The sequence below is a fragment of the Gossypium hirsutum genome, chromosome A02, assembly GCF_007990345.1.
Source record: "Gossypium hirsutum isolate 1008001.06 chromosome A02, Gossypium_hirsutum_v2.1, whole genome shotgun sequence".
NCBI lineage: Eukaryota > Viridiplantae > Streptophyta > Magnoliopsida > Malvales > Malvaceae > Gossypium > Gossypium hirsutum.
The window spans coordinates 80839899-80911987 of NC_053425.1; the positions used below are offsets into that span (position 1 = coordinate 80839899).

At 36.1% G+C, this 72089-nt stretch overlaps 1 protein-coding gene across 6 annotated transcripts; it reads left to right on the top strand.

Annotated features, from left to right (window-relative positions):
* The first annotated feature begins 7932 nt into the window (after positions 1–7932).
* LOC107938785 (adenine nucleotide transporter BT1, chloroplastic/mitochondrial) lies at positions 7933–17125 on the top strand. 6 transcript variants are annotated; one of them, XR_005908249.1, is made up of 5 exons: positions 7933–9301; positions 10770–10931; positions 11012–11604; positions 11780–11835; positions 16899–17125. XR_005908249.1 is itself a non-coding variant. In XM_016872022.2 (3 exons), the coding sequence occupies exons 1-3, from the start codon at positions 8753–8755 to the stop codon at positions 11483–11485; spliced, it is 1185 nt and encodes a 394-aa protein (XP_016727511.1). In that variant the 5' UTR covers positions 7933–8752; the 3' UTR covers positions 11486–11757. The 6 variants fall into 6 exon arrangements, 1 of the variants encoding a protein (XP_016727511.1); XR_005908260.1 differs by lacking the exon at positions 16899–17125 and adding an exon at positions 15992–16079 and having other exon boundaries at positions 11012–11612; XR_001694972.2 differs by lacking the exon at positions 16899–17125 and adding an exon at positions 15992–16079.
* The last annotated feature ends 54964 nt before the right edge of the window (positions 17126–72089 follow it).

Genomic DNA, 72089 nt, shown 5'->3' on the forward strand with positions numbered 1-72089 from the left:
GCTGGGTAGTCCGGCATGAGTTGCGGATACCTGACAACTTGTGTGAGCAGCATTGTGTAGCTATGTCCTGACTGACAGCTTGTGTGAGTAGGCCCGTGAATAGCTCGAAAACGAGCCCATATGTATTATGAGAAATGAGGTAGCTTTGGCTACATATATGGTACTTATGTGCAAGATTTTCGAGTATCCGTTGACATTCCAAGTGTTCAACGGGAATGTCATAGGTGTGAAAGGATATGATTATGTTGCGAGTTGGTACAGGTATGTACGTAAAACTTATTCGTAATAAGCTCGATATGTGATGAACCGTTGGTAAGGTTGTGATTGAACAAGTTATGACTATAAGATTTTAATAACATTTATGCTAATTTTCATCATGGTAATTGTATGTTAAATGTATGGTTATGATGCTTATTGTTTGCATAGGAACTTACTAAGCTTTATAGCTTACTCCCCTTCTTTTCCCTTGTCTTATAGTGTCACCAAGCTAGCTCGAGGATTAGAGACTGTTGGAGATCCACTCACACTATCAACAATTATTTTGGCACAAATGATTTCAACATTTTTGAATTATGGCATGTATAGGGGACTTGGTCATTTTGTTATGTGTCATAATTGATTGGCCAAATGTGTTGGCTTATATTGTTTAAAAGCTCATTTTGTATTAGGCCATTTGAAATTGGCTACTATTGGTATAAGTAATTTTTATGATAAAGTTTTTCATGGATGTAGGAATTTACTTGATTGAGTTGATAATCATATGATGTTTGTGCATCATAGATGGTAGCATGTGAATGATGTGTTGATGTCTTGGTTGTGGCTAATTTGGTTGTATGTAAATGTTTAGATTGGTGCTATGTTGTGTTGTGTAGGTGTGTGCAAAAAAGGGTGGCAAAATGGCTTGGTATATAGCCTTATTGTTGTCTACAAGGGTAGGCACATGGGTGTGTGTCTAGGCCATATGTGATACACGGTCTGCCCCACGAGCATGTGTTTAGGCCATGTGTCCCCTACACCTTAATTTTGAGAAACAGAATGCTCAAAATTGAGCACACAGGCAGAGACACGGGCTTGTGTCTCAGCCGTGTGGATGACACGACCTCAGGCACGAGCGTATGTCCTAAGCGTGTGAAGTCTACACCTATTTTATGAAAATTCATAAATTTTAAATTGACCAGACGGCCTAGCACACAGGCGTGTGACTTGGCCGTGTGTCTTCGATTTGTTCTTGGGTGACAAACAGAGAGTTACATGACTTCGAGACATGGGCGTGTGTGACCACACGGCCTGCCCACTTGGGCATGTTCCAAATCCACATGGGCATGTGACTCTTGTTTAGGGCAAAAATTTTCTAAGTTTTGTAAAACTTTCTCGAGTTGTCGATTTAGTCCCGAACCACTTCCAAAGCTTGTTTTGGGCCTCGTAGGCTCATATTAAGGACTTTATGATTGGGCATATAAAGTTTTAATTTGGATGGAAATTTGTGGCTCAGAAATGTATGTTTGCTTGTGTTTAAGTCCGGTAACGTCCCGTACCCTGTTCCAATGTCAAACACGGGTAAGGGGTGTTACAATTCGGGCTTCATATTCATAACAAAACTTTCTTTTTGCTAATCAACACCTTTTTCACCTTCTCAATGTAAGTTTACTAACAATTTCCATTTACATTCACATTCAAACATATCATGAATAAACATAACAACACCATTTGGACTTACCTGTTACAACAATAGAACAAAATATCAAAGACTATTCCAAGAATTTTCCTTTTTCCTCTATTATTAATGGACTGATTTGGTTCTTGATCTAAATGTTAAGACATTCATTTAATCAATTACAACTTTTCAACTCTAACAGTTTTGAAATCGAACATGCAGGATAGCTAAATCGAGTTATAAGGATCTCAAAAATATAACATTCTTACAAAACAAACTTCAAATTCACTTACATGCATGGGTCGATTGCCTAAGAATGCTTAAAGCTTTCTTCTTTAGAGTTCAATGCTTTCTGTAAAGGAAGATGTGAGTGAAATTCTCCTTCCATCCACTACAGTCTATAACATCATATAGTATAATTTTCATCATTCAACGAAAATTAACAAGTTTCTATACCATACATTGACACAATTGGTAAAAAATGCAGAAGTGGTTATTTACCATCTTCAACCTTATTAAACCTATTTAACTAGCTATTCGCTAATTCTCATGATTTGGCCCATACACATAATTTCTAACCTGCTAACCGAATTACCAATTAACAATAAATAGAACACTATAAAAAAACGTGTAAATATTAATAAATAATATTTATAGATTCTATCATTGAATTAGTGGTCCTGGAACACTGCTTCCAACAACGTTGTAAATAGGGTTGTTACATGCATCTCTTAAATATCTGTAGAGTTTCAACTTTGTCTACATGTGACACAACATTCTTCAGTATGTGCCACGCACAAATCCTATGATTAACCTCAAGTAAGACTGATTCCAATGTGAAATGAATTACCCTATCATCATTTGTAACCACCAATATGGGCTTCTTCATGCTCTTGCAACTAAGGAACTCATTCAACATCCAAACAAAATTGTTATGTTTCTCATTGGACATAATTGCAAAATTGAATGTAATGGTTTGATGATGATTGTTTACTCCGACGAATACCAACAACGATAGATCATAGCAATTATTCTTGTATGTTGTAGCAAATGCAATAAAATCTCCAAAGTATGCATAATCTATCTTGTTGCACGAGTTAGCCCCAAAAAAATTTTCAATGCAGTTGTCTTTGTCAATTGCATACTTAATGTACAAACCCAAATCATTTGTTCTTTTAGCCTCAAAATATTCAATAGCTGCGTTTGCATCCTCTATTTCAACAAATTTTATTACCTCTATTTGCAACATGTTTAACAAATCTTTCTTTCCAAAGCTCAACTTCTCAAAACCACCAACTAGGTCAGCAGACCACGACATCATTTGAGAAGGTTGGATTCTCACTTTTCTCATTGCCAATGCTTCAACCTTTGTAGCAGTTGAAATTTCTCGGTTCAACCTTATTAGATTCCTCTGTTCATGATAAATAACTAATTCATGATTGTGTTATTTAATGAAATTAGTAACTACCTATCCCTGCTCACCCTTCCTCATAGCCACTCTTATTCTCACCTTACATTTAGTTCTATTCATATCTTGAGGGTTTTGAACACTTTTCTTATTAGTCATCCATTTATCTACATGATTTCCTTCTTTATTATAGTAGTAATAATTTGCAACAACATTCCCAAATGCATCTGCCTTGGTACCTACCAACCTAACACTGAGAATTTAAATACTGTATGTATTTCATGAGCATAGCTAAAATAAAATTCTTGAACTTTGGCTAATGAACTGAATTCCATCCCTTTTACTTGCTCTAATGTTAAATCAACAACATCATTTTCATAAAATTATTCTTTAAAATGAACTCGAAGTGGAATCTCCCATTCCTTGTCCTCCTTCCACATCATGTCCTGATGCTTCATCACCAAATGGTTCGTCATTTAAATTGAAGTGGAATTCTTCATGATTTTATTTTGTTCCTTCTGCCATTTCTGATGTTTTAGCAGTAAAACTTCACTTGCAAACATTAGTTTTAATATTAGTTATACATTCAAGAACTTAATTAAAGAAAAATCATAAATACTACTCACAATGGATAACCAAAAAAGGTGTTTGGCCCTTATTCGTTGATGAAGATTGTAGATTTCAGTATAATTCCTATAATTTCAAATTTTTTACAAATAACTTTCACGTTTCCAAATATCCTCGTTTGAATTATATATATTCGGGTTCAGTTCTTTATTGAAGAACTTGAGTTATTTTAGCACTAAAACTTCACTTCCAAACATTAGTTTAATATACATTTAAGAACTTAAGTAAAATATATATATATCATAAATACTATTAACAAAGCATAACAGAAAAAGGTGTTTGACCTTTATTCGTTGATGAAGATTGTAACACCCCTTACCTGTATCCGACGCCGAAACAGGATTCGAGGCATTACCGGACTAAAACATAGGTATTCATACAAAATTGAGCCATAAAATTTCGTCCAAGTTAAGACCATTCATTAACATGCATATTGTCCCTTATATGGGCCTATGAGGCTTAAAACATACATTGAGTGTGTCTCGGGACTAAACCAAGAACTTTTGAAACTTTTACAACACTTACAAAAATTTTCTTGATTTGGAGGCTCACACGCCCGTGTGGGTAAGCCGTGTGGCTACACACACGTCTGTGTCCTCAGCCCTGTAACTCTCTGTTTATGATGTCATCAACATAATAGGGTCACACAGCCAAGTCACATGTCCATGTGCTAGGCCGTCTAGGGAATTTAATTTTCATGAATTTTCATGAATAAGGTGCAGACTTCACAAGGCTTGGGCACACGACCATGTCCTAAGGCCGTGTCTCTCACACGGTCGTGTCTCGTACCCGTGTGTTTACTACTGGGCATTCTGTTTCTTAAAACAAAGATGCAGGGGACACACGGTGGATCACATGCCTATAGGGCTAACCGTGTGTCACACAAGACCTAGACACATGCCCGCGTGTCCACCCATATGGACAACTATGAGGCTATTTTCCAAGCCAATTGCCACCCTTATTTGCACAAACACATGCAAAACTTCAAAGGCACTTAACATGGCATTATTAAGGACTTAGACTTCATCAATAAGTCATGTTCATGGCCACACCATATCAACTTATACTTGCTTATGTTACCATACCTTGTTAAGCCAAGTTTACCAAAGTACATGCAATATGTAACATCAAATTACTCCATTTTACACATTCATATCTTAATTATCATCATACTAATCTAAACCCAATTAAATCATCAAACATTCATAGCCACAACATACCTCATCAGATATACACAACCATCATCCACGTCACAATTGCATAAACATATGCATGCATGAATAAATAGGCTTACAACCCAATAATCAATATAAGCTATATCTCATGGCCATATACAAAATAAATTATCAAGTCATTATTAGCCAACACATTGGGCCAAATTAATATGACATATAAACAAAAAGACCAAGTCCCCTATACATGCCATATTTAAAATATCAAAACCAATTATACCCAAAAGACTAAGTTGATAGTGTGATCGATGCTTTGACAACTTTCGATCCAGCTAGCTTGGCGTCACTATAAGGGATGAAAAGGAAGGGGGTAAGCTTTAAGCTTAGTACGTTAGCATGTAAATAATTAGCAACATTTGTCATGCATTATTATACACAGAACATAATATAATTTATCACAATGTTATCAAGTATCATAGATACATCTTAAATCATGTCATTTACATAATATACAATAAAACTCATTATCATGATTCATTAATTCACTTCTTATCGAGGTCTCATTGATTCATAATTTCAATATTTATGAGCTTTGTGTACATATATGTACCCTTCCAACATGATCATACCTTGTCATTTCTTTGACATAATCTTTGGATTACCCGTTGAACCACTTGGAATACTAAAGGATACCTAGGAAACCTCATATACATAGTAAGATGTCAATTTCGTATCCCAGATATGGTCTTACATGGGATCATATATCGATACCAATAGCCCAGCTATGGTCTTACACGATGTCTCATATCGATGCCATATCCCAGATATAGTCTTATACGAAGTCTCATTTTCGAAGCATGTCCCAGACATGGTCTTACATGAAATCGCATGCCGATGCCATATCCCAAATATGGTCTTATACGAAATCTCAAAAACCCTAATGTCATGACATTTGTATCATATTTATTCCTAGGATTCAACCGGGATTCCGAAGTTCCAAATCTTCATTAGATTGCCATCGAGTCATCATTAACCAAATCCATAGAGACAAATATACATTTCATGCAATATCAAAGCATTAATTACATAGTAACATGATGTTGAATTATTTGCACACGAACTTACCTCAGTACCAAAATATGGCTAACTATTTGATTTAGTCCACAACTTTGTTCTTCCCTCGGTTTAGGTCCGGACTCCGTTTTTCTTGATCTATTATAGCAAATTTCACTTATTTAATTATCACATTACTCAAAACAGCCCATAAATCATACTTTGGAAAAATTATAATTTTGCCTTTAAACTTTCACATATTTACAAATTAGTCCCTAGGCTCGTAAAATGAAATGTACTCATTTTATTTGTTACCCAATCCTAGCCGAACCTATATCATACTTATAACAGCCCACATTTTCTTTCAAATTAGATTTTTACCACTTATTTTACAACTTTTACAGAAAAGGTCCTTTTTAGGTGTTTTCGTGAAAAATCTCTTTGTAAAAGATGTTTATCACACATCAAACTTTCATATTCCTTCATTAAACATAAAAATACATGCATGTCACACATGGGTAAGTTTTTGAACATGAACCCTAGCTCAAAATAATGGTAGAAATAGCTAGATTGGTTGATGACAACTTCAAAAATGCAAAGAACATTAAAAATGGGGCTAGGGTGCATTGACTATCAAGCTTGGGAAGTGAAGAAACTCTAGCTATGGCTTCTTAGAAACTTCGGCACCCACATGAGAAAGATGAGCAAATTTTGCTTGATTTTTCCCTTTTTAATCTTTTATTAACCAAATGACCAAAATGCCCTTTTTACTAAACTTTCAAATTTTATCCATGCATGCCCATTTTTGTCCATAAAATTAGAAATTGGAAAAATTTCTATTTAAGACCTCTAATTAATAATCCAAAGCTATTTCATACTTAAAGCTTCTAGAATCTCATATTTTGCAACTTTTGCAATTTAGTCCTAAAAGTTAAATTGGACACTTATTCACAACATGTCTTCATGAAACTTTCACACAATCATGAAAACATGTCATGGACCTCAAAACAATCATAAAACAAATATTTCTACTTCGAATTTGTGGTCTCAAAACTACTATTCTGACTAGGCCCAAAATCAGGATGTTATAAAGATGGTAGATTTCACTATAATTCTTATAATTTCGAAATTTTTACAAATAATTTTCAAGAAGTTTCCAAATATCCTCATTTGAATTATATATATATGGGTTCAGTTCTACATTGAAGAACTTGAGTAAAAAAATAAAAAATAAAAACTATTAACAAACAAAACAAAAAATGGTACTTGACCTCTATTCGGTGATGAAGATGGTGGATCTTACTGTAATTCTTCTAAATTCTAAAATTTTCCAAGTAACTTTCCAGAATATTCCTGTTTGAATTATTTATATTTGAGTTTAAATAACATTTGCTTAGTTTATTTTATTTTATTTTCATTCTCATTTTACTGTGATAGTGATGCCTATAGTGTTTTCTTGGGTCGATCTCCAACATTTACATGGAAATGGAAATGCTTTCCATGCAATTTTTGCTTTGATTTTCTCTCACCTATTTTGGATGAGAATAACTTATAATAGGATTATCTTAAAAAATATAATTTGTATGCATCAAGAAAATAGTAACAAGAATTGTGTAAATTTTAAAGTTTCAAAGTTATTTGATTTTTTATTTTCATTATCTATGTTTTTTTAAAAGAAAAAAACTAGAGTTAAAAATAGATTAAATATGAATAAATATATAATAATTTTATATTTTTAAAATTTGATAATATTATCTCTTATAAATCTTTCAACTTTTAAAATCATCCTCTAATATAAGTTATTTCTTTACTGAAATGGTATTCGCATGTTTCCCAAATGATTCCAACTTTTTCCTCCAATGATTGCAACAGTCTTATTATCCCCTCTCGTTTCTAACTGTAGATTGCAATAAATCCCATTATAATAAGTTCCCACTCTAGTCATCACCGGACAAAACCTATTTTGCAGGAAAAAAAGTCAAATTGTTAGTATTAGAGAAGAAGTGAAAGGTGGCAAGTGTCCTCTGTCATGTTTGACGGAAACTGAAGGGAAAAAGAAAAGATCCCGTGAGAGATGCAATGTCCGGCAGGCAGCACAAGGATCCGCCTTGTCTTCTCCAGAATCCAGTGCCTTAGAGTGGTAGCCTTAGAGTGGTAACTGGAAAGGTGCAATCAGATCACCTATATACATTTGTCTCTACTTTTACAACTGCTTTGCTGGTCTTATTATATATCACTAAATTGGCCGCAAAAGTAAAAGATAATATTTCCATTAATTCATAAGCAGCATTCATTGTCCATTCAGTTTCCATTTATAAAACCAATATTGAAGGCGCCACAAATTACTGAAATCTCCAAAGCTACAGAACACCTTCATATTCACATTCACTCCGCTTGTTAGATTGTAAGTACCGCAAAATAAAACCTAACACTTCCCCACTAAACCCACCAAACCAAACCTAGCTGACCCCAATCCTATAAATACTACTTTTATATTATATGAACATAATATAATATATAGCTTTTGGGTTCTCCAATACGAGAGAAAGAGGAAAATATGAAACACTGACCTGAGAGCATCAGATACATTCACCTTTCCTCTCTTCTCTCCGCCTCCCTTCCTCCTGTTTCTTCCATGTTTAGGATTCTAATCTTTTTTCTTGTCTCTTATTCTATTTAGCTTGTTTAGAATACTTGGTTTGTCTCAAATTTGAAGTTTTTTAGGCACCCATTTCTTCAAAAACACGCTCACTTCTCTTAAAACAATGAAAAACACGGATTTGGGTGCTCTATAAACCCTAGAAAAAGACCTTTTTTTTTAATTTTTTGTTTCTAATCATGACCAAGGGAGGAGTTCAGATGCTTGATGACAAGAAAGATGGGTTTTTCTCTGTATGTAATTCGGGGTCTCAATGGAGTCTGGATCAGAATAATGTTTATCCAGGTGGGTTATTTGCAAGCGTTGGTCAGATGGGAATAGAATTTGGCGTATCCCCGGATTCCCCAAGTCCCCGTGACAATGGTGGAATCAAAGCACCGTTTTCCGATTTTTTTCTGAAATATTTACCATCACAAGAGGAAACACGTGTTGTTGGAGTAGCAGAAGGTGAAGCAGCTTCCAAGACAAAGAAGAAAGTTGGATTAAAACTAAAAATCAAGGTTTCTAATCCTTCATTGAGGAGGTTAATAAGCGGTGCCATAGCTGGGGCGGTTTCAAGGACTTGCGTGGCACCATTGGAGACCATAAGGACGCATTTGATGGTTGGGAGTAGTGGAAGTTCGACACTTGAAGTTTTCAATAATATAGTGCAGACTGATGGGTGGAAGGGGTTGTTTAGGGGTAATTTTGTTAACGTGATTCGGGTTGCACCTAGCAAGGCAATAGAGGTGCTCAATCCCCCATTTCTTAATTATTATTTTATGGATGTTTTGCAGCTTGTTTGTGGTTTTGTGGAGCTGGACATTGCTATGTTGGTTAATTAGAGCTTTGTGGTGTTCTTTTTGCAGTAAAATGTTTTGGTTCATATATGCTGGGTGTCAATGTGCATTTATAATTATATATGCTAGTTTCATATGGCTTTCTGCTGAAGCCAAAGTAAAGTTTGTTGCCTTAAATAGGTCAAAAGTTGTAGTTTTCTGCTTGATCGGATGGTGAAACAGAGCTCTGTTTACCTTGGTTAAGCAACTTGATAAAGAAACAGTAAATATTCAGGGTGCCAACCACCTAAATATACTAGATGCCAGTCACCTAGTAATTTTTGAAGGTTAGTCTTCTTAATGGTTTTAATCTTCCTAAAGGATGAACATAATTAATATAAGGAGATGAGCAGAAGTCAAAACTATTGAAGATGTTACTTTGTAAGATGTACTGATGTAGGTTAATTATGTTGGCATCAATTCTACACTTAAATTTGTATTACCTTTTTCGTTGGTTGGCAAAACTTCTGTTAGCGTAGTACCTATTCTCTATGGTTCAGTTGTCCAATGGAAACATGGACTATTTTATTCCTTACCAGCTTGTAAACAAGCCTTTGTATGCCGTTTTCTTCTTCTGCACATTTCTTTCTGGTTCTTATATTCTCAATGATTGAACTTTTAATATGGAAGAGATGGATAAGGCAATTATTGGAATCATTTTTCACAGACCATTTGGTCGTGAATATTGCTGTCCTTAGTTTTATGCTTCATGCCATTTTTGGTTATGCTTTTGTAGTTTAATTCCTAAACTCAATTATATGTAGAACCCTATTACACGAGTCATGTTGAAATTTCTAGCAAATCTTCTGTAAGAGTTCATCCATGTGTTTGTTCTTACCATAGCCAGGGGGTTCTTGGTTGTTGGCTTGTTGCAGAGTAGTTCTGTAAATTTTGTCCTTGCTATGTATCAATGTTCATATCTCGACGAATTAACTAAATAAATTGATAAAATATTGCACTATACTAGGATTTAGCCGTGCTGTGGGCATAATACAGAATTCAAAGAAGGCACCAATAGCAAACAGAATCTGAGCCATTGCTGATAATTTTTTCCTGTTTGAAATCTTTATACCCTATTGTACTCTGATTCTTCTTTTTGCTTGAAGTATCTGCATCTGACACATGCTCCAACAAAGGTACTAGAATATGATCCTCTGAATACCCGGCTTTGAAAATTTGAATATATGATAATCGCATTTGAGTCTGAGTAAATTAGTATAGATCAGCAATATAGTAGTGGAAAAGCTTAGCTGCATCTTTCTGGATATATGATAATTCCATGTTGGATGTATCTTGAAACATATTGCACTTCTTTAGTCAAAATGAAAATTACAGTTTTTCTCTATGTGTTGAAACATTGATTACCCATGTACTGCAGCTATTTGCTTTCGATACTGTGAATAAGCAGTTATCACCCACACCTGGAGAAGAACCAAAGATTCCAATTCCTTCTTCATTAGTTGCAGGAGCTTGTGCTGGAGTCAGCTCAACATTGTTGACCTATCCTCTTGAGTTGGTTAAGACTCGATTAACCATTGAGGTAAGACACAATCTAAAAATTGTTATTCAGGCTCATAAAAATGTGTTTTCAGTTATACCCAAGATTTGTTGATTTTGCAGAAAAACATGTATGATGGTATACTTGATGCTTTCTTAAAAATACTGCAAAAGGAGGGCCCTGGTGAACTTTATAGAGGCCTTGCTCCTAGTCTCATTGGAGTAATTCCATATGCTGCCACTAACTATTTTGCATATGATACTTTACGGAAAGTGTACAGTAAAGTTTTGAAGGAGGAGAAGATTGGCAACATCGAAACCCTTTTGATAGGATCACTAGCAGGGGCTATTTCAAGTAGTGCAACATTCCCACTCGAGGTGACTCGCAAGCAAATGCAAGTAGGGGCGCTGAACGGAAGACAGGTGTACAAGAACGTGTTCCATGCACTGTCGAGTATTCTGAAGCAAGAAGGGATTCATGGTTTATATAAAGGTTTGGGTCCAAGTTGCATGAAATTGGTACCTGCTGCTGGGATTTCATTCATGTGCTATGAAGCATGCAAAAGGATACTGGTAGACAAAGATGAGGAAGTGTAGAATTTGTGGAGCTGGCATAGTTTAGGTTTTCTTTCACTTTTTTGGTATATTGAACCGGCTAAATTTTGTTGGTTGAGGGCTTACTCTTGAGTTTGGGTAGCGGCATCTTTAAGTGCAAGGTAAGTAGGTAAGAAATGAGGTTGGCAATCCATAGGGGGTTTCCTTTGGACTAGAAATTAAGTAGGTCGTTGGTATTTAAAGAATGAAAGACTTGTTACAGTGTTCTACAGCATGTTTGACTTTAACTATGAAAGGGGGTCGGTTACCTTTTTTATCTTTTCTTTTACCGTGCAGCTTCCAGCAGCAGTAGGGGAAACTGTATGGAAAGCATCTTGACTGAGGCTTCAAAGGTACAGCCACTCTTTCACCACGAAATAAACATGATGATTGACTCGTTTGGTAAATAATATAAGAAAAAAAGTTTATTTAATGTGTTAAAGTAGTTAAACATAAAATATAAATAATTAATATAAATTTAACCTAGAAATAACTAATTTTTTTTCTAATATATTGTATATTAATGTTGTAATTAGATTGTTGTTAATTGATGTATGGAGGAAAAAGCATAGTAGAAGTGGTGTGATATATCAAAATTTATCTAGATCTTGATGGATATTTACTTGATAAAATATTTATAACACTCCCGTTTAGATGTTTATTTGTAGATAATGTCTAATGAAAGAAAAAGAGCACATATCTATAATATGCTTTTTTCTTCATATCATGAAAACATCACATATTTTCTTATATTTTACGTATTTAATCTTGAATATTAGTTTTTCAAATGACTATTTGAATGTGTTTACTAAGTATTTATATCATTCTTTTTAAAGTCGTGAACGAGGAAAAATTTGGGGTAATTATATTTTGATCTCTTTAGGAATTTTAACAATAATCATAGTTAACTTTAATCATCATTATTTTATAAAAACACAAATAGATATTTTGAATCATTTTATAATCTGTGACACCCCATACCCGGCCTGAACGCTAAGTTGAATATTAAGATGCCACATCACCGTCTCACTTTCATCTAAAAAGACATGTTATTTCTCATGCATATTTTTGTTTTTGATTAATAATAACATAGTACTATCATGAATTATAAACCATACGTTCACTTTTTGTTGATAAACCATGTCAAGAATTCATAAAATAACATAACATTGGTATTTATCATGCATTAGAACCACTTATTAAATTTTCCTAAAAATGTTACGTAGTTATCGATACTGCCTCTATGGTATCGATATTTCCTTTAAGTGGTATGGATACCATCTGGAAAATCGATACTAAACTAGCATTCTATTTTTCGTCAAATTTTAAAACAATTGAAATATCGTACATTTCACAAGGTATCGATAATTGCACCTCGAATATCAATACTCGAGCCAAGGTATCGATACCAAATTGGTATTTTGACTTTCTGCACTTTTGAAAATACCATATCCAAGTCCACATGCTTCCTAACATACATAATATGCAAATAATCCCAAATACGTCGTAACAATTCGATATAAATGTCTACCACATTGTCTTTTTATTCCCTGGAACTAGAATAAGCAAAACACCTACTATAATGAATAAAGAATGGCTTGGATCAATCTTTCGACGGCCACACCACTCACACAGGGAACATAACTATTCTGCAAAGGATAAAATGGAGTGGGTGAGCTTAACAAGCTCAGTGAATGCCTAGAACAACTATTATGCAAACAAGTCATCATGCATCAACCAAACAACATACAACATATTCCCAAAATGTCATTAACTAAGTACCATAATTCATATATTTAGTCAGATTCCATGCATTCTTTTACACATTATTTATATGAATGTTTAGGCATATATATTCTGACACATATCAATCACATATTAGCATATATAATTACATACAATCACATTTAGTCACATTGTATGATAATTTTGCTCTTAAGATTATGAAACGTAAAATGGACTCTACCACCACTCATCGGATACATGGATCTCCAACACACCTCACTTAGACTTGTAGAGTCAAACATATCTCATAAGCAAAGCATATAACTAATGCTCTCTAACACACCACACATACATATCCCAGTGAATGGAGCTTGGGTCACATTCCCTTATCTTTCCAAAACTGTCATTGGGCATCAATGCCCCATATACCACAACACATATAAGTGAGTACTCACAATCCTATGGCATGACAACTATATCCAATAGTCTCATTAATTCATAAGGTCAAAATATCCATAATGTCATAAAATATTACTTACTCGATTATCTGTACATATTCTGTAACAGCCTGTTTTTAGTTAAGTCAGAATAATGGTTTCGGAACCACAAATCCAAAGTCAAAATATTTATTTTATTGTTTTATTAAAGTTTACATCATGATAGAATTATTGTGTGAAAGTTTTGTGAAGAAATTTAACTGTTTGAATGGTTAATTCGAGAAAAAAGACTAAATTGCATAAATTGCAAAAGTGTTGTTCTATTAGTTAATGGTGTTAAATAGCTATAGAACCTTAAAATAAATGCCCTTAAGTGGTAATTAACCCATTTGAGAGTTAGTGGATGATAGTGGCATGGCATTTGGTGTAATTAATAAATGTCATTAAGGTTAAATTTGTAATTAGATAATAAAGGTTAATTAAAACATAACAAAATCAAATATTTGTCCATCTTTCTCCCAAATAGCCGAAAATTGAAGATAGATGAAACCATTTTAGGGTTAAGCATTTGGAAACTTCAAGCCTAAATTGGTGAGTGATTTTGACTCAATTTTTAATGATTTTTACGTTTTTGTGATCGTTTCTTTGTATTCTAGCTAGCCCGTACAGTAATAGCCTAAATTCAAAATTATCGGAACAGTGGTTTCGTAACCACAAATCCGATTTAAAGAGAAATTTATTTCAATATTTTTGCATGAAAATTGATATGATAGGAAAATCGTATGAAAATATTGATAGAAAAATTTTACCGATTTAATGGTTAGTTAGAAAAAGAAATTATTGAAGAAATTGGGTAAAAACAAGGTATCGGGACCTCTATATCGTAAAACCGAGTCGAAAATAATTTTATAAATATTTATGAAATGTTAGTAATGTGGTATTAAAATTTTGTTAGGAAATTTTAATGTTTGGGTAGTCAATTAAATGAAAAGGACTAAATTGTAATAGGTGTAAAAGTTGCTAGAATGATTAAATAGCTTAAGAGTCTAATGAAAAAGGATTTAAAAGTCAACTAGACCCAAATTTTATTTGGGCTGGACGGCAAAGGCATGAAATCAGCAGGAAAATTGATAAATTAAGGGCAAAATTGGAATATTGTAAAATTAACTAAATAAAGCTAGGACTAAATAGGAAATATCTAGATTTCTCTTCATTTCTCTTCAATTCCAGCAGCTAAAAACGCTATAGGAGGGTTCTCTAAGCTGGTATTCCATAATTTTTGCACCAAGTGAGTTAATCCTTTCCTTTTTCTTGTAATTTTTGTGTTTCTAAGATTTTTACAACTAGGTCCTACTATTAAATTCGTTAGTTTTTGATTTCATGGATGAAATTGAAAGTCACCATGGTTGAGTGATGTAAGTTTATGATGAAATAGAATGAAATTAAAGCTTTAATTTGTTTATGAGATGATTTTATTAAGTAATTTCAATAGAAATTGATTTTTAGGACCTAATTGTGAAAATGCTTGGAATTAAAGTCTATTGCTGAAATTTTGATTCCTAAAGGTTGTAAACTAGTTTAAGGTGATAGAATAAAATGTTAATTGAGAAAAATCAGCTCAATTGAGAGGCTAATTGAGTAGGGACGAAATTATCATTTATTAAAAGCTTAGGGGAAAATGGTAATAAACAGCTTGCACAAAAACAGTTTAGACAGCAGCAGTAGACTAATTTTGAAAAATCACCATAAATTTATAAATCGAATTAGAAGATGAACAAAATATAGAATTAAAGATTATTGAGTCTAGTTTCTCATAGAATAAATAGTGTAAGCAATGGATTTGTAAATTTTGAGATATAATGATTTTTGTGAGATAAGGTCAGAATGAATTCGGGTTCCCTTGTTCTGAATTTGAAAAATCATAAAAAATTGAATAAAAATAATTAGGGGCTTAAATTTATATTTATATAATCCTGAATGAGTATATTTTTAATAGAAACAAACGAGAACATCATTTGAATCATGTATTAAGATATAATTAATTTTTAGTGAAAAAGGGTCAGAACTGTCAGACAGCAGAACAGGGGTGACTTTAAAGAATAAACTGTACTTATTGGCTAAACCAAAAATTCTGAAAATTTTATGGTAAGAAGATATATGAGTCTAGTTTTAGGGAAAATTAATGGATCTTAATTTGCAGTTCCGTAGTTCGATTTATAAATAATTTAGTAACTATGACTCAAATAGATAGCTTTGAATAAATTATAAATAATAATAGTTGAATTATAGAGAATGTTGCATATGAATATGAAATGTATTAAATTGATAATTAAATTTATTTATTTAGATCCAAAAGATTCAAATACAAAGCTAGATCGAGGAAAGGAAAAAGTTCGGGATTAGTAGATTTTTTTTGTTTACAAACAAGTATCAAGGTAAGTTCGTGTAACTTGAATTATATTCTTAAATGCTTGAAATGTATGTTATTTATGTGAATATGATTTGAATGCTCATTGTATGAAATTTTATGAAACATTGACATATTTGATAAAATGGGAAGAACTCCTGGTTGAATGAAAGGAAAGTTCGATGGATCTCTAAAAAGGAATTGACGGTAAAAAAGGATCTAGCCCGGACGGGTGATCCTATCTTGATATAATTCTCCCGAAGAATATGTGTAAAATGGATTTAGCCCGGACAGGTAATCCGAATTAGGGTCTGAATTTATCCTGGACTGGTAATTCAGATCCAAGCTCATTAGAGTAATTGTCGTTGCAGGGGATTTAGGCTGGACTGGTAATCCCAACAATACTCTATGAGTTTATATTGCAGGGGATTTAGCCTGGATTGGTAATCCCGCTGCAAGGTTGAGGTTCGCGAGAGTGTGCTCTTTGAAATGGAAATGTGTGCACATGAATATGAATTGATGGACCCGGAAATGTACACTAAAATTGTACCTTTGAAAATCCATCGAAAATTCCAAGAAATTCAACGGGATAAATATGAAAAAAAAATATAAGGAAATGGAAATCATGTATTGATGAGCTCATCAATCATGGTATATATTATTGGTACATGGAAATTATTGTACTAACTTGAATGTTGAGTTTGTGCATGTTAGGGTAATAATGCATTGAATGGATATAGGAATGTTTATTGTATTGTATTGAAAATGTTAGGTAAGTATAATTCTTGTTACATGAACTTACTAAGCACAAAGTGCTTACTCTGTTTCATTTTCCCCTGTTTTATAGTGTTAAGAGCTCGGAGGTCGGATTTGGTCGGAGAAACATCACACTATCAACCTCAGGATTTTTGTATATAAAGAAACTTTATTTTGGAAATCAATGGCATGTATAAGCTAATAAAGTAAATGATTCTGTGAAATGAATGTAGAGTTAGCCATTGGTATGGTTAACAAACCTGGTTTTGGGTATGTGATGATGTTATTTTATAAATATGCATGAATTTATCTTGAAAATATGTTGAATTGGATTGGTTGATATGGATTGTTTTTGGTTTAAAATTTCAGGGAAGGTTAGATATCTATAAAGGGGTTATATTGAGTTAAAAAAAAATTTAATTCGTAAACTCCGGTAATACTTCGTACCCTATTCCAGCAATGAATACGGGTAGGAGTATTAAATTTATTGGTATCAGAGCTACGGTTTAGCCAGTTCTAGGACCAATGTAGCAAATACGGGATTAGCTATAGATGCCATTTAAATTATTATTGATAGTGTGATATCTCCTGACCATTTAAAATGTGTTTTTTTTATAGTAATGTCATCTGACCGAGCTCAATCTGAGGAAGCTGGGAGTCATGCTCCGGCTTCAGTACAAAGAGAAGAAACTAGCCGTAGAAGGCCTGAGACAGAGGGGTCGAGAGGACGAGGCAAAAATAACCTTCTTTCAAATGATGAATGAATGGTTTAATCAATACTTAAGAACTAACCCTGTAGTGCAGCAAGTTCAAGCTCCCCCTCCTGCTCCTCCACTGGTTTCTAAGATCCCACAGGGTACATGTAACATCCCGTACCCGAGACCGTTGCCGGAGTCGGACACGAAGTGTGAACGAACTTAACTCATTTATTTATACAATTCATTTTACCATTTCCAGACAAGCTAGCCAACTGCGTCACTGCCACCTTAAAAATTATATCTCGAGTTAAAAAACTCGAAAACCAGTTCCGTAAATTTTTCGTGAAACTAGACTCATGTTTCCATCTAAAAATTTTTTTCTAGAATTTTTGGTCGAGCCAATTAGTACAGTTTATTAGTTAAAGTCCCCCCTGTTTCAGGGTTCGACTATTCTGACCTCTGTGTATTACGAACCAGATATCTCTCTGTACAGAGATTCAATGACTATGCCATTTCTCCCTAATAAAAGTAGACTCAATAAGGAATCTGTACATATAAAATATGACTTCTAATTATCTTTGTAGAATTTATGGTGAATTTCTAAATTTGGGACAGGGGATCCAGAAATCGTTCTGGTCCTGTTTCACAAGATTTTAAATATCTCATACAGTATAGCTCGCATACTTGTTTTACTTCTTCCATGTAAAAATAGACTCATCAAGCTTCGATTCCATAATTTATCCATTATTTAATTCCATTTCTACTATTTTTAGTGATTTTTCAATTTCACAACACCACTGCTGTCTGCCTCTACTATTAGAGTAAAATTTTTTTTCTATTAGAGTAATTTAGCATGCATATCACCAAGTATGATCATGACTAGCCATACCCAAGGCTAATCATTACCAAGCATTTCCTTACTACTCAATAACCATATCATGAGTGTAACACCGGAAATGATTAGCCATGACAAACGGCATAATAATTAAATAGACTTTAACTGTTACTTATAACTAAGTATCATAAGACCCAATTCAACTTAACATTTATGCCATTTTCGCATGGCTAAAAGTATACATACCAAAGTTCAAACAAAACATAATAGCCTATACATGCCGAAATGTTCTCTTAGACCAACTAAGAAGAAGATACCAAAAAGTTGCAAGCTGGTGCGATGACTTCGACGGTGATCCCGAGCACACAAAAATGGATCAAAGGAACCTAAATAAGTGACAAATAAACACACCAATGAGTATATAACTCAGTAAGCCATAAGCATTACATATAGTATAATTATAAGAGATCATAAGAGAAGCAAATAATGCAAAAAAATCAGTTGCTCCAACTATACCGAGCTATGCTATCATTTCTTAGAATTTCGATTCAATCTCATGCCAAGTCCTACAATCAAATCAAACACCAAAACAACCCAATTGATTTAGACCCGATCCCTCAAAGCATGGAATTTTGATGCACTAGGTAAATTTGTACCTACTCAGTACATGCCTCAAGTTCGATACTTTAGTTACTAGTTCTACCACTTCGTTCTTTCATGCTCATTTTATATTATTAATCGAATTTGCACACATAGTGCTCGTCACACTCGCACACATAGTGCCATAGTACACCGCACACTCAGTGCATTGGATTTTCTCTTATACCTCAACACCCAAATTGGCACACATAGTGCTACTTAATTCCGCACACATAGTGCCATATGTTAACTCATTTTGATAAGGAAATTTACTTAATTTAAATAGCACATATGGTCATATTAATAAATAGGAAAATTATTCCAAGAGAACTCCTAACGAAAGGAATCCCTTTTATGATTCACTAATATTATTTATATACAAGCTAATCAACCTCACAGGAGTGCTTAAGAACTTACCTTATATTGGATGAAATGATTCCCAATCGACTACTCGATTATCTTTGCTTTGCCTTTGTTTGATTCTCCCCCTTTGATGTCTTGATCTAGAATAAATACATTTAGTAGTTTAATTTTCTTGCTGGATACTTATGTGTATAATTTAATGGTTTTCACTCCATTTCACAACTATCCTTGTTCAAAATATCAAAACCTTAACCAATATTCGATTAATGCTTCAAGGCCGAATGTATTATCACTATTAAGGTAACCTAGTCTCAAGTATTTTTAATTCTAATGTACAACATCATGAATCAACTCAACCTTATAAGCCAATATTACTCCTTCAATCGATTATAGAGAGTTAACAAAAAATATTATCACAAACATACACACCTATATGGCCGAATATACCAAATTAAATTTAACCTTACTTATGTAATTACCTATAAGTTATTATACATCAAATTTCATACATTTAACCTTTTAATGCCTATTAACCATTCTTTTGATCTTAACCTAAAATGACAACTCCCATACTCAACATTTCAACCGAATTATCTCTATCACCTGAACTAAAATTCGCACCTTAACTTCATACATTTTTTTTATAACTTTCATAATTCATTCGGCCCCATCAAAGGACCCCTTTAACATACAAGGAAAATAATCATAGAGAAAGAAATTAACATTCTAATTAGACTCAATGTAACTGAATGTACCAAGTGCTACTAACCTACTTATTCAAAAATCTTCATTCCATACTATCATCCCCATTTTATCACATACAACATGAAAATGACCTCCAATGTTAACACTTAGATTCACGGCATGATGCCCAAACCACCATAAAAGCTCCAACTTTCTTAGCATTACCAAGAGTCCATCCAATTACTAACTTAACCTATCATAAAACTAAATCAACAATTCAAAACTTACCTCTTACTAGCTAAAGAAGAATGCCGAATTTCTTTTGGTAAGTTCCCCTTATTTCTTCATCTCTTCATTCGGCCAAGAAGAACCGATTTCTTCTTTTGTTTTCATCACATTTTCATTCTTTTTTTTCTTTTATTATTTCCTTTCTTTTACATAAAATAATGACCACTTCATGGAAATTTACCACATATTCTAATATATGCTCCATCATGGCCGGCCACTATGTATAAAAATGGAGTATTTGACATGCAAAACCATTATTCTCACTACATGCTTTAATAGGTCCTTATAGATTAACCTATCACATTTCAAAAGTGTCACACATAAGTCCTATTAACTAAATTCACATGCAATCGACTAAATCGAAGCTTAAAACTTTCACACATTCATATTCACATATTCTAGACAATAATTATCACATTCAAATACTTCGGTGACTCAGTTTAGCGGTCCCGAAACCACTTCCCGACTAGGGTCAATTTAGGGCTGTCACAGTACAGGTACTGAATCTATCAGAAAAAGGAAAGCTCCAGTAGATAAAATTCGAAAATATGGGGTCGAAGAATTTTGAGCAGCAGTTGATGATGATTCTGAACGGGCTGAATTCTGGTTAGAAAACACTACTCGGGTTTTGGAGGAATTATCTTGTACACTAGAAGAATGTCTGAAATGTGCCGTCTCACTGCTAAAAGATACAGTTTACCATTGGTGGAATACTAAAGCTTCAGTTGTTCCGAAAGAAGAAATTACATGGGAATTCTTTCAGACCGAGTTTAGAAAGAAATATATCAGTCAGAGGTTTCTCGATCAAAAGAGAAAAGAATTTCTTGAGCTGAAATAGGGTAACAGATCAGTATCTGAGTATGAAAAGAATTTGTTCGATTGAGTAAATATGCTTGAGAATGGGTATAGTCAGAAGCTGAAATGTGCAAACGATTCGAAGAAGGGTTGAATGAAGACATTAAGCTACTGATCAGAATTCTTAAAATTCGAGAGTTTGCTACATTGGCAAAGAGAGCTTATAAAGCAGAAGAATTGAGCAAAGAAAAGAAACAGGCTGAGAGGGAAGCTCGAATTTTTAGTAAAAGACCGATGGGAAAATCCCAGTTTTCCGCTTCAAAGAAATTGAAGAAGTATCAGGATCGTTTTACCTCAGCCACTGGGTATTTGGGCAGAGAGCGAGGTTCTCAACGCACTAATCCAAGACCTTCTACTCCATCAGTGACCAGTGTTGGCAGTGTTGGCACTCCTAAGCCGAGATGCCAGTATTGTAATAAAGCTCATTTTGGTGAATGTCGATTAAAGAGCGAGGCTTGTTACCGATGTGGTTCTTTTGACCATTTCCTCAGAGATTGTCCAGAAAGGGGTGAAAAAGAAGCTGAACAGATATTGAAGCCGAGTAATCCAGTTTCGAGAGTTAGACCACCTTGACCATCTGGTAATGTCAGTGGTAGCCGAGGAGCTACGAAAGATATTGCAGGCAGGTCTGAAGTACGAGCACTTGCTAGGACATATGCCATCTGTGGCAGAGAAGATGCCTCAGCATCTAATATTATTACTGGTACATTTTCTTTACTTGATACTGATATTACTGCATTGATTGATCCTGGTTCTACGCATTCATATATATGTGTTAAACTTGTAATTGTTAAAAATTTATCTGTTGAACCTACTGAATTTGTGGTTAAAGTCTCAAACCCCCTGGGCCAGTCTGTGTTGGTGAATAAAATTTGTAAAAATTGTCCACTGATGGTAAGAGGTTATTGTTTCCCGGCTGATTTGATGTTACTGCCATTTGATGAATTTGACGTGATATTGGGCATGGATTGGTTAACCCAGCATGATGCGGTAGTAAATTGTAGACAAAAATATATTATGCTAAAATGTCAGAATGGTGAGTTGCTCCAGGTTAAATCTGATCAGACAGAGGGGTTATCTGATATGATTTCAGTAATGGCAGCACAGAGGTATGTCAAAAAGGGGTATGATGCTTACTTGGCTTATGTACTTGACACCAAAGTATCTGAGTCAAAAATACAGGCAGTTCCAGTGGTATGTGAATTTTTCGATGTGTTTCCAGAGGAATTACCAGGATTGCCACCAGAAAGAGAAGTGGAATTTTCTATAGATTTGATTCCGGGAACTACTCCGATTTCCATAGCTCCGTACCTGATGGCTCCTATAGAATTAAAAGAGTTAAAGACAAGTTGCAAGGGCTTGTTGATAGAGGTTTTATTCGACCGAGTCATTCACCTTGGGGTGCTCCGGTTCTGTTTGTGGAAAAAGAAAGACGGGTCTTTCAGATTGTGTATCGACTACCGGTAACTTAATAAAGTAAACATAAAGAATAAGTACCCGTTACCCCGGATTGATGATTTATTTGATCAGTTGAAAGGTGCTACTGCATTTTCAAAGATTGATCTTCGATCGGGTTATTATTAGCTATAGGTAAAGGAGTCAGATGTGCCAAAAACAGCCTTTAGAACCAAGTACGGGCATTATGAGTTTCTGGTTATACCGTTTGGGCTAACTAATGCACCTGCAGTATTCATGGATTTGATGAACCGGATATTCAGACCGTACTTAGATAGATTTGTAGTAGTATTCATTGATGATATTTTGGTTTATTCTCGTGCTGAAGAAGAACGTGCAGAACATTTGAGAATTGTGTTGCAAATTTTGCGAGAGAAGCAGTTATATGCTAAATTCAGTAAATGTGAATTTTGGCTCCGAGAAATGGGTTTTCTTGGACACATTGTATCTGCTGAAGGCATCAGGGTAGATCCAAGTAAAATCTCAGCTATTGTCAATTGGAATCCACCAAAGAATGTATCTAAAGTTAGAAGTTTCTTGGGTTTAGCTGGTTATTATCAGAAATTTGTACAGGGATTCTCCATGATAGCTTCTCTGATGACTCGATTATTGCAGAAAGATGTAAAGTTCAAGTGGACTGATGAATGTCAGCAGAGTTTCAACCGATTGAAAGATCTACTAACGAAAGCACCTATATTAGTGCAGCCTGAACCGGGTAAGGAATTTATTATTTATAGTGATGCCTCATTAAATGGTTTAGGTTGTGTCTTAATGCAATAAGGTAAAGTAATAGTCTATGCTTCAAGACAACTTAAACCACATGAAAGAAATTACCCAATACATGATCTTAAATTAGCTGCTATTGTATTTGCGCTGAAGATATGGCGGCATTACTTGTATGGTGAGAAATGTCATATTTATACTGATCATAAAAGCTTGAAATATTTGATGACACAGAAAGATTTGAATTTGAGACAGCGCAGGTGGCTTGAACTGATAAAGGATTATGATTTGATTATTGATTACCATCCGGGTAAAGCTAATGTTGTAGCTGATGCTTTGAGCCGAAAATCTCTATTTGTTTTACGAGCTATGAATACCCGATTGTCACTGACTGATGATGGTTCAATCATAGCTTAATTGAAAGCTAAACCGACATTTTTACAGCAAATATGTGAAGCTCAGAAGAATGATGAGAAGTTACAGGTTAAACGGGCACAGTGTGAGTCAGGTAATGATTCTGAATTTCAGATTGGTTCTAATGGTTGTTTATTATTCAGAGGTAGGGTATGTGTACCTCAGAATTCGGAGCTCATATAGAAGATTGTACGCGAGGCTCACAGCGATACTATGTCTGTACATCCGGGGAGTAATAAAATGTATAATGATCTAAAAAAGATGTACTGGTGGTAGGGAATGAAACATGATATCTCTGAGTTTGTATTAAGGTGTTTAATATGTCAGCAAGTTAAAGCTAAACATCAGGTACCTTCGGGGTTACTTCAGCCAATTACTATACCGGAATGGAAATAGAAAAGAATCACTATGGATTTTGTATCGGGGTTACCTTTGTCTCTGAGGAAAAAAGATGCTATTTGGGTGATTATTGACCGATTGACAAAGTCAGCGCACTTTATTCCGGTACGTATGGATTATTCTTTAGATAAATTAGCTGAACTATACATATCTGAGATTGTCAGGCTACATAGAGTGCCTGTCTCTATTATATCAGATAGAGATCCTCGATTTACATCTCGTTTTTGGGACAAATTGCAAGAAGCCTTAGGTACTCAGTTGTATTTCAGCACTACATTTCATCCTCAGACAGATGGTCAGTCTGAGCATGTAATTCAAGTATTGGAAGATATGCTATGATGTTGTATACTAGAGTTTGAAGGTAATTGGGAGAGGTATCTACCTTTGATTGAATTTGCTTACAATAATAGTTATCAGTCCAGTATTAAAATGACTCCGTATGAAGCTTTGTATGGTAGAAAATGTAGAACACCGTTATATTGGACAGAACTCAGTGAAAGGAAGATACATGGGGTTGATTTGATCCGGGAAACAGAAGAAAAAGTAAAGGTTATTTGGGATAGTCTAAAAGTAGCTTTCGATCGTCAAAAATCATATGCCGACCTTAAACGAAAAGAGATTGAATTTCAAGTCGGTGACAAGGTATTCCTAAAAGTGTCTCCTTGGGAGAAAGTTCTTCGATTCGGTCGAAATGGTAAACTGAGTCCAAGATTTATCGGGCCATATGAAATCATAGAAAGAATTGGACCGGTCGCTTATCGATTGGCATTACCACCAGAACTTGATAGAATCCATAATGTTTTTCATGTATCTATGTTACGACGATATCGATCAGATCCTTCACATGTTATTTCTCTAACAGAAGTGGAGATTCAACTGGATATGACTTACAGTAAAGAACCGGTCAAGATATTGGCACGAGAGACAAAAGAGCTTAGAAATAAAAAGATAAATTTGGTGAAAGTATTGTGGCAAAAGCATGGGATTGAGGAAGCGACATGGGAACCGGAGGAGGCAATGAGGAAACAATACCCAAACCTCTTTACTAGTAAGATTTTCGAGGACGAAAATCCTAAAAGGGGGGAGAGTTGTAATGGCCTAAATTCAAAGTTATCGGAACAGTGGTTTCGTAACCACAAATTTGATTTAAAGAGAAATTTATTTCAATATTTTTGCATGAAAATTGATATGGTAGGAAAATCGTATGAAAATATTGATAGAAAAATTTTATCGATTAAGTGGTTAGTTAGAAAAAGAAATTGTTGAAGAAATTGGGTAAAAACAAGGTATCAGGACCTCTATCTCGTAAAACCGAGTCAAAAATAATTTTATAAATATATATATGAAATGTTATTAATGTGGTATTAAAATTTCGTTCGAAAATTTTAATGTTTGGGTAGTCAATTAAATGAAAAGGACTAAATTGTAATAGGTATAAAAGTTGCTAGAATGATTAAATAGCTTAAGAGTATAATGAGAAAGGATTTAAAAGGCAATTAGACCCAAAATTTATTTGGGCTGGATGGCAAGGGCATGAAATCAGCAGGAAAATTGATAAATTAAGGGCAAAATTGTAATATTACAAAATTAACTAAATAAAGCTAGGACTAAATAGGAAATATCTAGATTTCTCTTCATTTCTCTTCAATTCCAGCAGCTAAAAACGCCATAGGAGGGTTCTCTAAGATGGTATTCCTTAATTTTTGCACCAAGTGAGTTAATCCTTGCCTTTTTCTTGTAATTTTTATGTTTCTAAGACTTTTACAACTAGGTCCTAATATTAAATTCGTTAGTTTTTGATTTCATGGATGAAATTGAAAGTCACCATGGTTGAGTGATGTAAGTTTATGATGAAATAGAATGAAATTAAAGCTTTAATTTGTTTATGAGATGATTTTATTAGGTAATTTCAATAGAAATTAATTTTAAGGACCTAATTGTGAAAATGCTTGGAATTAAAGTCTATTGCTGAAATTCTGATTCCTAAAGGTTGTAAACTAGTTTAAGGTGATAGAATAAAATGTTAATTGAGAAAAATCAGCTCAATTGAGAGGCTAATTGAGTAGGGACGAAATTATCATTTATTAAAAGCTTAGGGGAAAATGGTAGTAAATAGCTTGCACAAAAACAGTTTGGACAGCAGCAGTAGGCTAACTTTGAAAAATCACCATAAATTGTATAAATCTAATTAGAAGATGAAAAAAATATGTAATTAATTCTTATTGAGTCTAATTTCTCATAGAATAAATAGTGTAAGTAATGGATTTGTAAAAATTGTATAAATCCCCTGTTCTGACTTTGATAAATCATAAAAAATTGAAGAAAAATAATTAGGGGCTTAAATTTATATTTATATAATCCCGAATGAGTCTATTTTTAAGTGAAACAAACGAGAACATCATTTGAATCCTGTATGAAGATATAATTAATTTTTAGTGAAGAAGGGTCAGAACTGTCAGACAGTAGAACATGAGTGACTTTAAAGAATAAACTGTACTTATTGGCTAAACCAAAAATTCTGAAAATTTTATGGTAAGATGATATATGAGTCTAGTTTCAGGGAAAATTAATTGATCTTAATTTGGAGTTCGGTAGTTCGATTTATAAATAATTTAGTGACTATGACTCAAATAGACAGCTTTGAATAAACTATAAATAATAATAGTTGAATTATAGAGAATGTTGCATATGAACATGAAATGTATTAAATTGATAATTAAATTTATTTATTTAGATCCAGAAGATTCAAATACGAAGCTAGATCGAGGAAAGGAAAAAGTTCGGGATTAGTAGATTTTTTTTGTTTACAAACAAGTATCAAGGTAAGTTCGTGTAACTTGAATTATATTCTTAAATGCTTGAAATGTATGCTATTTATGTGAATATGATTTGAATGTTCATTGTATGAAATTTTATGAAGCATTGACATATTTGATAAAATGGGAAGAAATCCCGGTTGAATGGAAGGAAAATTTGATGGATCTCTAAAAAGGAATTGACGGTAAAAAAGGATCTAGCCCGGACGGGTGATCCTATCTTGATATAGTCCTCCTGAAGAATATGTATAAAATAGATTTAGCCCAGACGGGTAATCCAAATTAGTGTCTGAATTTAGCCTGGACTGGTAATTCAGATCCAAGCTCATTAGAGTAATTGTCGTTGCAGGGGATGTAGCTTGGACTGGTAATCCCGACAATACTCTATGAGTTTATATTGCAGGGGATTTAGCCTGGACTGGTAATCCCGCTGCAAGGTTGAGGTTCGTGAGAGTGTGCTCTCTGAAATGGAAATGTGTGCACATGAATATGAATTGACGGACCCGAAAATGTACACTAAAAGTGTACCTCTGAAAATCCATCGAAAATTCCAAGAAATTCAACGGGATAAATATGAAAAAAAATATAAGGAAATGGAAATCATGTATTGATGAGCTCATCAATCATGGTATATATTATTGGTACATGGAAATTATTGTACTAACTTGAATGTTGAGTTTGTGCATGTTAGGGTAATAATGCATTGAATGGATATAGGAATGTTTATTGTATTGTATTGAAAATATTAGGTAAGTATAATTCTTGTTACATGAGCTTACTAAGCACAAAGTGCTTACTCTGTTTCATTTTCCCCTATTTTGTAGTGTTAAGAGCTCGGAGGTCGAATTTGGTCGGAGACACATCACACTATCAACCTCAATATTTCGGTATATAAAGAAACTTTATTTTGGAAATCAATGGCATGTATAAGCTAATAAAGTAAATGATTCTGTGAAATGAATGTAGAGTTAGCCATTGGTATGGTTAACAAACCTAGTTTTGGGTATGTGATGACGTTATTTTATAAATATGCATGAATTTATCTTGAAAATATGTTGAATTGGATTGGTTGATGTGGATTGTTTTTGGTTTAAAATTTCAGGGAAGGTTAGATATCTATAAAGGGGTTATATTGAGTTAAAAAAAAATTTAATTCGTAAACTCCGGTAATACTTCGTACCCTATTCCAGCAATGAATACGGGTAGGGGTATTACACGTACCTTAAATTTTGAAACTGTTAAAGATTTAACATGTTGTCATTGTTGAATGTTTGAGTAAATTGATTTTGATGATAGGTTATGTAACATCCTAGTTTAGACCTTAGTCAGAATAGTGGTTTTGGGACCACAAATCCAAGTCGAAAAAGTATTTTAATATTATTTTTCGTGCTTATAAAATGTTAATTGATATATATGAAAATTTTGTGTGAAAATTTTATTGTTTGTGTGCCCGATTTGATAAAATGACTTAATCGAGTAAAATGTAAAAGTGGCTAGGTATTTGTTAAAAGTACTTAAGTGCTATGTCTTATTAAAGGGGAGGTCCTTATGCTATAATTAGACCATTGGATTAATACATGGACAATGTTGGACATGAATTAGTGGATTATTAATGTTATAAAACAAGGGTATAATGGTAAACTAGTTATTAATGATGAATAATAAAATAAGACATGAAATTAGTCCTTCATTCATCCTTGTTTTGCCGAAGTTGAAGAAGAAAAGATAAGGTTTAAGTGTTTGAAGCATTCGACCAACATCTAGCTTGATTAAAGGTCTGTTTTGACTCGATTTTTAGTAATTTCTATGTTTTTGTGATTGTTGTGTAGTAATATAGCTAGCCCATGCTCAAATTTCTGAAATTTATGATGGTTTTGAGATATACTATTGTTGAATATGTGATTTTTGAGATGTTAATTGATGAAATATGGAAACTTGGTGATAGATAAACATGTTTTGTATTGTGATTTTTAATGAATTTGAGTATTTTGGACTAATTTGTGAAAATGAAAAATTAAGGGATTAAAATATGAAATAAATGAAATATGTGGGCTTGTATGAGCTAAAGGAATATTCGGCCAAGTATGGGTATAAGGAAATTTTGTGTATTTTGTGATTTTATGAATTAGAGACTAAAGTGTTAAAATGTGAAAATGTGAGGGCTAATTTGTAAAATTCCCTAAATATGAGTATACAGATTGATTTGAATGAATGTGAGATTGAATAAGTCAAATATGAATGTGTTTAGATCAAGAACCAAAGAAAACGAAATTAGATCGGGGAAAGTCGAAAGTCGTTGAATAGCCGTTTATTTCCGTTCATTTCTGTACGAGGTAAGTCTATATACAAATAAATGTGTTTAAATTGATTTTTCATGCTTATATAATATTGAATTGTGATGAATGATTATAGAAGCTAAATATGTGAAATTGAGAAAGTTTCAATAACGTAACGACGTTCGAAAGCCCCGTACGAACCATAGGAATAGTTAGGATACATATGTCATGACATAGGATTCCGATTTGTGATTTCGTGTAAGACCACGTCGGGATGTTGGCATCGATTTGAGATTTATGTGTAAGACCATGTTTGAGACATCGGCATCATATTTGATTTCGTGTAAGACCCTGTCTGGCACTGGCATCGATATTTGACTACATGTAAGACCACGTCTGGGACGTTGGCATTGTACGAGCTTGCTGAGTTATCCGCGTATCGTATTTGATTCCAAACAGTTCAAAGGGCATTCCTAGATACGAATGACTATGTGAATGAGTACTCAATCCAGGTACGTTTGAAATGTATATCATGTTGAGAATGAAAGGTAAGTATATGTACATTTGTGAACATATGATATATGTAAGTGAATTATGAACAAAAGAGCTATATGAGACACATGGATATGTGATTGTATTAAGCCATGAGCTACATAAATGAATTGGTCTTGAATTGTGTTATGTAATAAGTTTATTTGTATATGGCTTACTAAGCTTTTGAAAGCTTACTTTGTGTGTGTTTGCATTGTGTTTTAGATATCGAAGCTATTGGAAGCTTGTGGATCATCAATGATCATCACCACACTATCAAATTTACCTTTGGTACCTTTTGAAAGTGTAAATATTAAAGTATGGCATGTATAGTCTAGATAAATTGAGATATGTTTTTGAGTTAAAAATATTTAGCCATGTGATATGGCTTGGTTTTGGTTGTGTTTATGAATGACTTTTGAGTATAAACTATGTAATGCAATATTGCCAATATGATGTGTTCAAGGATGGCCAGATATAATTGGCCAATTTGGTAAGATTTTGGTATGTGCTTATTTGAGTAATTAGTACGATTATGGCATGAGATTGAATGAACTAAATTGAGGTTATGAAACAAATGTTTTAGTATGAGTTTGGCTTATGATTTGACATTATTTGGTATGGATTATAAGCATGAAATAGGTTGATAAAAATATGACATGAATGATGTATGTTTTGGGATTGAATTTGGTTGAAATTATGTTGCAATTGATACCTGTAAGGAGGACCCAAAATGGGTGGCATATTGGCCTTGTAAATGGCCTATTTTTGCCCACATGGGGCAGGGACACGAGCTTATGTCTCTGTCGTGTTGCTCGAGGGCCATTTCAAAATGAGCCTGGGTAGATCACACGGTCGCACACACGGGCATGTGCCAAGCAGTGTGGCTAAGTTAGTTTCAAGCATGGGCTAGACATACGGGCGTGTCTTGTGGTCGTATGGACAAGTCGGTATATATGCCCTGTTTTCACACGGCCTACGCCACGGGTGTGTTTGGTGGTCGTGTGAGGCACACGGCCTGTTCACACGGGCGTGTGACCTGTGATTCCATGAATTTTTTTAAGTGTATGGAAACTTTTATACAAGATTGGTTTAGTCCCGAACCTTCTCCAAAGTATGTTTAAGGTCTCGTTGACTTAAGAAAGGGACTTTATGTTGATATCTGACTATGATAAGATGATGTATGACTTTTGATTGTGGAATGATTGCGAAATGTTTCGATATGTCTAGTAATGCCTCTTAACCCTAGTCCGACGACGGATATGGGTTAGAGGTGTTACAGATTGTGAGGGTTTATTTACAGATTTACTAGTTTTGTAAAGTGATTTTTGATAAAAATGTCAAAAAGGGATTAATTTGTGAAAATATAAAATTATGTGGTAAATAAAATATATGGGCTGTTAGGGACTCCATTAAAATTCAGATAAGCATGGGTTTGTGATTAATTGCATGAATTTGTAATTTTATGTGATAGAGACTAAATTGTAAAAGTGTGAAACATTAGGGGAAAGTGTGTAAATTTACCAAAATATGAATTAAAGGTTAAATTGAATAGATCGGATACTGAATGTGCAAATTTTGAAATATATATAGATCAAGATAAGCAAGGATTGAATCTAGATCGAGGAAAAGAAAAGGTTGACGATTAGCCAATATTTATTATCCGAACGATACGAGGTAAGTTCGTATAATTAGAATCGAACTTTTAAATATTTTTAATTGTTTAAAATGAATGTATATAATTAAGTAATTAATCTACTTGAAATACGAATGCCTTATTGATATAGTTTGATGGTTCTCGAGCCTCGTTTGAACTATAGAAATTCGTAGGATACAAGTGACATGTCACTAGGGTTACCATTTAGGTTGATATCCTCCATGTGTTGCGGATTCACTGTAGCTTATATGAGCTTATCGATACATTAGATCGTAAGATCTTACTATTTTCAGCTCGTCAGATCTTACCGTCTCAGCTCAAAGATCTTACTGTCCATCAGAGCTTATTGATCATAGCTCGAAAGAGTGGAAAAGATAATGGATCAACGAAATACTGATCTATATATAATGTATATCACCTGAGTATCCCTCTATATTCTAATAGGTTCAACGAGCATAAATTTTGTTATTGGTTATGTGAAAAGCTATGTGTTATATGAATGAATTACTGTTATATGGATGAAGTACTGTTTAAACGGATGAGTTACTTTATCGAATGAATTACTGTTTATATGATTGAGAGTGAAATGTTACAAATTATGTACATGATATATGAATTTGATATGATACAATGTATTGAGTATTAAATTGAGATAATGGATGATTACATGCACATATGTGACTAACTTATTGATGAATGCTTGTGTATAGGCATTTGGCAAGTGAATTTGATATACTTTCTTTAATTGTTTGATTATGTATAAATGGTAAGTTAAATTATGAATTATACGGATTTACTAAGCTATAAAGCTTACTTTGTTTCTTTTCCATGTTTTATAGAGGTTCGATAGCTCGCTCGATTTGGATAAGTTGGAGTTACGCATTACACTATCCAGTTGCCGATTGGTACCGTTGAACTCATGGATATTTGTAAATATGACATGTGTAGGCTAGTTATAAGGATGATAGTTATGCTTATTTGAGATAGTGATTTTGGTACATGTTATGGTATAAGTTAAAGCCATGTGATTTCGCTTAACTTGGTATAATGTTTTGGTTGTGTATAAGTATTCAAATATGGTATGTTTTGGCAAGTAGTAGATGGGATGAAAATATGCAAATATTGTCTTTGTTATGTCGTAGGCATATGAATGGAAAATGCATGATATTAATTAGGTATTTGAATACTATGTTGAATTGATATAAAATGTGTATGAAATGTTGTGGATTGAAAATTGGTATAAAATGTGTATGAAATGTTGTGGATTGGCTGCTTAATGAATTACAAAATATTGCAATTTATGCTCGTGCAGGTATGTAAAAATAGGGTGGCAAAATGGCTTTGCAAATAGCCTATTTTTGTCCACATGGGTAGAGACATGAGTATGTGTCTCAGCCGTGTGTGGCACGCGGTCAAGTTACACGGCCGTGTGTCCCTTGGTGTTGAAATTAAAATAAAGTCAGAATACTCCACACGGGCATGTGATTGGTCGTGTGGTACAAGTCAGTATATCCCCTATTTGGCACACGACCTAGCACACGGGCGTGTGACTTGGCCATGTTACACAAGTCAGTATACCCTACAGGTTTGGCACGGCCTAGCACATGTCTTGGCATACGAGCATGTGTGGCCAGTTCGAAGGGCACACGGGCTAGACACACAAGCGTGTGGTTGGTCGCGTGACCTAAGTCAGTATGTACCCCCTGTTTTCACATAGTCGGTGACACGGGCGTGTCTGATGGTTGTGTGAGACACACGGCCTGGTCACACGGGCATGTGTCTTCTATTTCGAGAAAAATTTTCAAAGTTTCTAAAAGTTTTATAAGTTATTGGTTTAGTCCCGAATCGCTCCTAAAGCATGTGTAAGGCCTCGTAGGCTATTATAAGGGGCAAATTGATTGAGATTGAATGAGAATTGTATAAATTGATTGAATGTATGAGAAAAGTACGGTTATATGTGTTATAAGTCTGGGAATGCTCCGTAACCCTATTCCAGTGTTGAATACGGGTGACGAGTGTTACATTTATTGGTATCAGAGCTACGATTTAGTCGATTCTAGGACTAACGTAGCGTATGTGATTCTAGCTATACATACGATATATTTAAACTGAGATAGTCTGATGACTTCTGACATTTTAAAATGTGTTTTTATATAGTAAATGGATCCTGATCGAGCTGTAGTTGATGAGGTTGAGAGTAATGTGCCTGCTCCCACTCAAAGGATAGCGTCGTTTGATTCTATACCCATAATGGGCGGCCAGGGAGGAGAGGCTAAAGAAGCTTTATTCCAAATGATGAATGAGTGGTTTACACAATACATTTGTATGAACCCGATTGCTCAACAACCTCTATCCCCACTTATTCCCCAATTGATCCCTGTAGTTCCTCAAGTTATGAATCTTTTGCGATTGAATAAACCACCTATTGATAAGATACGGAAACACGGGGTTGAGGAATTCTGAGCCACTGTTAACGATGACCCTGAAAGAGATGATTTTTGGCTTGAGAACATGATTCGGATATTTGATGAACTTTCTTGCACACCTGAAGAATGTTTAAAATGTGTTGTATCACTGTTGAGAGGTATTGCGTATTAGTGGTGGAATACCTTGATATCCGTAGTTTTGCAAGAAAGAGTTGCTTGGGAGTTCATTCAATTTGAATTCAGAAAGAAATACATCAACCAAAGGTTCATTGATCAGAAACGAAAGGAATTTCTTGAATTGAAACAGGGTAGTATGTTGGAACAGAATACGAAAGAGAGTTTGTATGACTTAGCAAATATGCTCATGAATGTGTTTCTTCCGAGGCTATAATTTGCAAAAGGTTCGAAGATGGATTAAATGAAGAAATCAGACTGTTAGTTGGAGATTCTTGAGCTGAAAGAGTTTGTCGTTCTATTTGAAAGAGCTTGCAAAGCCGAAGAGCTTAGCAAAGAGAAAAGAAAAGCCGATTCTGAGGCTAGAGACTTTAGAAAGAGATTTGCGGGCAAATCACATCAGTTAGCATCAAAGAAATCTAGAGAATATCATCCTCGTTCTACTGCTGCTGCGAGGATTTCAATCGGAGATAGAGATGAGAAACACTTCAGCTCTAAACCTCAGACGACATTTATTGCAAGTATAGGTAGTGTCAAAAATGTTGGATCTAAATGTAAGCACTAAAATAAGTGACATTGCGGTGAATGTAGAATAATGACTGGAGCTTGTTTTAAATGTGGATCTCTTGATCATTATCTCTAGGACTGTCCAAAAATGTCTATACCTGAAAGAGATCAACCGGTGAAAGTAAATAATACGGCTACTAGAGGGAGACCACCCCGGAACTCTGAAAATATAAGTGGTAATGTAGCACGCCTTACCCGTATCTGATGCTAGAACAGGGTACGAGGCATTACCCGACTTAAACTCAAACAAACATTCAAACCAAGACATGAATTTCCATTCAAATTTAAAACTTTGCAAAAATATTCATATCGTCCCTTAAACGAGCCTACGAGGCCCAAAACAAGCATTAGGAATGGTTTGGGACTAATACGAGAACTTTAGAAAATTTCCCCACACTTAGAAAAACTTTTCACCAAAACAGGGTCACACGCCCATGTGGCTTAGGACGCCCATGTGGGTGGGCCGTGTGATCACACATGTCCGTGTCCCTAACCCGTGTAACTCTCTGTGTATGACGTCATCAACATTTAAAAGTCATAAGCCCGTGTGCTTAGGTCGTGTGGGCGACTTAATTTTCATAATTTTTCATAAAATAGATGCAGACTTCACACGCCCTGGGCACACGCCCATGTCCCTAGGCTGTGCCTGTCACACGGCTGAGACACACGGCCGTGTCTCTGCCCGTGTGGCCAATCTAAAACTAAAATTCAAGATGTAGGGGACACACGGCTAGATCACACACCCATGGGGCAAACCTTGTGTCACCACACGGCCTAGACACACGCCCGTGTGTCTACCCGTGTGGACAAAAATAAGGCTATTTACCAAACCATTTTGCCACCCTTACTTGCACCAACCTACACAACAACAAGCAACACAATCCAAGTATATACATACAACCAATACAACTACAACCAAGTCATCCACACATCAATTACATGCTATTTCCTATCTCGTACAACATCTCATACTTATCATCTTAAACCATGCAAAATCCACATTCATGAAAGACATATTCATATTCATATATATTTAACCAATATTAGCCAATTTCAATGGCCATTTACAAAATGAATCATCAACCATTATAAGCCAACACATTTGGCCAAATCGAATATGACACATAACAAAATGACCAAGTCCCTATACATGCCATAACTCAAAATAATGTAATCATAAGTACCCAAAATGATAATTTGATAGTGTAAATGAATCTCTGACCTTCTTCAAAGCTAGCTTAGTGACACTGTAAGATGGGAAAAAGAAAGGGGGTAAGCTTTAAAGCTTAGTAATTCCTATGCAAATAATAGGCATTATAAACACACTTTAACATATACTTAACATGCAGTAAATTAACATAAATGTTATTGTAAATTTCATAATCAAGCTTAGCATAGATGTTATTAATACCTTAACATCATCTACCCACTCAAACCATTCCGTAAGTTCATCACATATTGAGCTCATTAAGCATGAGTTTTATGTACATACCTGTACCAAACTTGCAACTTACCATAATCTTTCACAACATACCATAGGCTTTCACAACTTAAACTTTGCCCTTAAGTTTCCTGTTCAACCACTTGGAATACTAAAGGATACTCGGGAAATCTCACACACCTAGTATCATACCAATGTCATATCCCAGATATGGTCTTACATGGGATTTCATATCGGTGCCAATAGCCCAGCTATGGTCTTACACAGAATCTCATATCGATGCCATATCCCAGATATGGTCTTACACATAATCTCAACAACCCTAATGTCATGACATTTGTATCCTAACTATTCCTAAGGTTCAACCGGAATTTCTTCGTTTGTCAAACGTTGTTGAATTCATTCAAATAGTAAATCACAATTCATACAATAATATCACAATTAAGGCATAAAAAATAATGCATTATTTACATAAGAACTTACCTAGGTACAAAATAGTAGAAAAGGATCTAATCGTCAAACACCTTATTCTTTCCCCGATCAAGGTCCGAACTTCATTTTTCTTAATATATAATAGAAAAATTAACTTATTTAATATTCACATTACTCAAATATATCCAAATATCACATTATGGAAAAACTACCTTTTTTCCTTAAAGTTTCACATTTTTACAAATTAGTCCCTAGGCTCGTAAAATGAAATGTATTCAATTTCTTTGTTTCCCAAGCCTGGTCGAACCATATACATGCTCATATCAGCCCACATTTTACATCAATCAGATTTTTACTGCTCATTTTACATCTTTTTACAAATAGGTCCTTTTTATACATTTTCACTAACAATCACTTAGTAAAAGTTGTTTATCACACCTTAAACTTACAATATCTTTCACCAAATATCAAAATACATGTATGTGACACATGGGTGAATTTTTAAAAATGAACCTTACTTCAAAACAATGGTAGATCAGGTGATAACGACTTCGAAAACGTAAAGAGCATTAAAAATGGGGCTAGGATGTATTTACAATCAAGCTTGAAAGTTGAAGAAAAACCTAGCTACGGTGTCTTGAGAATATCAACCAAGGTAGAAGAAGATGGACATAATTTCGGCTTTATTTTCCCTTTTTATTCTTTTATTTACCAAATGACCAAAATGCCCTTTTTGCCAAACTTTAAAATTTTATCTCACCATGTCCATTTTTTTCCACTAACTTAAAAAATGGTCTAGTTATCATATAAGGACCTCTAATTAAAAATCTCATAGCAATTGGATGCCTTTAACATGTAGAACTCAACTTTTGCACTTTTTACAATTTAATCCTTTTTACTAAATTGAGTGCCCAAATTTCAAAATTTTTGAACGAAATTTTCACAAAATCATTCCGTGTAATTTTAGACCATAAAAATATCATAAAAATAAATTTTCTACGTCAGATTTGTGGTCCCGAAACCACAGTTTTGACTAGCCCCAAAATTGGGCTATTAGAGGTAACCGATGTGTTACAAGAGATTATGCTGTGAAATCTGAGGCACGAGAACACACCAGAGCTTATGCTACCCGTGTAAGAGAAGAGGCAACATCGCCAGACGTTATTACCAGTACTTTTTCTCTTTTTGATTCTGATATAGTTGCGTTGATAGATCCTAGATCAACCCATTCATATATCTGTATGAATTTAGTATTTAAAAAGAGTTTTCATGTTGAGTCTACAAAGTTTGTAATTAAAGTATCGAACCCCTTAGGCAAGTCTATTTTAGTTGATAAAATTTTTAAGAATTGTCCTTTGATGACTCGGGGTTACTGTTTTCTAGCTGACTTGATGCTTCTACCATTCGATGAGTTTGATGTGATTCTGGGTATGGACTGGTTGACTATACATGATGCAGTTGTGAATTGTAGACAAAAAATTATCAAATTGAATGTCAAAATGATGAAATTCTTCGGATTGAGTCTGATGATTTGAGTATTACCTATTATGATATCGTCTATGTTAGCTAAAAAATGTATGAAAAAGGGTTATGATGTATATCTTGCATACGTATTAGATACTAAGGTGTCTGAATCAAAGATTGAATCTGTACCTATTGTTTGTGAGTTTTTGGATGTATTTCCAAAAGAATTACTCGGTTTGCCACCGATCAGAGAGGTTGAATTTGGTATTGAATTAGTACTGGGAACAAAATCGATATCGATAGCTCTGTATAGAATGGCTCCAATAGAATTAAAGGAGTTGAAAGCTCAGTTGTAAGAATTGACAGACAAAGGTTTTCCACGACTGAGTTATTTGAGGTGCACCGGTATTGTTCGTAGAGAAGAAAGACTGCACGATGAGGATGTGTATCAATTATAGACAACTGATTAAAGTGACTATAAAGAACAAATACCCTCTACTGCAGATTGATGATTTATTTGATCAGTTGAAAAAGGCTATAGTATTTTCAAAGATTGATTTGAGATCGAGTTATTACCAATTGAGAGTTAAAGAATCAGATATGTTGAAAATCATGTTCAGAACGAGGTACAAACATTATGAATTCCTTGTTATGCCTTTCGTATTAACTAATGCTCCTGCAATTTTCATGGACTTGATGAACCGAATATTCATACCGTATTTAGATAGATTTGTTGTTGTATTCATTGACAACATTCTGATCTATTCACGAGATGAATTTGAACATACCGAGCACTTAAGAGTTGTGTTACAAACTCTACGTGATAATCAATTATTTGTAAAGTTTAGCAAATGTGAGTTTTGGCTCTGAGAGGTTGGATTTCTAAAGCATATTATTTCAGCTGAAAGTATTAGAGTTGACCCGAGTAAGATTTCTGCTATTGTTGATTGGAAACCTCTGAGAAATCTGTCTGAATTCCGTAGTTTTCTGGGTTTAGCAGGCTATTATTGAAGATTCGTGGAAGGATTTTCGATGATTGCATCACCGATGACACGACTACTTTAAAAAGATGTGAAATTTGAGTGGTTAGAAAAATGTCAATAGAGTTTCGAACAGTTGAAAGTACTGTTGACTGAAGCACCAGTTTTAGTTCAATCTGAATCGGGGAAAGAGTTTGTGATTTATAGTGACATTTCATTAAACAGTCTGGGATGTGTTATAATACAAGAAGGAAAAGTTATAGCTTATGCTTCCCGACAATTGAAACCGTATGAAAAGAACTATCCAACGCACGACTTAAAGTTGGCTGCAATTGTGTTTGCATTGAAAATTTGGCGTCACTACTTATGCGGTGAAAAATGCCACATTTATACGGATCATAAAAGCTTTAAATATCTGATGTCATAGAAAGATTTAAATCTGCGACAACAAAGATGGCTCGAGTTATTGAAAGATTTTAAATTTGTGATTGATTATCACACAGGAAAAGCTAATGTTGTTGCTGATGCTGTGGGCTAAAAATATTTGTTTGCATTACGAGCAATGAATACACAGTTACTGATTTATGATGATGGGTCTATTTTAGCTGAATTAAAAGCTAAATCACTAATTTTTCAATAAATCCGTAAAGCTTAGAAAGATAATCGTGAATTGTAAGTTAAATGAATTCAATGTGAGATTATCCCTAATTCAGAGTTTCAGATTGGAGCCGATGATTGTTTAAGGTTCCAGAATAGACTTTGCATACCGAGAAATTCAAAACTCATTCAAAAGATTTTGCACGAAGCGCATAATAGTTGCTTATCAGTTCATCCGAGGAGTACCAAAATGTATAATGATTTGAAACAGTTTTACTGGTGGCAAGGCATGAAACATGATATCTCAGAGTTTGTTTCTAAATGTTTGATTTGTCAGCTAGTCAAAGCTGAACATCAAGTACCGTCGGGTTTACTGCAGCCTTTGATGATTACCGAGTGGAAATGGGATAGAGTTACAATGGATTTTGTGTCGGGATTGCCCTTGAATCCAAAAAAGAAAGGTGCTATCTGGGTTATTGTTGATCGACTAATGAAATCTGCACATTTCATACCGCTACGTACAGATTACTCACTTGATAGATTAGCTGCATTGTACATTTATGAGATTGTTCGTTTGCACAGGGTGCCACTATCTATCATTTCTGATAAAGATTCGAGATTTACGTTGCGATTCTAGAAGAAACTGTAAGAAGCTCTGGGAAAACGATTGAATTTCAGTATTGCTTTTCATCCTCAGACATATGGACAGGCCAAGAGAGTTATTTAGATTCTTAAAGACATGTTGAGATGTTGTATTTTAGAGTTTGAGGGCATTGGGAAAAATACTTACCGTTGATTGAGTTCGTGTATAATAATGATTTCTCAAACGAGAATAAAAATGGCACCGTATGAAGCTTTATACGGTCGAAAATGTCGAACGCCACTATACTGGACTGAACTGAGTGAGAAAAAGATTCACAGGGTTGAATTGATCAGAGAAACTGAAGAAAAAGTGAAAACGGTTCGCGACAGTTTAAAAGCAGCTTCAGATCGAGTGGATTTGAAAGGTAAAGAAATTGAGTTTCAAGTCAGGGACCGAGTGTTTTTAAAGGTGTCACCATGGAAAAATGTTCTTCTATTCGGCCGTAAAGGAAAGTTGAGTCTACGATTTATCGGACCATATGAGATCATCGAAAGAATAGGGCCTGTAGCGTATCGACTAGCTTTACCATCAGAACTTGAAAAGATTCATAATGTCTTTCACGTTTCTATGCGACGACGATACAGATCCGATCTGTCACATGAGATTTCTTCGATAGATGTTAAGATACAAACTGATTTGACGTATAGTGGAGAACCAATTAGGATTTTAGCTCTTGAAATCAAAGAATTAAGAAATAAATGCATTGCCCTAGTGAAGGTTATTTGGAATAAACACGGGATTGAGGAAGCTACATGGGAGCCTAATGAAACTATGAGAAAACAGTAACCTAACCTATTCACTGTAAGATTTTCGGGGACGAAAATCCCCACGGGGGGAGAGTTGTAACAGCCCATTTTTAGTCAAATCAGAATAGTGGTTTCGGAACCACAAATCCAAAGTCAAAATATTTATTTTGTTATTTTATTAAAGTTTAAAGCATGATAGAATTATTGTGTGAATGTTTCATAAAGAAATTTTACTGTTTGAATGGTTAATTCGAGAAAAAGGACTAAATTACGTAAATTGCAAAAGTGTTGTTCTATTAGCTATGGTGTTAAATAGCTATAAGACCTTAAAGTAAAGGTCCTTAAGAGGTAATTAACCCATTTAAGAGTTAGTGGATGATAGTGGCATGGAATTTGGTGTAATCAATAAATGTCATTAAGGTTAAATTTGTAATTAGATAATAAAGGTTAATTAAAACATAACAAAATCAAATATTTGTCCATCTTTCTCCCAAATAGCCAAAAATTGAAAATAGAAGAAACCATTTTAGGGTTAAGCATTCAACAACTTCAAGCTTAAATTGGTGAGGGATTTTAACTCAGTTTTTAATGATTTTTACGTTTTTGTGATCATTGCTTCGTATTCTAGCTAGCCCGTACCTTAAATTTCGAAACTGTTAAAGATTTAACATGTTGTCATTGTAATGTTTGAGTAAATTGATATTGATGATCAATTATAAGGGTTTATTGATAGATTTACTAGTTTTGTAAAGTGATTTTTGATAAAAATGTCAAAAAGGGATCAATTTGTGAAAATATAAATTTATGTTGGTAAAAGTGTGAATACATAAAAGATATGGGCTGCTAGGGATCCCATTAAAAGTCGGCTAAGCATGGGTTTGTGATTAATAACATGAATTTTTAATTTTATGTGATAGGAACTAAATTGTAAAAGTGTGAAACATTAAGGGCAAATATGTAAATTTTCCAAAATATGAACTAAAGGTTAAATTGAATAGATCGGATACTAAATGTGCTAATTTTGAAATATATCTAGATCAAGATAAGCAAGGATTAAATCTAGATCGAGGAAAAGGAAAGGTTGACGATTAGCCGATATTTGTTATCCTAGCGATACGAGGTAACTTCGTATAATTAGAATCAAACTTTTAAATACTTGTAATTGTTTGAAATGAATGTATATAATTAAGTAATTGATCTACTTGAAATACGGATGCCTAATTGATATAGTCTGATGCTTACCGAGCCCCGTTTAAACCGTAGAAATTCGTAGGATACGAGTGACATGTCACTAGGGTTACCGTTTAGGTTGAGATCCAGCATGTGCTGCAGACTCACCGCAGGTCGTATCAGCTTACCGATATATCAACTTGTAAGAGCTTACTTGTAACACCCCTTACCTGTATTCGACTCCGAAACAGGGTACGAGGCATTAACGAACTTAAACTCAAAAAAATTCAGAACTTGGACATGTATTTCCACTCAAATTTAAAACTTTTCGAAAACATTCATATCGTGCAACACCCCTTACCCGTATTCGTTGCCGGAATAGGGTACGAGGCATTACCAGACTTAAATACATGCATCATACAAAACCGAGACATGAATTTCTGTCCAAATTTAAAACTTTTCATTATATTCATAACGTCCCTATTACTGGTTTACGAGGCCCAAAACATACATCAGAAGTGGTTCAGGACTAAGCCGAGAACCTACAGAATTTCTACAACACTTAGAAAAATTTTCATGTTTTGGAGAGTCACACGCCCGTGTGGGTAGGCCATGTGATCACAGACACTCGTGTGGCTTGGGACACGCCCTTGTCCTTAACCCGTGTAACTATCTATTTATGATGTCATCAGCAAAATGAGGTCACACGCCACAGCACACGCCCGTGTGGCAAATTAAATTCTCAAAATTAAGTGCAGACTTCACACGGCTAGGGCACACACCCATGTCCCAAGGCTGTGTCCTCTACACGGCTGAGACACATGGCTGTGTCTCTACCCGTGTGTTTACTACTGGCATTTTGTTTTGCATTAATTAGGGTGTAGGGGACACACGGCCAGACCACACGCCCATGGGGAAAACTGTGTGTCACAAAAGGCCTAGACACATGCCCATGTGTCTACCCGTGTGGACTATTATTGAGGCTATTTTCCAAGCCAATTGCCATCCTTAATTGCACATACACAAACATGACTTCAATGGCACCTCCACATGACATAAATTTCATGTACTTAAACCTTCATGAATATAGCTCATGCATGACAACTTCTCATCACATAGTACTTGATTAAGACTCCATGTCATGGAAAACCAATTTTACCAACACACACATATACAAATAAACAATTTTCCCTAGATTGCATGCATACATTATCATATTAACTTATTCACACACCAAACTACCATCGTCATTCAACCATCAATAACTAGGGGCCATATCATAATGGCATTGGCACATACATGCATAATTGAATTGGCTTACAACCCAATATACATAATGACCCACATCTCATGGCCTTATACAAAATAAATCAAATATCATCAGAAGCCAATATATTTGGATAAATCAATATGACATATAACAAAAAGACCAAGTCCTCATACATGCTATACTCAAAATACTTAAATTCACTATACCCCAAAAGATTAGTTTGATAGTGTGAATCGAGCTCCGACGTCCTTCGATCCCCGAGCTAGCCTGGCGATACTATAAGAAAAAAGGAAAAAGAAAGGGGAGTAAGTATAAAGCTTAGTAAGTTGCATGTAAATAATTAACAACATTAACCAAGCGCTATTATACATATAAACATATTATAACTTATCACAATGTCATCAAGCATCATAAATACATTTTAAAACATGTCATTTACATAGTGTACGATAAAACCCAATATCATAATTCATTCATCCACTTCTTATCGAGATCTCATCTTTTTTATAATCTCAACGTTTATGAGCTTGGTATACATACCTGTACCCTTTCAACATGATCATACCTTGTCATCTCGTTACTTAATCTTGGGATTACTCGTTGAACCACTTGGAATACTCAGGAAATTACATTCACATAGTAGGATGCCAATTTCATATCCCAGATGTGGTCTTACATGGGATCACATATCGATGCCAATGCCATGTCCCAAACATGGTCTTACATGGGATCATGCATATCGAAGCCGATAGCCCAGCTATGGTCTTACACGATGTCTCATATTGATGCCAATGTCATGTCCCAGACATGGTCTTACATCGGATCACATTTTGATGCCAATGCCATGTCCCAGACATGGTCTTACATGGGTTCATGCATATCCCTAACATTATGACATTTGTATCCCAACTATTCCTAAGGTTCAACCGGGATATCGTGGTACCAATTATTTGTCGAATCGTTATCGAATCATCATTAATCAATCCACAAAAAAAAACAAAAAAACATAGAAGTCATGCAATGTTAAAGCATTTAAATACATAATAACATAATGTTGAATTATTTACACACAAATTTACCTCGGTACAAAATATGGACAATTAATTCAATTTCATCCAAGATCTTGCTCTTTCCACAGTCTAGGCCCGGACTCTGTTTTTCTTGATCTATAATAGAAAATTTCACTTATTTAATTATCAAATTATTCAAAAGAGCCCATAAATCATATTTTGGAAAAATTACCGTTTTGCCCTTAAACTTTTACATATTTACAAATTAGTCCCTAGGCTCATAAAATGAAATGTACTCTTTTTCTTTATTACTCAAGCCTAGTCAAACCTAACGCACGCTCATAACAGCCTACATCTTCCTTCAATTCATATTTTTACTACCCATTTTTACAACTTTCACAAAAAGGTCCTTTTGGGGGTTTTCATGAAAAATCACTTAGTAAAAGATGTTTATCATACATCAAACTTTCATATTCCTCCATTAAACACCAAAATACATGCATGAAACACATGGTAAGTTTTTGAACATGAACCCTAGCTCAAAATAATGGTAGAAATAGCTAGATCATGCTTCAAGGATCTAAAAAACATAAAGAACATCAAAAACAGGGCTAGGATGTACGTACTTTCAAGCTTGAAAACTTGAAGAAAAACCCTAGCTATGGTCCATAGAAATTTTGGCAGACCTTTGAAGAAGATGGACAAGATTTTCACTTTATTTTCCCTTTTAGTTATTTTATTTACCAAATGACAAAAATGCCCTTAAGGCCATTCTTTAAAATTTTACCCATGCATGCCCATTTTTTGTCTATAAAATAGAAATTGGGCAAATTGCTATTTAAGGACATCTAATTAATAATATAAAGCCATTTTATACTTAAGGCTTCTAGAGTATCTAATTTTGTAACTTTTGCAATTTAGTCCCTAAATTCAAATTGGACACTTATTCACAAAATTTCTTCATGAAACTTCACACAATCATGAAATCATGTCATAGAACCTCAAAATAATCATAAAACAAATATTTCTACTTTAGATTTGCGGTCTCGAAACCACTATTGCTACTAGGCCCAAAATCGGGACGTTACAACTCTCCCCCTTTAGGTATTTTCGTCCCCAAAAATCTTACTGGCAAAAAGATTTGGGTATTGGCTTCTCATTGTTTCCTCGGGTTCCCATGTGGCCTCTTCGACCCCATGTTCCTCACCGTAGGTCATATCCGGTCGTATCTCCACCTCTGTAGGTGAAATCACGTGTGAAGGGTCAGAACGATAACAGCGCAACATAGACACATCGAACACATCATGAATCTTTTCCAACTTGGATGGTAAGGCTAATCGATAAGAAACTGGCCTTATTCTCTCAGTGATCTCATACGGCTCTGTAAAATGAGGACTCAACTTTCCTTTTTTACCAAATCTCAAAACCTTTTTCCACGAAGACACTTTCAAAATACCTTATCACTAACTTGAAACTCAATCTCTTTCTTTCAAATCTGCATAGGACTTCTGTCTATCTGAAGTAGCTTTCAAACAATCACAAATTATCTGTATTTTCTCTTCGGTTTCTTTAACTAAGTCAACCTCGTGAATCTAGTTTTCTCTGAGTTCAGTCCAATACAGAGGTGTTTGGAACTTAAGCCCATATAATGCCTCATAGGGTGCCATTTTCAAACTTGTCTGATAACTGTTGTTACAAGCAAACTCTACCAACGGTAATACTTTTCCCAACTACCTTGAAATTCAAGAACACAACACTAGAGCATGTCTTCAAGTATCTGTATTACTCTCTCTGACTGACCATCGGTTTGCGGATAGAAAGCAGTACTAAAATTCATCTTTGTACGTAAAGCTTCTTGTAGCTTTTTTCAAAACCGTGATGTGAATCTCGGGTCCCTATCCAAAATAATCGACAAAGGTACTCCATGAAGTCTCACAATTTCAAAACCATACAACTCGGCTAGCTTATCGAGTGTGTAGTCAGTACATACTGGAATAAAGTGCGCCGATTTCGTTAATCAATCAAGTACGACCCAAACAACATCTTTCTTTCTCGATGAAAATGGTAATCCTGTCACAAAATCCATAGTAATCCAATCCCATTTCCACTCGGGACCATCACAGGCTGAAGTAAACCCAAAGATGCTTGGTGCTCGGCTTTCACTTGCTGACAAATTAAACATTTCGAAATAAACTCTGACATGTCTCTTTTCACACCCGGCCACCAATACAATTTCCTCAGGACATTATACATCTTGGTACTACCTAGATGGATTGACATACAACTACTATGAGCCTCGTGAAGAATCTTCCCAATAATTTCGTCATCTCTAGGTACATAGACCCTATCCTGGAACATAAAAAAACTGTCGGAACTAGTCTGAAAATTTGATTTGACGCCCGGCTCACATTGAACTTTCTTGGTTTGCAAATCACTGTCAGCTTTCTGAGCTTCATAGATCTCTTGGAGAAACGTGGGTCTAGCTCTCAACTCTGCTAGCATCGAACCATTATCAGACATAGTCAACTCAGTATTCGTAGCTCTAAAGGAAAATAAAGATTTCCTACTCAAGGCATCGGTGACCACGTTAGCCTTACCCGGGAGATAGTCAATTACCAACTCATAATCTTTTATCAACTCTAGCCACCTCAGTTGTCGTAAATTCAAATCTTTTTGAGTCATCAAGTACTTTAGACTTTTGTAATCGGTGAATACCCGACACTTCTCTCTATACAAGTGATGTCTCCAAATCTTTAACACAAACACAATGGCAGTTAGCTCTTGATCATGTGTCAGATAATTTTTCTCGTGTGGTTTCAATTGCCTCAAAGCATAGGCTATCACTTTGCCTTCTTGTATAAGCACACAACCCAATCCATTTAAGGATGCATCGCTATAAACCAAAAATTCTTTTCCTGGCTCAGGTTGCACTAATACCAGAGCCTCAGTCAACAATGCTTTTAATTTCTCAAAACTCTGTTGGCACTTTTCCGACCAGTCGAACTTGATATCTTTTTGTAACAATTTTGTCATCAGAGAGGCAATCATAGAAAATCCTTTAACAAATCTTCAGTAATAGCTGGGTAAGCCCAAAAAGCTTCTAACCTCGGATATGTTGCTTGATGGTTTCCAATCAACAATCGCCGAAATCTTGCTTGGATTAATTCGAATCCCATCAGCTGACACAATATGCCCTAAAAATCTAACTTCTCTAAGCCAGAACTCACTTTTGCTGAACTTAGCATACAATTGCTTATCTCTCAAAGTTTGCAAAACTGTCCTCAAATTATCGGCATGTTCAGATTTGTCACGAGAATAAATCAGGATATCATCAATAAACACCACAACAAATTTATCCAAATAAGGTCAAAAAAATAGATTCATTAAATCCCTAAAAACCACAGGAGCATTCATTAGACCAAAAGGCATTACCAAAAATTCATAGTGACCATACCTCATCCGAAATGTGATTTTCGGTACGTCCGAGTCCTTAACTCTTAATTGATAATAATCTGACCTCAAATCTATCTTGGAAAATACTATGACTCCTTCAGTTGATCAAATAAATCACCCATCCTCGGCAAGGAGTACTTAATCTTTATAGTCACCTTGTTGAGTTATTGGTAATCAATACATAGCCTCATCGAACCATCTTTCTTTTTCACAAATAAAATTGGTGCACCCTACAGGGAAGAACTAGGTCTCGCAAAACCTTTATCTGTCAAATCTTGCAACTGAGTTTTTAACTCCTTCAATTCTGTCAGAGCCATTCTATACGGAGCAATCGATATAGGTGCAGTACTAGGGACTAACTCAATACCAAACTCAACTTCCCTGATTAGGGGCAATCCGGGCAATTCTTTCGAAAACACGTCTGGATACTCACATACTACAGGTACTGACTCAATCTTTAACCACAAAATCAAGATAAGCTTTGAAACCCTTCCTTACACACTTCTGAGCGACCATAGAAGAAATCACTACAGGCAAGCTATCCGACTCATCTGATTCAACTTGGAGAATATCACCATTTTCGCATTTCAGTTCAATAAATTTTCTTCCACAATTTACTACTACATCATGAGCAGTTAACCAATCAATACCAAGAATTACATTAAACTCATCAAATGGAAAAAGCGTAAGGTTAGCCGGAAAAAAGTGTCCTCTAATCATCAAGGGACATTCCTTGCATACCTTATCAACTAAATCATGCTTGCCTAATGGCTTTGACATTTTAATCATAAATTCCATAGGCTCAATAGGCATATTCATGCTAGATACCAATTTCATGCACACATATGGATGAGTAGAACCAGGGTCAATCCAGGTAATAACAGTAGTATCATAGATATAAAATGTACCCGTAATCACATCCAGGGATGAAGCCTCTTTACAAGTGCGAATGGCGTACGTCCTTGTAGGAGCTTTTCCCTCGGGTCTCACAGCAAACTCTTTAGGGGCACTCTTACTGCTCACTCCATTGCCTAGGTTTTTCTGTGGTCTACCTTGACTATCAGTGTTACCTGATCTTGCACTTTGATATCTCTTCTTTTCTGCCATCTTGGGGCACTCTTTAATAAAGTGGTCTAGGAAACCACACTTGAAACAGGTCCTGTCACTCCCTCGACACTCACCGGGGTTACGTTTACCGCATTGTGGACATTCCGGTCTACTTGGTTGAACATTACCAATACTAGCAATCGAGGTGGTCTGGGCAGTACCTGAATACTATTTATCTCTTTTTCTGTTTGGAAATCCAACAAAAGCAGGGGAGAGAGAATAAAAATCCCTTGACTTCTTCGATGTGGACTGAAATGACTTGCTCAAAGGCCTTTTCTTGAGTCCCTAGCCGTAGACTCGGCCTTTTTCTTCTCTTTGGCCAATTCCTCAACCTTACACGCTTTTTCAACGAGTACAACGAACTCTTTCACCTCAAGCATACCAAAAAACATCCGAATGTCTTCGTTTAATCTATCCTCAAACCTCTTGCACATAATGGCTTCGGTCGACACAGATTCCTGAGCGTATTTGCTGAGTCTCACAAACTCACGCTCGTATTCAGTTACGGTCATTCTGCCTTGCTTCAACTCAAGAAAATCTTTACTTTTCTGATCCATAAATCTCTGACTGATATACTTTTTCCGAAACTCCACTTGGAAAGATTCCCATGTTACCCTCTCCCTTGGTACTACCAACACAAGTGTCTTCCATCAGTGGTAAGCCGAATATCTAAGCAGTGATACAACACATTTCATGCATTCTTCCGGTATGCATAACAATTCTTCAAAAACCCAGATGGTGTTTTCGAGCCAAAAATCTGCTCGTTCCAGATCTTCATCAATGCTAACTCAGAACTCTTCAACTCCATGCTTTTAAATTTTATCCACCGGAGGTTTATTCAGTCTCATAAAATCCATACCATGAGGTGCCACTGGGATAGGCTAGGGAATAGGTGGGGGTGGAAGGGGTTGAGTATTCGGGTTCGCTTGAACAACCTCCGTGTACCAAGCATCCATCATGTGGAGAAAGGCTTCCTAAGCCCCTTCTCCTCCTCCCTGGCTAACCATGGGTGGTTGGTTATTAGTTGGGACCGCCCTTTCAGTGGGATCCGACTTGTTACTTTCTATGTCATCTGCCATAGCTCGATTGGGTTCCATTTACTATATGAAAACACAATTTAAAATCACCAGGAGTTGTCACACTATCATAATATACATATGACATGTATAGCGAGACTCAAACATATGCTACATAGTCTGAGAACAGACTAAATCGTAGCTTAGATACCATTAAATGTAACACCCCTTCCCCGTATTTGATAATGGAATAGGGTACGAGGCATTACTGGACTTAAATACATGCATTCATACAAAATGAAGATATGAATTTCTTTCCAAATTTAAAAATTTTTATCATATTCATATCGTCCCTATTATGGGTTTACGAGGCCCAAAGCATACATCGAAGTGGTTCGGGACTAAACTGAGAACCTTTAGAATTTCTACAACACTTAGAAAATTTTCATGTTTTGGAGAGTCACAAGCCCGTGTGGTTTGGGGCACGCCCGTGTCCTCGACCCATGTAACTCTCTATTTATGATGTCATTAGCAAAATGAGGTCAAACGGCCACAGTACAAACTTGTGTACTTAGGCCGTATGGCGAATTAAATTCTTGAAATTAAGTGCAGACTTCACACGGCCAGGGCACACGCCCATTTTCGAAGGTTGTGTCCTCCACACGGCTGAGACACACAGCCGTGTCTCTACCCGTGTGTTTACTAGTAGGCACTTTGTTTTGCATTAATTGGGGTGTAGGGGACACACGGCCGGACCACATGCCCATGGGGTAGGCCGTGTGTGACACATGCCCATGTGTCTACCCGTGTGGACAATTATTGAGGCTATTTTCCAAGCCAATTGCCACCCTTAATTGCACATACACAAACATGACTTCAATGGAACCTCCACATGACATAAATTTCATGTACTTAAACCTTCATGAACATAGCTCATGCATGACAACTTCTCATCACATTGTACTTGATTAAGACTCCATGTCATGGAAAACCAATTTTACGAACACACACATATACAAATAAATAATTTTCCCTAGATTGCATGCATGCATTATCATATTAACTTATTCACATACCAAACTACCATAATTATTCAACCATTAATAACCAAGGGCCATATCATAATGGCATTGGCATATACATGCATAATTGAATTGGCTTACAACCCAATATTCATAATGAGCCACATTTCATGACCTTATACAAAATAAATCAAATATCATCATAAGCCAACACATTTGGTTAAATCAATATGACATATAAAAAAAAGACCAAGTCCCTATACATGCCATACTCAAAATACTTAAATTCACTATACCCTAAAAGATTAGTTTGATAGTGTAATATCCTGATTTTCGAGTTTTGTCGTGATTCTCGATATTTCGGTAAAGTGTTTAAAATTAGGTATTTGGTTGTGAGATTCATAATTGGAGGGTGTAAATGGGCTTATGGAAGGCCCATGTGTTGGCCAAAACCCGGAAGAATTTTTGAATTTTGGACTTAAGAAGTTAGGGGTTTTGGACAGGAGGTCTTATTAAAAATTATGGGTAAAATGTAACACAAATGAGCCTCTGGTAAAGTGGCTAAGTGACGCCACTAGGGAGCTAAAAAGGTGGCATGTAAGTGGTTGGGGGAAGACCTGGGTTCAATTCCCAGTGATGGCAAATGTGATGCTAATTTTTATGCTTTGAGCATGTAGGAGTTGTAACCGAATGGAACTCTGTGGGAGAGAGTTTGAATCAGTCAAATGCATAGATTAAGGAGGGATAAGGGGAGAGATTTTAGGGATTTGAGAGGGGGATAGAGTTAGCCAATTTGAGGGGATTAGAGAGGGGATTTCGGCAGAGGGGTATTAGGTTAGAATTTTCGGCATTAGGGACTAGGTTGTGCCATTTTCTTCTTTTGGTTTAGTCTTTTTCTCTCTTTTTCTTTTCCAGCTGAATCTATCACGTTTCCCTTCATCTTTTCTCCCTTTTCTTTCTCAAAAACTAGCCCACTACTCCTCTTCATTCATATATTGTTTCTTTCCTTTACCTCCACTTCTGCCGAAAACCGCAAAAGTCAAAACTTGTGAAGCTAGGTGGTGTCGAAATCTTGTTGACCAGCAACTCTCTGTTTTCCTTCTCTTTTTGGTGGCCAATCCCTTTATTTTCTAAGCTTTACACGGATTCAAGAAGAGAGACTGTGGTAAGTGTTCGTACTCTAAAGCGATTTTAATAGTAACCGTTGACAAAAGCCGAAACCCCTATAGTTTAGGGAGGTGGCCGAATGTGGGTATAAGCCTTATTGGATTTCTTCTTTTAATCTTTTATGGTTTGTATAGTGGAGGAGCAGCAAGGCTTAGGGTCGACTTGGATTAGCTTGGATCATCGGAGTGACTGAATTTAGTCATCAATTTCGGCAAAGGTACGGGTTCCAAAGGCCATTATGGATGGTGGCCGAATGTGTAAAGTAATGATAATAGGTAGTCTTCGATTTGGTCTAATTATTAACCTGTTCTAATCTATAAGCGGTTGATTATAGGAGAAATTGCGTAGGAGATCTCGTCAAGGAATATTGTAAATCAGGTGTGTAACGAACCCTCTTTTGTAGCTTAAATCGATAAATGCCGAAAAGCCGAAATGCCGAAATTCGGGCATTTCGAAGACTTGTGAGCAAGAAAACGCTCATTGGTTAGTTAGATTCGCTAAGTTGATGATCGGGAACGTTGGAAAAGGTAAGAGCATGTTTTTGGCATCACGGTAAGTTGGGCCTCGAGGGGCTGAAATCGGGCCCAATGGGCTACCGGGCCCGTTTGGGTAGATTTGGTAGAAAATGGAATTTTGTTAGATCGTGCATCAATACGGCTACATCCGTTATGGAAATGGGCTAAATGGGCCTAGATGACTAAATCGGCTACGTAGGACCCATTAGGGGTTTTTGGCCCAATAACTCGGTTTCGCTAAGAATGGGCCAGAATCGCTGTTTAAGCACATGAATTGCTAGTAATTGATAATGAACCTGGAAAACCCTAATATTTGGTAAAATGATGATATTACCCTTATAATATGGAAATGACTGTTTTGCCCCTAGGTAAAATGACCATTATACCCCTAAGGTTTAATTTTGAATTTGATACATGGGATTCTGATATACATGATATGTCTGATATGCACATGATATATTCATAATGCATTGGGATGGGTTTATATGAATGGAGGAAGTGCAAAAGGGCTATGCCCTAGTTACCGAAAGGGGCTTTGCCCAAGTTTACCGAAAAGGGCTTTTGCCCCAGTTATTAAAAGAGGCTAGGCCTCCAGTTATATGATAAAGCAACCATGCTGCCAGTGGAGAGTTTGGTTGGTTGGGTTGAGTTATTCCCCACATGGAGAGTTTGGTTGGTACGGGTGGAGAGTAGTGGTTGGTGGGTTGAGTAGTCTCCCCAAATGGGCTTGCATGTGTTCATTGATGTTGCATGTATTATTGAAATGGGCCGATGGGCCATATTGTTACAGTAAAGGCTTCGGCCCACTGATATGAATAATGAAAAGGCTTCGGCCCAGTGATATGAATAATGTAAAGGCTTCGGCCTAGTATATGCTGAGATTGAATTTGGGCTTAGGCCCAGCAGGCTGATATTGTTTTGGGCTCTGAAAGGGGCTTGTTGCACACTGAGTTTCAAAACTCAGCCCCTTTCCTTAACCTTGCAGGTCGGCCTTGATATGGGGACTTGGAGCCGGAGGGGATTCAGAGTGGCCACAGCGATCGCTTTTAGGCTTTTAGAATAAATGATTAGTTTCTTTAGGTTACTTTATTTATTACTTATTTTTGGATTTTAATAAGGCCATTTTAACTTTATTTTTCTGGGTTTATTTTATTTATTTTTCTTTTTATAACTTTAAACTGGTTGATAATAATTCAAATGGGCTAGACTTAGGACGCGTTTTTAAAACGATACTTGTTTTCAAAATAACACGACGTCACGATTAATCAATTTATCAAAGAAATTTCAACTCGTTGTAACTAAGTGTGGCAATGGTTGTGGGCATGTCTAGGATTGGATCCAATCGAAGAGCTTGGTACTTAAGCAGCCTTCATGGCTCACCTTCTCTGTTACGGGTTCCTACCTGGTGCCCAGCTTTCATTCACTTTGTTAGCTCAACAAAAGTCGGTTTATAAAACACTAAAATGAAACATAGGTTTTTAACTTCAATATGGCATGTCAGATTCGGCCATAACGTCTGGGCTGGGTTTAGGGTGTTACATTTAGTGGTATTAGAGCCCAGTTGCAACAACTCGGCTGTGGATCGGGTCTGAAAAACTTTTCAAAAAAAAATTCAAACTTAGACCAAGAAGGGTATTTTTGGAAATGGTTTTGAAAAGTTCTTTTCAAAGATATTTTACAAGGTATATATGATAAAATGGTTTAGTTTTTTTTGGTTTTTTACGGGTCTAAAATTGAGAATTTCAAAACAAAGGTATTTTTTTTCAAATTTTAAGAAATTCTATTTTCTGTGACTAAATACATGGTTTGTGGTTTTAAGTGGTTTGGAGAAAGAAGTGGCACACTGAATTCCCGGCACCAAGTCTGTAAGTATACTCTCTTTTACTTTATGTGATATTGATATGTTGTTATGAATAGAACTGAGACCCTACTATGATACTTTAGATAGGGTAGTTGTAAAACAGTAGGAGTGAGAACTGTAGCTAGGCTACGACGTTGCAAAAACAATCCTTGAACTGCTATATTTCCATAAGACATCTCGTAATAAACAATTGAACATTATACTAATATCATAAAATTCGTAATCAGATAATTCGATATGAGTACAAGAGGAACTCGTGGACGAGGTCGCGGACGTGGTCGTGGAAGGGTGCAAGCTGAATCTTCATCCTCAGGGCATAGGCCAGCTGAGGAGGCACCCGTGCCACAGGCAACTAAGGCTGGGTCTTATGATCGGGCTGCGGGGGATGATACTTTGTCCCAAGCAATGTTAAGGGTTTTAGAACGAGTTGCTGGAGCTAGCACCGGGACAGTAAATAGGGGATCCATCTCGGAGCGACTCCGGGCTAACGGAGCAGAAGTTTTTAGGGGCGTATCTGGAGTAGCCCCAAATGTGGCTGAATATTGGCTAGAGGTAACAGAGCAGATTTTGGACGATTTGGATTGCTCTGTAGAGCAAAAGTTGAAGAGGGTTGTGTCGTTGCTACGAGACGAGGCATACCGGGGGTGGATCACCGTGAGGAAGAGTACCCCGATTGAACGAGTAACCTGGGAATTGTTCAAGGCTGCTTTTAAGGGGAGGTATGTTGGAGCTAGTTATGTGGATGCCCGTCGAAAGGAATTTTTGAATCTGACTCAGGGTAATAAGACTGTTGCGGAGTATGAGGCGGAATTCCTGAGGCTGAGTCAATACGCCAGCGGGATAGTTGCGACTGAATAGGAGCGCAGTGTTCAATTTGTATATGGCCTCCGTGATGAGCTTAGGATACTGATAGCTCCATAAAGGGAGCGTGATTTCGCTGCGTTGGTGGAAAAGGCTAAGATAGCCAAGGAAGTAAAGAGAACTGAACGCAGAATCGTGAGAAGGATCAACCCAGACTTAGGAGGGATTCTGGACCCTCGAGTGCTGCAAGTAGGTATGTTAAAAGAGCTAGAATGGAGGGACCGGTTTGAGCAGTTCCAGTGAATACTTTTAGACCGCAGGCTTGCAGGAACTGTGGTAGGGAGCATATGGGGGAGTGTTGGAAGCGTACTGGAGCATGTTTTCGATGTGGGTCAAAGGAGCATAAGTTCAGAGAATGTCCTCAGAGAGCAGCTCAGGAACTAGCTACGAAAGAAAGGGATGTTCAACCACAGCGAGGAGGAACACTACCACAGAGAGGTCGTGGGCAAGGTAGAGGTAGTAATGGAAATGGACGAGAACGTGGGGCACCTGGCAGGGGTGCTGGGCATGCTGAAGCTCGACAGTCGGCGTTGGTTTATGCTGCATGACGCCGTGAGGAGGGTGATGCTCCTAATGTTATAACCGGTACGTTCTTCATTCATAGCAAGCCTTACACTGCTTTGATTGATGTGGGTTCCACTCACTCGTATGTTGCTTGTGATGCATCTGGGGCTTTGGGAGTGCTTCTTGAGGAGACGGTGAGTGGGGTATTGGTGATAAGCCCTTTAGGACACTCGGCTAAGGTAGATAAACTCTTTAGGGTGGTGCCTTTAGAGATACAAGATAAGATATTTGTAAGAGATTTGATGGAGCTGCCATTTGGGGATTTTGATCTTACCTTGGGAATGGACTGGCTAGCTAAGTATAGGCCGACGTTGGATTGTGCTGCTAAGAGAATGGTACTAAGAATTGCCGAAGATGAGGAGATAATGGTCATAGGGGAACAAAGGAATTATTTGTCCAATGTTGTTTCGGCTTTAAGAGCCGAGAAGTTGATTCGAAAAGGTTGTGAGGTGTACTTGGCATTTGTAAGTCAAGTTAAACCTGAGGGGATAACTGTGGAGTCGGTTAGGACCATTAAAGAGTTTCAAGATGTATTTCCGGAGGAACTTTCTGGATTACCTCCGAACAGAGAAGTCGAGTTTGGAATTGACTTGTTACCTGGAACGGCTCCTGTGTCCATTGCGCCTTATAGGATGGCACCAAAGGAGTTGGTAGAATTGAAAGCTCAGATTCAGGAACTGTTGGATAGAGGGTTTATAAGACCAAGTGTTTCCCCGTGGGGCGCACCAGTGTTGTTCGTAAAGAAGAAAGATGGGACCATGCGAATGTGTATTGACTATCGACAGTTGAATAAACTGACGATCAAGAATAAGTATCCTCTGCCAAGAATTGACAATTTGTTCGACCAATTAAGAGGAGCCCCGATATTTTCTAAAATTGACCTTCGATTAGGATATCATCAGTTGAAAGTCAAAGAAGTGGATATTCGTAAGACGGCATTTAGGACTCGATATAGTCATTACGAGTTTCTGGTTATGCCCTTGGTTTGACTAATGCACCGGCAGTATTCATGGATTTAATGAATCGGGTGTTTCAGCCGTACTTAGATCGGTTTGTGGTCGTTTTTATCGATGATGTCTTGGTGTATTCGAAAACGGAAGAGAAGCACGATGAGTATCTTCGTGTTGTGCTGCAAGTGCTAAGGGACAAGCAACTTTATGCAAAGTTTAGTAAGTGCGAGTTTTGGCTGAAGGAAGTCACTTTCTTAGGGCATGTTATGTCTGCTGAGGGAATTAAGGTAGACCCTCGAAAGATTGAGGCAATTTTGGAATGGAAGCCACCGAGGTCAGTAACAGAAATCTAAAGTTTTCTGGGGTTGGCAGGTTATTATCGGAGATTTGTGGAAGGATTTTCTGTGTTGGCAGCACCGTTAACGAAATTTATAAAGAAGGGAGAACCTTTTGTTTGGACGATTAAACAGCAAGAGGCTTTTGAGAAACTGAAGAAGGTTTTAACAGAAGCGCCAGTGTTGATTCAGCCAGAGTCTGGTAAGGATTTCATTGTGTACAGCGATGCGCCACATGTAGGTTTGGGTTGCGTGTTGATGCAAGAGGGTAAAGTGGTCGCTTATGCTTCACGATAGCTTAAGCCTCACGAGGTAAACTACCCTACGCATGACTTGGAGTTGGCAGCAGTGTTTTTTGCGCTTAAAATATGGAGGCACTACATGTATGGGGAGAGATGCATTATTTATACATATCACAAGAGACTTAAGTACTTGTTAACTCAAAAGGAACTGAATCTTAGACAGCGAAGGTGGATAGAGTGGTTAAAGGACTACGACTGTTCGATTGAGTACCATCCAGGTAAGGCAAATGTCGTGGCAGATGCGTTAAGTCGAAGGACTGTGGCGGAATTGAAGGCAATGTTTGCTCGTTTAAGTTTGTATGACGACGAAAGCTTATTGGCAGAGTTACAAGTGAGACCAACTTGAGTGGAGTAGATTAAGAAGCAACAGGTGGAGGATGAGTTGTTGGTTTCTCGATTTCAGCACGTTGAGAAGGGGGAGAATCCAGATTTTGGGTTAAATAATGGTGGGGTTCTTTATTTTCGAGGAAGAATTTGTATGCCGAGGGATTCTGACTTGAGATCAATGATTTTAAAAGAGGCACATAATGGACCTTGTGATATGCATCCAGGAGGGAGTAAGTTGTATCGAGACTTGCGGGAGCTGTATTGGTGGCCTGGACTTAAGCGAGAAGTGACCGAATTTGTGGGAAAATGTTTGACGTGTCAACAAGTAAAGGCCAAGCATCAACTGCCTTCAGGATTGTTACAGCCAGTAAAGATACCACTTTGGAAGTGGGAAAGGGTAACTATGGATTTTGTAAGTGGGTTGCCATTGACACCTTCGAAGAAGGATTCAATTTGGGTAATTGTGGATAGGCTCATGAAATTTGCCCATTTCATACCTGTCTGAACCGACTACTCACTTCAGAAGCTGGCCAAGTTGTATGTGGCGGAGATAGTGCGTTGCATGGGGTGCCAGTATCGATAATTTTTGACCGAGACCCAAGGTTTACATCTCAGTTTTGTTAGAAATTGCATGAGGCATTGGGAACGCGATTGGATTTCAGTACGGCCTTTCACCCCCAGACGGATGGGCTGTCAGAGAGGGTCATTCAGATCTTAGAAGACATGTTGAAAGGTTGTGTTATTGAATTTAGAGGCAGTTGGGAGGATTATTTGCCATTGGCGGAGTTTGCATATAACAGCAGTTACCAAGCAAGTATTCAGATGGCTCCTTATGAGGCACTATATGGGCGATGGTGTCGTTCGCCTACGTGTTGGGCAGAATTGGGGGAAAGGCAAGTACTTGGTCCAGAGTTGGTATCAGATACTGAAGACAAAATTAAGGTGATCAGGAATTGGTTAAAGGAGGCAGCGGATCGACAAAAGTCTTATGCCGATTTGAAGCGTAAGGATATTGAATATGCGGTTGGAGACGTGGTCTTTTTGAAAGTTTCGCCTTGGAAGAAGATATTGAGATTTGGTAAGAAGGGCAAGTTGAGTCCACGATTTATTAGACCTTATCGAATTATTAAGCGGATAGGGCCGGTGGCTTATCAGCTAGGGTTTCCTCCAGAGCTGGATCGTATTCACGACATTTTTCATGTGTCCATGCTAAGGCGATATCGTTCTAACCCAACTCATATCGTGCCAGTTGCAGAAATTAAAGTACAGTCAGATTTGACCTTCGAAGAAGAACCTGTGCAAATACTTGATCATGACGTCAAGGTGCTGAGAAGGAAGTAAATCCCATTAGTGAAGGTACTTTGGAGAAACCATGGCAAAGAAGAAGCTACTTGGGAGACCGAGGAGCAATGCGTCAGCAATACCCTCAACTATTTGGAGCAGGTAAAAATTTCAAGGCCGAAATTTCTTTAAAGAGGGTAGAGTTATAATATCCTAATTTTCGGGTTTTGTCGTGATTCTCGATATTTTGGTAAAGTGTTTAAAATTATGTATTTGGTTGTGAAATTCATAATTGGAGGGTGTAAATGGGCTTATGGAAGGCCCATGTGTTGGCCAAAACCCGGAAGAATTTTTGAATTTTGGACTTAAAAAGTTAGGGGTTTTGGATAGGAGGTCTTATTAAAAATTGTGGGTAAAATGTAACACAAATGAGCCTCTGGTAAAGTGGCTAAGTGATGCCACTAGGGAGCTAAAAAGGTGGCGTGTAAGTGGTTGGGGGAAGACCTGGGTTCAATTCCCTGTGATGGCAAATGTGATGCTAATTTTTATGCTTTGAGCATGTAGGAGTTGTAACGGAATGGAACTCTGTGGGAGAGAGTTTGAAGCAGCCAAATGCTTGGATTAAGGAGGGATAAGGGGAGAGATTTTAGGGATTTGAGAGGGGGATAGAGTTAGCGATTTGAGGGGATTAGAGAGGGGATTTCGGCAGAGGGGTATTAGGTTAGAATTTTCGGCATCAGGGACTAGGTTGTACCGTTTTCTTCTTTTGGTTTAGTCTTTTTCTCTCTTTTTCTTTTCCAGCCGAATCTATCACCTTTCCCTTCATCCTTTCTCCCTTTTCTTTCTCAAAAACTAGCCCACTACTCCTCTTCATTCATATATTGTTTCTTTCCTTTACCTCCACTTCTGCCGAAAACCGCAAAAGTCGAAACTTGTGAAGCTAGGTGGTGTCGAAATCTTGTTGACCAGCAACTCTCTGTTTTCCTTCTCTTTTTGGTGGCCAATCCCTTTATTTTCTAAGCTTTACACGGATTCAAGAAGAGAGACTGTGGTAAGTGTTCGTACTCTAAAGCGATTTTAATAGTAACCGTTGACAAAAGCCGAAACCCCTATAGTTTAGGGAGGTGGCCGAATGTGGGTATAAGCCTTATTGGATTTCTTCTTTTAATCTTTTATGGTTTGTATAGTGGAGGAGCAGCAAGGCTTAGGGTCGACTTGGATTAGCTTGGATCATCGGAGTGACTGAATTTAGTCATCAATTTCGGCAAAGGTATGGGTTCCAAAGGCCATTATGGATGGTGGCCGAATGTGTAAAGTAATGATAATAGGTAGTCTTCGATTTGGTCTAATTATTAACGTGTTCTAATCTATAAGCGGTTGATTATAGGAGAAATTGCGTAGGAGATCTCGTCAAGGAATATTGTAAATCAGGTGTGTAACGAACCCTCTTTTGTAGCTTAAATCGATAAATGCCGAAAAGCCGAAATGCCGAAATTTGGGCATTTCGAAGACTTGTGAGCAAGAAAACGCTCATTGGTTAGTTAGATTCGCTAAGTTGATGATCGGGAACGTTGGAAAAGGTAAGAGCATGTTTTTGGCATCACGGTAAGTTGGGCCTCGAGGGGCTAGAATCGGGCCCAATGGGCTACCGGGCCCGTTTGGGTAGATTTGGTAGAAAATGGAATTTTGTCAGATCGTGCGTCAATACGGCTAAGTCCGTTATGGAAATGGGCTAAATGGGCCTAGATGACTAAATCGGCTACGCAGGGCCCATTAGGAGTTTTTGGCCCAATAACTCGGTTTCGCTAAGAATGGGCCAGAATCGCTGTTTAAGCACATGAATTGCTAGTAATTGATAATGAATATGGAAAACCCTAATATTTGGTAAAATGATGATATTACCCTTATAATATGGAAATGACTATTTTGCCCCTAGGTAAAATGACCATTATACCCCAAGGGTTTAATTATGAATTTGATACATGGGATTCTGATATACATGATATGTATGATATGCACATGATATATTCATAATGCATTGGGATGGGTTTATATGAATGGAGGAAGTGCAAAAGGGCTATGCCCCAGTTACCGAAAAGGGCTTTTGCCCCACTTATTAAAAGAGGCTAGGCCTCTAGTTATATGATAAAGTAGCCATGCTGCCAGTGGAGAGTTTGGTTGGGTGGGTTGAGTTATTACCCACATGGAGAGTTTGGTTGGTACGGGTGGAGAGTAGCGGTTGGTGGGTTGAGTAGTCTCCCCAAATGGGCTTGCATGTGTTCATTGATGTTGCATGTATTATTGAAATGGGCCTATGGGCCATATTGTTACAGTAAAGGCTTCGGCCCACTGATATGAATAATGTAAAGGCTTCGGCCTAGTATATACTAAGATTGAATTTGGGCTTAGGCCCAGCAGGCTGATATTGTTTTGGGCTCTGAAAGTGGCTTGTTGCACACTGAGTTTCCAAACTCACCCCCTTTCCTTAACCTTGCAGGTGGGCCTTGATATGGGGACTTGGAGCCAGAGGGGATTTAGAGTGGCCACGGTGATCGCTTTTGGGCTTTTAAAATAAATGACTGGTTTCTTTAGGTTACTTTATTTATTACTTATTTTTGGATTGTAATAAGGCCATTTTAACTTTATTTTTCTGGGTTTATTTTATTTATTTTTCTTTTTATAACTTTAAACTGGTTGATAATAATTCAAATGGGCTAGACTTAGGACGCGTTTTTAAAACGATACTTGTTTTCAAAATAACATGACGTCATGGTTAATCGATTTATCAAAGAAATTTCAACTTGTTGTAACCAAGTGTGGCAATGGTTGTGGGCATGTCTAGGATTGGATCCAATCGAAGAGCTTGGTACTTAAGCAGCCTTCATGGCTCACCTCCTCTGTTACGGGTTCCTACCTGGTGCCCAGCTTCCATTCACTTTGTTAGCTCAACAAAAGTCAGTTATAAAACACTAAAATGAAACATGGGTTTTTAACTTCAATGTGGCACGTCAGATTCGGGCATAACGTCTGGGCCAGGTTTGGGGTGTTACAGATAGTGTGAATTGAGCTCCAACGTCCTTCGATCCTCGAGCTAGCCTGGCGATACTATAAAAAAAAGGAAAAAGAAAGGGGAGTAAGCATAAAGCTTAGTAAGTTGCATGTAAATAATTAACAACATTAACCAAGCGCTATTATACACATAAACATATTATAACTTATCACAATGTCATCAAGCATCATAAATACATTTTAAAACATGTCATTTACATAGTGTACGATAAAACCCAATATCATAATTCATTCATCCAGTTCTTACCGAGATCTCATCATTTTTGTAATCTCAATGTTTATGAGCTAGGTGTACATACCTGTACATTTTCAACATGATCATACCTTGTCATCTCGTTGAATTAATCTTGGGATTACCTGTTGAACCACTTGGAATACTCGGGAAATTACATTCACATAGTAGGATGCCAATGCTATATGCCAGATATGGTCTTACATGGGATCACATATCGATGCCAATGCTATGTCCCAAACATGGTCTTACATGGGATCATGCATATCGAAGCCGATAGCCCAGCTATGGTCTTACACGATGTCTCATATTGATGCCAATGCCGTGTCCCAGGCATGGTCTTACATGGGTTCATGCATATCCCTAACATTATGACATTTGTATCCCAACTATTCCTAAGGTTCAACCGGGATATCGTGGTACCAATTCTTCGTCGAATCGTTATCGAATCATCATTAATCAATCCAAAAAAAAAACATAGAATTCTTGCAATATTAAAGCATTTAAATACATAATAACATAATGTTGAATTATTTACACACAAATTTACCTCGGTACAAAATATGGACAATTAATTCGATTTAGTCAAAGATTTTGCTTTTTCCCTAGTCTAGGCCCGGACTCCATTTTTCTTGATCTATAATAGCAAATTTCACTTATTTAATTATCACATTATTCAAAACAGCCCATAAATCATATTTTGGCAAAATTATCGTTTTGCCTCTAAACTTTCACAAATTTAAAAATTAGTCCCTAGGCTCGTAAAATGAAATGTACTATTTTTCTTTGTTACCCAAGCCTAGCCAAACCTAAGCCTAGCCAAACGTAACACATACTTATAACAACCCATATATTCCTTCAATTAATATTTTTACTACCCATTTTTACAACTTCCACAAAAAGGTCCTTTTAGGGGTTTTCATGAAAAATCACTTAGTAAAAGATGTTTATCATGCATCAAACTTTCATATTCCTCCATTAAACACCAAAATACATGCATGACACACATGGGTAAGTTTTTGAACATGAACCCTAGCTCAAAATAATGGTAGAAATAGCTAGATCATGCTTCAAGGATCTCAAAAACATAAAGAACATAAAATACAGGGCTAGGATGTACTTACTTTCAAGCTTGAAAAGTTGAAGAAAAACCCTAGCTATGGTCCTTAGAAATTTTGACACACTCTTGAAGAAGATGGACAAGATTTTCACTTCATTTTCCCTTTTAATTCTTTTATTTACCAAATGACAAAAATGCCCTTAAGGCCATTTTTAAAATTTTACCCATGCATGCCCATTTTTTGTCCATAAAAATAGAAATTGGGCAAATTGCTATTTAAGGACATCTACTTAATAATCTAAAGCCATTTTATACTTAATGCTTCTAGAATCTCTAATTTTGTAACTTTTTCAATTTAGACACTTATTCATAAAATTTCTTCATGAAACTTTCACACAATCTTGAAATCATGTCATAGACCTCAAAATAATCATAAAACAAATATTTCTACTTCAGATTTGTGGTCTCAAAACCACTATTCTAACTAGGTCCAAAATCGAGATGTTATATATCGTCCCTTAAACGAGCCTACGTGGCCCAAAACATGCATTAGGATTGGTTCAGGACTAAACCGAGAACTTTAGGAAACTTCCCAGCACTTAGAAAATTTTCCATCAAAAAAAGGAGTCACATGCCTGTATGGCTCTGGGATACGCCCGTGTGGGTAGGCCGTGTGGTCATACACGTCTGTGTCCCTAACCCTTGTAACTCTCTATTTGTCACCTAAGAACAAATTGAAGTTACATGGCCAAGACACACACGTGTGCAGAGGCCGTGTCCTTCACATGGCTTATACATACGGCCGTGTCTCATGCCCGTGTGCACGATATTGAGCATTCTGTTTTGCAACAATTTAGGTGCAGGAGACACATAGCTGGATCAAATGCCCATGGGGCTGACCGTGTGTCACACACGGCCTAAACACATGCCCATGTGGACAAAAACAAGGCTATTTACCAAGCCATTTTGTCACCCTCACTAGCACAGATCTACACAACATCACATGGCACAAATTCAAGCATGGAAGAGCTACCAAACCATTCACACTTATGACCATCACATACCAATACCATATCAATGTCTATCATACACACAACATTTATCATCTCATCAATAGACCACATTACCCAACATACCTTGATCATATCACCAAAGATATTGACATATATAGGAATATACTCATAACCAACATTAGCCAACTTCCAAGGCTATATACAAAATGAACCATGAATCTTTATAAACCAATACATATGACCAAAAGACCGAATCCCTATACATTCCATAAACTTAAAGTACTTGAATTCATCAATACCCAAAATGATAGCTTGATAGTGTGATAGGATCTTCGGCGATCTTTAACCTGAGCTAGCTTGACAGCACTCTAAAACATGGGAAAGGAAGGGGGTAAGCTATATAGCTTAGTAAGTTCATATACAAATAATAGACATCATAAACACATTTTAACATAATTTTTAACATGAAGTACATGAAGTAAATTAACATAGGTATCATTGTAAATCTCATAATCAAATTTGGCATAGATGATATTAAAACCTTAACATTGTAACTTACTCAATCGAACCTTACTGTGGGTTTATCAAATATCGAGCTCATTAAGCATGAGTTTTGTGTACATACCTGTACCAACTTGCGACATACCATTGTCTTCCACAATATACCATAATCTTTCATAACTTTAACATGGCCACTACGTTACCTGTTGAACCACTTGGAATACTAAAGGGTACTCGGGAAATCTCGCACACATAGTTCTATACCAATGCCATATCCCAGATATGGTCTTACATGGGATCTCAAATCGATGCTAATAGCCCAGCTATAGTCTTACACAAAATCTCATATCGATGCCATTTCCAAGATATGGACACAAAATCTCATATTGATGCCATATCCAAGATATGGTCTTACACATAAACTCAAATAACCCTAATGTCATGACTTCGTATCCTATCTATTTCTAAGGTTCAACCGGGATATTTCTTGTCGAAACTTTATCGAATTTATTCAAAGAGCAATTCAAAATTCATACAATAATAACACAATTAAAGCATAAATAATAATGCATTATTTACATATGAACTTACCTCGATGCCAAAAATAGGAGAAATGGATTTAATCGTCAAACACCTTATTCTTTCCCCGTTCAAAGTCTGAACTTCATTTTTCTAGATCTAGAAGAAAATTTAGCTTATTCATTATTCACATTACTCAATTCAGTCCAAAAATCATATTATGGAAAAATTACATTTTTCCCCTAAACTTTGATATATTTACAAATTAGTCCCTAGGCTCGTAAAATGAAATATATTCAATTTATTTGTTACCCAAGCCTAGCTGAACCATAAACATGCTCATATCAGCCCACATTATTCATCAAATAAGATTTTTACTACCCATTTTACAACTTTTTACAAATAGGTCCTTTTTAGTATTTTCATGAATAATCACTTAGTAAAAGTAGTTTACCATACCTTAAACATACAATATCTTCCCTCAAACATCAAAATACATGCATGTCACCCATGGGTTAATTTTTAAACATGAACACTACTTGAAAATAATGGTAGAAATAGGTAAATCGGGTTACGAGGACTTCAAAAATGTAAAGAACATTAAAAGTGGGACTAGAATGCACTTACTATCAAGCTTGAAAGTTGAAGAAACCCTAGTTATGGTGTCCTTATGAAATTCAGCCAAGGTAGAAGATGATGGACAAAATTTTGTCTTTATTTTCCCTTTTTATTCTTTTATTTACCAAATGACCAAAATACCCTTTTTGCCAAACTTTAAAATTTTATCTCACCATGTCCATTTTGCCCACTAACTTAAAAAATGGTCTAATTATTATATAAGGACCTCTAATTTAAAATCCCATAGCAATTGGACACCTCTAGCATGTAGAACTCAACTTTTGCACTTTTTACAATTTAGTCCTTTTTACTAAATTAAGTGCCCAAATGTCAAAATTTTCAAACAAAATTTTCACGAAATCATTCCATAAAACTATAGACTATAAAAATTTAATAAAATTAAATGTTCCTAAGTCGAATTTGTGGTCCCAAAACCACTGTTCTGACTGGCCCTAAAATCGGGCTGTTACATTACTATTTTCAGCTCGTCAAAGCTAGCTGTTTTAGCTCAATAGAGCTTACTATCCATCAGCTCAGGAGAAGCTTACTGATCATAGCTCAAACGAGTAGAAAAGATAATGAATCAATAAATTACCGATTTATATGTAATGTGTATCACCCGAGTATCCCTCGATATTCTAATAGGTTCAACAGGCATAAATTCTGTTATTGGTTATGTGAAAAAGCTATGTGTTATACGGTTGAATTACTATTATATGGATGAAGTACTATTTAAACGGATGAGTTACTGTTATCGAATGAATTACTGTTTATATGATTGAGAGTGAAATGTTACAAATTATGTATATGATATATGAATTTGATATGATACAATGTATTGAGTATTAAATTAGATAATGGACGATTACATGCACATATGTGACTAATTTGTTGATGAATGCTTATGTATAGGCATTTGGCAAGTGAATTTCATATACTTTGTTTAATTGTTTGATTATGTATAAATGGTAAGTTAAATTATGAATTATACGGACTTACTAAGTTATAAAGCTTACTCTATTTCTTTTCCATGTTTTATAGAGGTTCGATAGCTCACTTGATATGGATAAGTCAGAGTTACGCATCACACTATCCAGTTGTTGATTGGTACCTTTGAACTCATGGATATTTGTAAATATGGCATGTATAGGCTAGTTATAAAGATAATATTTATGGTTACTTGAGATAGTGATTTTGGTACATGTTGTGGTATAAGTAAAAGCCATGTGATTTAGCTTAACTTGGTATAATGTTTTGGTTGTGTACAAGTATTCAAATATGGTATGTTTTTCCTAGTAGTAGATGGAATGGAAATATGCAAATATTGTCTTGTGATGTAGTAGGCACATGAATGGAAAATACATTATATTAATTAGGTATTTGAATACTATGTTTAATTGGTATAAAATGTGTATAAAATGTTATGGATTGTCTGCTTATTGAGTTATAAAATATTGCAATTTATGCTTGTGCAGATATGTAAAAATAGGGTGGCAAAATGGCTTTGCAAATAGCCTATTTTTGTCCACACGGGCAGGGACACGGGCGTGTGTCTCAGCCGTGTGTGACACACGGTCAAGTTATAGGGCCAAGTGTCCCCTGGTGTTGAAATTAAAATGAAGTCAGTATACACCACACGGTCTCACACATGAGTGTGTGACTGGCTGTCTGGTACAAGTCAATATATCCTCTATTTGGCACACGGCCTAGCACACAGGCGTGTGACATGGCCATGTTGCATAAGTCAGTATACCCTACAGGTTTGGCACGACCTAGCACGTGCCTGGCATACGGGCATGTGTGGCCACTTCGAAGGGCACATGGGCTAGACACACTGGTGTGTGGTTGGCCGTGTGACCCAAGTCAGTATGTACCCCTTATTTTCACACAGTCGGTGACACAGACGTGTTTGATGGCCGTGTGAGACACACGACCTGGTCACACGAGCGTGTGTCCTCTATTTTGTTAAAATTTTTAAAGTTTCGTGAAAGTTTTATAAGTTATCAGTTTAGTCCCAAACCACTCCTAAAGCATGCTTAAGGCCTCGTAGGCTATTATAAGGGACAAATTGATTGAGATTGAATAAGAATTGTATGAATTGATTGAATGTATGAGAAAAGTATAGTTATATGTGTTATATGTCTGATAATGCTCTGTAACCCTATTTCAGCGTTAAATACAAGTGAGGGTTGTTACATATTCACCATATAATCATATCATTGGCACATTTTACGCACTATCACATTGCATGAATAACATACCCTCATATTTACCATCACAATAGTCATCATAACATGTTCATATTTCATCACATCATAATTCTCTTTATCACAATTCACAACCATATTTATCACATATTTAGCATAGGTAAAAGAACACTTACACTCAAAATTTAGAGTAGGGGTTTAGGCTACCTCAAAATTCCCAAATACACAACGAATCATCTACAAGTAGCGATTCTAAAACATTCATAGATTATTAACTTTCACTAAAAATCGAGATCTTGAACTAGCTCTTCCTTAAACTTGTAGTAGACTTTAATGAATCCAAGGCTGTAACAACCCGTTTTTGGGTCAAATTGGAACAGTGGTTTTAGGACAACAAATCCAAAATAAAAATATTTATTTTATTGTTTCTTTAAGGTTTACAACATGATAGAATAATTGTGTGAAAATTTCGTTAATAAATTTTATCTATTGGGTGCTTAATTTGACTAGAAGGACTAAATTGCAATATATGAAAAATTTGATTTCTATACGTTAAAGGTATTAAATTGTTATGAAATTCTAAATTAGAGGTCCTTAAATGGTAATTAGATCATTATACTTTGGTATGGACAAAAATGGACATGGTTAGATGAATTTCCAAAGTTTTGTATTAAGGGCATTTTGGTAAACTAGTAATTAAATGATTTAAAAAGCTAAAAATAAGTCAAAACTTTGATTCATATTCATCCTTCTATGCCAAAATTTCATGGGAGTTAATAGCTAGGGTTTTGGCCACTTTCAAGCTTGATTGTAAGTTTGTCTTTGTCCCGTTTTTAACTATTTTTACATTTTTGAGATCGTTGTAATTTGATTTATCTATTTCAAGGACTAATTTGAAAGAAAATCAAAGTCTAAAATTTTACACATGTTGGATGTGTATGTGTTTTGATGTTTAATGGTAGAATATGCATGTTTGTTGTTAGTTAAACTACATTTACAAGGTGATTTTTGATGAAAATGTCAAAAGGAGACCTAATTGTAAAAGGTTGTAAAATGTGTGGTAAAATGTGAATAAACAAAAAATGTGGGCTGTCATTATCATGAAAAAGGTTTGGCTAGGCTTGGGTAATGAAGAAATCAAATGAAAATCATTTTAATAGCCTAGGGACTAAAATGTAAGATGTTAAAAGTTTAGGGGAAAAATGTAAATTTTTTCCATAGTGTGTTTTTGGGTTGAATTGAATAATGTGATGATTAAATAAGTTAAATTTGATATTATAGATCAAGAAAAATGAAGTTCGAGTTTAGACCGGGGAAAGAACAAGGTTGTAGACTAAATTGAACTAATAGTCACTTTTGTAACCGAGGTAAGTTCGTATGTTAAATAAGCTTTAATATAATTGTATTTAAATGCTTTAAAATTGCATGAACTGTATGATTGACTATGTGGACAAGTTTAATTCTATGAACGAGTTCGACGATGATTCGACAAGTGAAAAACCCTGTCTGAACCTTAGGAATAGATTAGGATACAAGTGACATGTCACTAGGGCTACGATATGTTATGTGATTATGTGATCTAGGTGCTGGTCTTGTACGTCCTAACGATGGCTGAGTATACTGGCATATGTTGAGGTTACTTGACAGCTCGTGTGAGCAGCACCGTATAGCTATGTCTAGACTGACAGCTTGTGTGAGCAGGCCCGTCGATAGCTCGAGAGCAAGCAATTTGAGATAAGAGACTTAGGTAGCATTGGCTACATATGTGGCACATAGTGTGCAAAATTCCTGAGTATTCGACATTATTATTTCGAGTGGTTCACGGGTATGAAAAAGATGAGAATACGTGTAAGTTCATTTTCAGATGGTACAGGTATGTACATAAAGCTTATGTTTATTGAATCTTGAGAAATGATGAATTCAAAGTAAGTTTGTGATGGAATGAATTATGATTATGATATTATGGTAAATTACATTATGTTATATTAAATTATTTGAATGTTGAATGTATGGTAAGTTTTGCTTATTTCTTACATACGAGCTTGCTAAGCTATATAGCTTACTCCATTTATTTTCCATGTTTTATAGTGCCACTAAGCTAGCTCGGATTGGGGATTGTCAGAGATTTGCCTCACACTATTAAAATTATCATTTTGGGTATTGATGAAATTTAGCATTTTGAGTATATGGCATGTATAGGGACTTGGTTAGTTTGTTAAATGTGTTATTATGATTTTAGCCAAATGTATTGGCTTGTAATTGCCAAAGGCTTGTTGTGGAAAGTGGCCATGTAAATTGGCTCATTTTGGTTAACTTGGTTGTAAGTCTACTTATATGCATGTATGTGCTAATGCTTTTTAGTGATGTGGCTTACATTGGTTTTCTACTTGTTGATTGTGGTTTAATGAATTGTTGTGAAATGGATCATTAATATGCTATAACACCTTGATGAGTGAATACAAGTTGATAGTAGTCTTAGTGGTGCTTGTTTTGGAATGTGAAATTAGTATATTTGATTTGGCTTATGAAAGTGTCATGTGCATGTTAGATAATGGTATTACATTGACATGTATTAGCCATGATTGTGGATGTTTTGGTTGCCTAAGTGTGCAATGAACTATGCCTTTGAGCTTGTGTAAGTGTAGGTGTAAATGAGGGTGGCAAATAGCTTGGTTAATAGCCTTTATTTTGTCCACACGGGTAGACACACGGGCGTGTGTCTAGGCCGTGTGTCCACACTGTCTGCCCCATGGGCATGTGTTCTGGCCGTGTGCGCCCTGCACCTTAATTTTGAGAAAAATAATGCTTAGAATTGAGCACACAGGCAGAGACATGGGCATGTGTCTCAGTCGTGCAAGGGACACGGCCTCAGGCATGGGCGTGAGTCCTGGGCATGTGAAGTCTACACTTATTTTATGAAAATTTAATTAACCACACGGCCTAGGAAATGGGCTTGTGACTTGACCGTGTGACCTTAATTTGTTCATGCATTGCAAAACATAGAGTTACATGGGTTAGGGACACGGGCGTGTGTGACCCCCTGGCCTACCCACACAAGCGTGTCCCAAACCACTCGGGCGTGTGACCCTTGTTCATAGAAATTTTTTTTTTAGGTTTTGTAAAAATTACCTGAGTTATTGGTTTAGTCTCGAACCACTTCTAAAGCATGTTTTGGGCCTCGTAGGCTTGTATTAGGGACTTTATATTTGAATGCAAATGACTTTAATTTGGATGGAAATTTATGACTTGGAATTGTACATTTGCTTGTGTTGTTAGTCTGGTAATGCCTCATACCCTGTTCCGGTGTTGAATACGGGTAAGGGTTGTTTCATTTAGTGGTGTCAGAGCTATGGTTTAGTCAATTCTAGGACTAACCTGGCGCGTGTAAGAGTTTAGCTATACATGCCATATATAAATTGTGATAGTGTGATGACTTCTGACAATTTAAATTGTGTTTTCATCTAGTAAACGGATACCAACTGAGAGGTAACTGACTATGTTGAAAGTAATGCGTTGGCTCTCACTAAAGGGACAGCGCCACCTGAAAGTGTACAAGTAACGGCTAGTCAGGGACAAGAGTCTAGAGAAGCCTTCTTCCAAAGGATGAATTAGTGGTTTGCTGAGTTTGTTCGAACAAATTCGAATGCTCAACATCCTCCACCCCCACCTAACCTCCAACCGGTTCCCATAACTCCCCAAGGTTTGGAATTGATTAGACTGATATAAGATTCAAAAACAATGGGCTAAAG

What these genes read in the sequence shown, in the direction of transcription:
- LOC107938785 (XM_016872022.2), top strand. Translation starts at nt 8,753, where the DNA reads ATGACCAAGGGAGGAGTTCAGATGCTTGATGACAAGAAAGATGGGTTT. An exon ending in CACCTAGCAAGGCAATAGAG is followed by an intron (nt 9,302 to 10,769) that starts GTGCTCAATCCC and finishes CATGTACTGCAG; the next exon opens with CTATTTGCTTTCGATACTGT. An exon ending in AGACTCGATTAACCATTGAG is followed by an intron (nt 10,932 to 11,011) that starts GTAAGACACAAT and finishes TTGATTTTGCAG; the next exon opens with AAAAACATGTATGATGGTAT.